We start from the raw sequence: 72089 nt of genomic DNA, 5'->3' as shown, positions 1-72089 counted from the left end.
TACATATTTAAAGGTGGAAACGGGCCATAAACCAGGCCCACTTTTTATTACAAATGACAAATCAAATTGGGTTATAAACCAAGCCCATTAATAAAACCCAACAACAATAATAAAAACCAAATGTAAACTACCTAACATACACCTATAATATTGGTCATGGTAATCGATCATCCTTTTATCCAATAATTAATTCAATAATTAAATAATTGGATAACATGCAATGGCAACATAATCAAAAAGATAAAATCAAATTTTATCCAATAAATTCATAAGATTATATCTTATCATCAATTGTACCAAAATAATTAATTTTATAAAATCTAATTTAACGGATAAAATTTATATATTTTCCAAAAATTCAAATTTTTCCAAAAATCAATTTTAAAAATTTCGGTCTCAAACAATTTGACCCGATGCCTCGTGGACCAATCAAAAACAATTTTCGATCGGACCAAAACCTAAATTTCAAAAATTTAAAATTCTTAAAAAATAATTTTTAATTTTTCGGGCTGCCCGAGACGTTCCCGGGAAGCCCCGCCCCCACGTGGGGCCCGGGCATGGGCAGCGACGATCTGTAGTAACCCAGAACCCATTTTAAGATAATAATATGTTAGACATGATTAAGGGTTAGTAATAAACCAATTCTCAGGCTTAATTGGACTTCAAAATTACCAGATGGATCGCTACATATAAAGGTAGTAGCCAAGTTCCACTTTTCGTGCTATGATATGTCATATAATTTTAAATGTGGCAAAACATGATTAAGGAGTCCTTATTTGGTAAAAATAAGTGGAAAATCAGCTCCGAAACGTCCGAAAATGGTAGGAAGGGTCCCGGGGGTCTCGGACAGTTTGGAGGCACCGAAATGAGTTCGGACCATCCGAACTCAAAGAGCAAGTTCGGACCATCCGAACCTGGGTTCGGAGGATCCGAACCCAGCACTTAGGAGGCTCCGAACTCAGCCAGTTCAGAGGCTCCGAACTCCCCTAGACAGCAATGCTAGATGACTAATCCGCGATTTTTGACCAGTGTCGGGCATGCAGGTTCGGAGGGCCCGAACCCCAGTTTGGAGGCTCCGAACTCCGGAATATTTTGCCTATAAATAGGGCCATTCGGACGTGAAATTAGATATAAATCAAGTATTCCGAGTGTTCAGTTTATAGTAAGCGTTATACAGAGGGCCCTATCGGTAATAGTGAGATTCTGGAATAACAAATAAGTTGTTATAGTCATCCAGAGTCAGCGACTTCAAAGGGCTATCTACGGATGAAGGTATGGTCCGGGAATCTATTTAAGTTTTGGGAGTACTTATTAGCTTAGTTAAGGCTTATAGAATTTATGTAGTGATATGCTGAACTTTTGAATATAGGCTTGGAACCTAGGATCTTACTATACTTGAACTAGCCTAGAGGTACGTACACATTGACTGAGATTGCCAGCGAGTATACATGTTTATATGTTACATTTATTTGGCATTATTATATGGCATGATATATGATTTACCGCTTTCTATATTCATATGTCATGTTCATATACATGTTGAGCCTATACCTTGTTATACCTGACTATAGATCCGCTCAGCTCTGTACTCGATAGTCTGTCACTGAGAGTACCGCGACGGCGGGGGAATTTATGTCTATCTACTCTGGTGTACTAGACGAGTGTGGTTGCACCCAAAGGTTGATCCGTGCGGTGGCAGCACTCATGTGGCGCCGGTTCTGAGCATGACTTTTCAGATGACCCTTTACCAGTCATCATGTTGCATGCATTATATACATATGTTTACTCATGTCTATGTACTGGGCGTTAGCGCTCACGTCCTAGTTGTTATCTTGGACACCCTATTCCATGGGGCAGGTCGCAGGATGGACGGAGCCGGTAGTTCGAGGCAGGACTAGGGAGCCGGAGCTTTTCAGGAGAATTTATACAGCAGGATATGTTTTAGCTGTATAATGTTTACTTTTAAGTTCTTCGATTTGGTTGTATCACTATAGATTTATGCCTGGATTATGTTACTAAGCTGATATGTAAATTATGGATTATGTTTCCGCACGTTTGTACTCTGTTAAGTATTTTGCTGTATTAAGTTTAATGCATGCTATTAGTTGCCAGTTAGTAGGTGATTCCATGCAGGGTCACTACATTTTTGGTATCAGAGCATGCTTAGATTTTGGGATTAGTACTTGGGATTTAGAATTAGTTTTGAGTAATTCTTGCGCATTTGGGATTTTAATGTGCAATTCTTTTCAGGATATGGCTGACGAGAGTCACGGTAGTATTGGCCAGGGAGGTGTTCATCATCATCGTCATCACCGCCATCATGATGATCAACATCATCATCATGAGGGTAGACGTCGCTACTCTATCAAAATTCATGCAAGTAGGACCGAAACCTTTGGTGGGAGGCGAGAATCCTGAACAAGCAAGAAGTTGGATGTCTAAACTCGAGAGTACTTTTCGTGCTTTCGATTGTATTAAGGATCAGAAATTGAAAGTTCTAGAATTTGTTCTAGAGGATCGAGCACGTTTTTGGTGGGATGCCAAAGCTGCTCAGGCACGTACTGAGAGAGGACAGGTGACTTGGGGAGATTTCTGTGAGCAGTTCCAAAAACTGTATTTTCCTCCAGCTGTTTGCCAAGCACGATCGATGGAGTTGCTTACTCTGAGGCAAGGATCAATGACTATTGATCAATATCAGCAACGATTTCTTGATCTGCTACCTTTCAGTCCTCATATTAATGAGAGTGATGCATTGAAGTATGATCTCTTTCTACAAGGCCTGAACCAAGATATCTACTCACCGTTTGTTGTCTATGATGACCCAGTATCTTATGATACTTTGGTGAACCGTTGCCGTCTTGTGGAGACCAGAAACAGGCGTGCACAGTTTTTGATGCCAGCCTAGCTTAGTGGATCATTTGAACCTAGAGCTCAATCTGTTGTGAAATCTGGACCTACGTCTTCTTCTACTCCTACTACTTCATCTGGATCTCATGGTTCACGAGGTATGTTCCGTTTTGGGAAGAAGAAGAAGAAGGAGGAGTTTTGTAGTCACTGTGGAGGGAAGCATCCTGTAGCTTCATGTCGGAGAGCTACTGGTGCTTGTTATATTTGCGGTCAGCAGGACCATCTGCGGAGAGATTGTCCTCAGCGCATGGGTTCTGCTAGTAGATCGGGATCACAGGTTAGATCTCAGGCTTCTACTTTTCCACGACAGCAGCCAGCACCACAGAGTTCTTTTGGTTACCGTCCCCAGACTCAAGGGCAGGTATTTGCTCTCTCTCAAGAACAGGCTACTGAGGGAATCGATCGCATGTTGGCAGGTACCTTTTTGTTATGTGGTATTTCTGCACTTGTTTTAATTGATACTGGAGCATCGCATTCCTTTATTTCTAGTCGTTTTGTTAAGAGACATAGATTACCTTATGTATCATTAGATATGGATTTAGTTGTATCTACTCCGCTGGAGCAGGAGATAGTAACTAAGTGTCTAGTGATGGGTTGCTTTCTAGAGTTTGAGGGTAATGTATTGTCAGCTAATCTGGTGATATTAGCGATGGCAGATTTTGACTGCATTTTTGGAATAGATATGCTGACTTTGTATCATGCTACTGTGGATTGTTATCAGCATCTGGTACAGTTTCATCCTGCTAAGGGTGATAGCTGGTATTTTTATGGTGAGGGTGCGCGACCTCCAATGCCACTTGTTTTGACTCTGAAGGCATGTCATGTCTTGGAGTCAGGTGGGGAGGGATACCTTATCTATGCAGTTGATATGTCCATGAGTAGTACGGGTATTGATCAGTTACCGGTAGTCAGTGAGTTTCCTGATGTATTCCCTGATGAGATTCCTGGTTTTCCTTCGGTGCGAGAGGTTGAATTTGGTATTGATTTAGTACCAGGAACTACGCCTATATCCCGAGCTCCTTATCGTCTAGCACCATCAGAGATGAGGGAATTGAAACATCAGTTACAGGATCTGATTGATAAGGGATATATTCGTCCGAGTATTTCTCCGTGGGGAGCACCTGTTTTGTTCGTCAAAAAGAAAGATGGATTGATGCGATTGTGTATTGATTACAGGCAGTTGAATCGTGTCACCATCAAGAATAAGTATCCTTTGCCGCGGATTGATGATCTGTTCGATCAATTATAGGGTACTTATGTCTATTCCAAGATAGATCTGAGATCTGGATACCACCAGATGCGGGTACGAGACTCAGATATTTCTACGAATGCTTTCAGGACCAGATACGGGCATTATGAATTTCTGGTGATGCCATTTGGTTTGACGAATGCACCGGCAGTCTTTATGAATCTGATGAATCAGGTATTTCGAGAATATCTGGATAGATTTCATCGTCTTCATTGATGATATTCTTGTCTATTCTCATGACAAGGATGAGCCTGCACAGCATTTGAGGATATTGAGCAAGTGTGAATTTTGGCTTGATCGGGTAGTGTTTCTCGGTCATGTGATTTCTAATGAAGGGATATCTGTTGATCCTAGTAAGATAGAGGCAGTGCTGAACTGGTCTCGTCCGACGACGGTTGCTGAGATTCGTAGTTTCTTGGGTCTAGCTGGATATTACCGTCGGTTCATCGAGAATTTTGCACAGTTGGCCAGACCTTTGACACAGCTTACACGAAAAGATGTTGCCTTCATATGGTCCTCAGATTGTGAGGAGTCATTTCACGAGCTGCGTGGACGTCTTACTACTGCACCTGTTCTAGCTCTACCTTCTGGATCAGGAGGTTATGTTGTCTATACTGATGCCTCTGGTCAGGGGTTAGGATGTGTTCTGACACAGCATGGACATGTTATTGCCTATGCTTCTCGACAGTTGAAGACGCATGAGAGTAATTATCCAGTACATGATCTTGAGTTAGCCGCCATTGTATTTGCACTCAAGATCTGGAGGCATTATCTTTATGGAGAGAAATTTGAGATATTCATGGATCACAAGAGTTTGAAGTATTTATTCACTCAGGTGGAGTTGAATATGCGACAGAGACGCTGGATGGATCTTCTGAAGGATTATGATTGTGAAATCAAATATCATCTAGGTTCTGTTAATCTTACTGCTGATGCCTTGAGTCGGCAGGTGAGACTTTCTGCACTTCAGACTAGTGAAGTATCTCATATGATTCAAAAGTGTTGTTCATTGAGTTTTACGCTCAAGCACAAGAAAGGGAGAAATGGGATTCGATTGTATACTATTTTGTCTGAGCCAGCATTGTATTCTCGGATCAGAGATGCTCAGATATCTGATGTTAAGACTCAGCGTTTGGCACGTTTAGCCAATGGAGTTAATACATCTGGATTTCATTTTCAGGCAGATGGTTTATTGTGCTTATCTAATCGATTGGTTGTACCTAATGTTGCGGAGCTCAGGAACGATATTCTATCTCAAGCTCACAGGAGTCGATTATCAGTTCATCCTGGAAGCATGAAAATGTATAAGGACTAGCGAACTAGATTCTGGTGGAAAGGGATGAAGAGGAGTGTGTATCAATTTGTTTCAAGATGTTTGGTTTGTCAATAGGTCAAGGCTGAACATCGACGACCAGGTGGATTATTGCAGAATCTTGAGATTCCCGAATGGAAGTGGGAGCATGTGACTATGGATTTTGTTACCCACTTACCTATGACTTCACATCAGTGTGATGCTATATGGGTCGTTGTTGACCGTTTGACAAAATCAGCACACTTTATTCCTTATAACCGGGAATATTCTTATGATCGCATGGCACGTTTATACATCCAGGAGATAGTGCGATTGCATGGAATTCCAGTGAGCATAGTCAGTGATAGAGACCCGCGATTTACCTCACGTTTTTGGGGTAGTTTTCAGGAGGCGTTGGGTACCACTCTGAGTTTGAGCACTGCATATCATCCGGAGACTAACGGATAGTCAGAGCGGACGATTCGTACATTGGAGGATATGCTACATTCTTCTGTCATGGACTTTGGCTTATCTTGGCAGGATCAGTTACCTTTGATCAAATTTGCCTACAATAACAGTTATCATCGTAGTATTGATATGGCACCTTTCGAGGCATTGTACGGTCGACGGTGTCATACTCCGTTATTCTGGGATGAAGTCGGGGAACGACAAGTCGAGGGTCCTAAATTGGTGCAGCAGATTATAGACAAGGTAGATTTGATCAAGCATAGGATCAAAGTTTCTCAAGATAGACAAGCCAGTTATGCTAATATTCGTCGCAGGCCACTTCAGTTTGAGCCTGGTGAATATGTGTTTCTACAAGTATCACCTTTCAGGAAGGTGATGAGATTCGGCGTGAAAGGCAAGTTGTCTCCTTGTTTTATTGGACCTTTCCAGATACTGGAAAAGATCGGAGATGTTGCATATCGTTTGGCGTTACCTCCAAATCTTTCCATTATACATAATGTTTTTCATGTGTCGTTACTTCGACAGTATATAGCTGATGAATCTCATGTGATTCAGTCTACTGATATTCAGCTAGAGCCAGATCTGTCTTTTGTTGAACGACCAATCCGTATCTTAGACAGAAAGGAGAAAGTTCTTCGGAACAAGACTATACCACTTGTGATGGTACAGTGGCAGCGCCGAGGCATTGAAGAAGCAACTTGGGAAACTGAGAGTCGTATGCAAGCAGAATATCCTGAGTTGTTTGCTTTGTATTTTTTATTACCATGTAGTTGTAATTACAGTTGTTGTAATAAAACATGGTTTGATGTTTCATATTGTTATCTCGATTTGTCTTTAGATTTTATTTCGCGGATGAAATATCTAAAGGTGGGGAGAATGTAGTAACCCAGAACCCATTTTAAGATAATAATATGTTAAACATGATTAAGGGTTAGTAATTAACCAATTCTGAGGCTTAATTGGACTTCAAAATTACCAGATGGATCGCTAAATATAAAGGTAGTAGCCAAGTTCCACTTTCCGTGCTATGATATGTCATATAATTTTAAATGTAGCAAAACATGATTAAGGAGTCCTTATTTGGTAAAAATAAGTGGAAAATCAGCTCCAAAACGTCCGAAAATGGTAGGAAGTGTCCCGGGGGTCTCGGACAGTTCGGAGGCACCGAAATGAGTTCGGACCATCCGAACTCAAAGATCAAGTTCGGACCATCCGAACCTGGGTTCGGAGGATCCGAACCCAGCACTTAGGAGGCTCCGAACTCAGCCATTTCGAAGGCTCCGAACCCAGTTCGGAGGCTCCGAACTCCCCCAGACAGCAATGCCAGATGACTAATCCGCGATTTTTGACAAGTGTCGGGCATGCAGGTTCAGAGGGCCCGAACCCCAATTCGGAGGCTCCGAACTCCGGAATATTTTGCCTATAAATAGGGCCATTCGGACAAGAAATTAGATATAAATCAAGTATTCCGAGTGTTCAGTTTATAGTAAGCGTTATACAGAGGGCCCTATCGGTAATAGTGAGATTCTGGAATAACAAAGAAGTTGTTATAGTCATACAGAGTCAGCGACTTCAAAGGGCTATCTACGGTCGAAGGTATGGTCCGGGAATCTATTTAAGTTTTGGGAGTACTTATTAGCTTAGTTAAGGCTTATAGAATTTATGTAGTGATATGGTGAACTTTTGAATATAGGCTTGGAACCTAGGATCTTACTATACTTGAACTAGCCTAGAGGTACGTACACATTGACTGAGATTGCCAGCGAGTATACATGTTTATATGTTGCATTTATTTGGCATTATTATATGGCATGATATATGATTTACCGCTTTCGATATTCATATGTCATGTGCATATACATATTGAGCCTATACCTTGTTATACCTTACTATAGAGCCGCTCAGCTCTATACTCGATATTCTGTCACTGAGAATACCGCGACGGCGGGGGCATTTATGTCTGTCTACTCTGGTGTACTAGATGAGTATGGTTGCACTCAAAGGTTGATCCGTGCGGTGATAGCACTCATGTGGCGCCGGTTCTGAGCATGACTTTTCAGATGACCCTTTACCAGTCATCATGTTGCATGTATTATATACATATGTTTACTCATGTCTATGTACTGGGCATTAGCGCTCACGTCCTAGTTGTTATCTTGGACACCCTATTCCATGGGGCAGGTCGCAGGATGGACGGAGCCGGTAGTTCGAGGCAGGACTAGGGAGCCGGAGCTTTTCAGGGGAATTTATACAGCAGAATATGTTTTAGCTGTATAATGTTTACTTTTAAGTTCTTCGATTTGGTTGTATCACTACAGATTTAAGCCTGGATTATGTTACTAAGCTGATATGTAAATTATGGATTATGTTTCCGCACGTTTGTACTCTTTTAGTATTTTGCTGTATTAAGTTTAATGCATGCTATTAGTTGCCAGTTAGTAGGTGATTCTGTTGGAAAACTGGCGTTCAGATCAATCACGATTGATACCCGGTGCAGCAGAAGTTTAAAAATTTTATTATGGAACAATTCCATAGTGTGGGTATCAACCGTTTAACGATTAAATTATAAGTGTGTATAAAATTAAATAACAATTATTAAATTTTACCTTCAATCTCGAAGCGAGATTATTGGACTCCAATAGATTTCTCTGCTCTTGTTGTCTCTCCCAGGAACTGATGAACTCCTTCAATCAGGTCCACGAATAGAGGCTTAATCCCTCTGATAGATTGCACTAGAAAATCTATCAGAAGTTTTCTACGAAGAGAATAAACGAATTTGATTCGCTATTCCAGACTGCAATTCAAAATCACAGACCGGAAAATCTCAGGTAGAGTGAGGGAGGGTGTACGGCCACTTTGAGAGAGAGGAGGCTAGGGTTTTCGAAAAACTGTCTCAAATTATGACCTGTTGTGTGTAATTTCTGTACTGCAATAACTTATTTATAATGCAGGCCACTAACAGCTTAGGGCCCATTAGTCATAAGTTGAGGCCCGACAAGCAAAGCCCGCACGTTCAGAAATTAATATAAAATTCATCGTGACTCCGATTGATAAACCGATTTTACCAATGTGCACAGAAACCATTTCTGCACATTTTAAAGTCAAGATAAATTTTCCTGAATCCGTATTCAGTAATTTCCAAAAATGTCCATCCCTATGTCATTTTAGGAAATCCTACTCCCTTACTCTTATTTAAGAAGTCCAACTTATTTATTCATTAAATTTAACTCTTTAAATTTAACTATCTCAACGGGGATTAAAACTCCATTACACTGTGTGACCCTCAATGGTTCAGGGATACAGCTAGCCGTGGGCTCACAACTCCTTGTGACTCGGAACAACACTTTCCGACTTGCCCAACGAATCATGGTAAAGCGCCTAGCAACATCGCCCCATGATTCCCTAGGTATCACTGATAGTGCCTACAAGAACCAGTAGATTTTGGTTAGCGTACAGTACGGTCCCTTCATCCATATATCCCGATCGAATCAACAACCATTGGTATATCGAGAGTCGCTCAAGATTCGATAACTATGCAATACATCTTGAAGATCAAATTAGTGACATCGCATGTGCTACTAAGAAACCATTTCTTAAATCACATCAAGTACTCTGGCCAGAGATTCGTCACACTAATATCTCCTCAGATCGCATAGGATATCCACACTCGCAAGTATGTGGTAAATCCTTGACAACAATGCATCGACTCCTATATGTGTTGTAACTGTACCCAATCCCGACACCTGATGACCCCCATAGAGTCGGTAAACGAGTCAAAGCACAGTACTAGCATATAGAGTCTCCATGATGTTTCAAGTAGTAAGGACTAATGGTGTACAACCAAAACCGCGGACTTTATCCACTCGATAAGTGATAACCACTTGGAAAGTCCGGATAGGGTAGTTCGATTATTCATCCTATGAATATCCATTTGCATGCTTCGAACATCTCCATGTTCCCTACCAATGAAACGTGGTACTCCGCATCGCAAATGCTAGTCTCAAACTCGAGCGATCCTTATCCTTATTATCGGACGGCTCAATCGACTAGGAACAGTTTAGAATATACAGTGACTATAAGATGTATTTCATGATAGACATCCCCATGTTCTACCACATCTTACATACACTATAGTATATTCAAGGTCTTTATCAAAACAACAATAGTATATCATAATATAACAATATGAAGAAAGATAAAGTCATTGCCATTAAAAAATGTAAATTATATTAAACAAAAGATTGTTTATACAAAGAGTCATCAAAGCCCATAGCCACAAGTTGGTGTTGGAAAACTGGCGAGTTCCCAGACCAATTACGATTGATACCCGGTGCAGCGGAAGTTTAAAAATTTTCTCATGGAACGATTCCATGGTGTGGGTATCAACCATACAACGATTGAATTACGTGTGTGTAAAATTTAAATAACAATTAAATAAATTTTAAATCAAATCTCGCAACGAGATTAATGGACACCAACAGAACAATTCTGCTCTTGTTGTCTCTCCCTGGAACCGATGAACGCCTTCAATCAGGTCCACGAACAGAGGTTTAATCCCTCTGATAGATTGCACTAGAAAATCTATCAGAAGTTTTCTGCGAAGAGAATACACGAATTTGATTCGTTATTCCTTACTGCAATTCAAAATCACAGACCGGAATTTCTCGGGCAGAGTGAAGGGGGGCGGCCGAAATATGTTTGAGAGAGAGGGTAGGGTTTTCGAAAATTGCTCTCAAAATATGACCTGTTGTGTGTAATTTCTGTACTGAAATAACTTATTTATAATGCAGGCCACTAACACCTTAGGGCCCATTAATCATAAGCTGTGGCCCGACAAGCAAAGCCCGCTCGTTCAGAAATTAATATAAAATTCATCGTGACTCCGATTGATGAAACGATTTCACCAATGTGCACAGAAACCATTTCTGCACGTTTTAAAGTCAAAATAAATTTTCCTGAATCCGAATTCAGTGGTTTCCAAAAATGTCCATCCCTATGTCATTTTAGGAAATCCTACTCCCTTACTCTTATTTAAGAAGTCCAACTCCTTAGTTCATTAAATTTAACTCTTTAAATTTAACTATCTCAACGGGGATTAAAACTCCATTACACTGTGTGACCCTCAATGGTTCAGGGATACAGCTAGCCGTGGGCTCACAACTCCTTGTGACTCGGAACAACACTTTCCGACTTGCCCAACGAATCATGGTAAAGCGCCTAGCAACATCGCCCCATGATTCCCTAGGTATCACTGATAGTGCCTACAAGAACCAGTAGATTTTGGTTAACGTACAGTACGGTCCCTTCATCCAAATATCCCGATCGAATCAACAACCATTGGTATATCGAGAGTCGCTCAAGATTCGATAACTATGCAATGCATCTTGAAGATCAAATTAGTGACATCGCATGTGCTACTAAGAAACCATTTCTTAAATCACATCAAGTACTCTGGCCAGAGATTTGTCACACTAATATCTCCTCAGATCGCATAGGATATCCACACTCGCAAGTATGTGGTGAATCCTTGACAACAATGCATTGACTCCTATATGTGTCGTAACTGTACCCAATCTCGACACCTGATGACCCCCTCAGAGTCGGTAAACGAGTCAAAGCACAGTACTAGCATATAGAGTCTCCATGATGTTTCAAGTCGTAAGGACTAATGGTGTACAACCAAAACCGCGGACTTTATCCACTCGATAAGTGATAACCACTTGGAAAGTCCGGATAGGGTAGTTCGACTATTCATCCTATGAATATCCATTTGCATGCTTCGAACATCTCCATGTTCCCTACCAATGAAACGTGGTACTCCGCATCGCAAATGCTAGTCTCAAACTCGAGCGATCCTTATCCTTATTATCGGACGGCTCAATCGACTAGGAACGGTTTTAGAATATACAGTGACTATAAGACGTATTTCATGATAGACATCTCCATGTTCTACCACATCTTACATACACTATAGTATATTCAAGGTCTTTATCAAAACAACAATAGTATATCACAATATAACAATATGAAGTAATATAAAGTCATTGCCATAAAAGTGTAAATAATATTAAACAAAAGATTGTTTATACAAAGAGTCAACAAAGCCCATAGCCACACAGTTGGCTCACTGGGCACCCACTCTTACAATCTCCCACTTGCCCTATAGCCAACTAGTCATACTACGTAGACCCATTGCTTCGCGATGTTTGTCAAACAATGGTCCTGGCAAAGGCTTAGTAAGTGGATCAGCGATATTGTCTGCAGAGGCCACTCGTTCGACACTGATGTCTCCTCTTTCCACAATCTCCCGGATTATGTGGTATTTCCTCAGTACGTGTTTGGATCTTTGATGAGACCTTGGTTCCTTTGCTTGAGCAACGGCACCCGTGTTGTCGCAGTACACCGGGACTGGACCAACAAATTCAGGAATGACGCCCAACTCTTGGACGAAATTCCTCATCCAAACGGCCTCTTTAGCAGCAGCTGATGCTGCAATGTATTCAGCCTCAGTGGTGGAATCCGCTGTGGTGTCCTGCTTGGAACTCTTCCAAGAGACAGCACCGCCATTGAGCATGAACACAAATCCAGAGGTTGACTTCGAGTCATCCACATCACTTTGGAAGCTAGAGTCGGTATAGCCTTCCAGTTTGAGTTCTCGTCCTCCATAAACCATGAACATATTCTTAGTCCTTCGCAAGTACTTAAGAATGTCCTTCACGGCTTTCCAATGCATCTGACCAGGATTAGACTGATATCTGCTCGTGACACTCAGAGCAAATGCTACATCCGGTCTGGTAGATATCATCCCATACATGATACTACCTATAGCTGACGCATATGGTACATGTGTCATATTCTCTATCTCTGCTTCAGTCTTGGGACACATAGACTTGGATAGAGAAACTCCATGACACATGGGTAGATGTCCTCTCTTGGACCCATCCATTGAAAACCGTTTCAATATGGTATCGATGTAGGTTGATTGAGTGAGTCCTATCATTCTCTTAGATCTATCCCTATAGATCTGTATCCCAAGAATGTAGGATGCCTCACCCAAATCCTTCATCGAAAATCTACCTGATAACCATATCTTTGTTGACTGCAACATCCCTACATCATTCCCAATGAGTAGGATGTCATCAACATAAAGTACTAAGAATGTCACCGCATCCTTAACTACTTTCTTGTATACGCAAGGTTCCTCCGGGTTCTTGATGAAACCAAAGTCTTTAATTGTTTCATCAAATTTCTGGTTCCAACTTCTTGATGCTTGTTTTAGACCATAAATTGATCTCTGAAGCTTGCATACCTTATGCTCGCTTCCCATGGATGTGAACCCCTCAGGCTGCTTCATATAGATTTCTTCCTTAATGTCTCCATTAAGAAAAGCAGTCTTCACATCCATTTGCCATATCTCATAGTCATACCATGCAGCTATGGCAATAAGGATTCTTATGGACTTGAACATAGCAACTGGTGAAAAGGTTTCATCATAGTCAACTCCTTGCCTTTGAGTATAACCTTTCGCCACCAATCGCGCCTTGTAGGTCAATACCTTACCATCAGGCCCAAGCTTTCTTTTGTAGATCCATTTACACCCTATTGGAACAATTCCATCGGGAGGATCCACTAAAGTCCAGACTTGGTTAGTATGCATCGAATCCAATTCTGATTGCATAGCTTCAAGCCATAAATTCGAATCCGCATCAGAAATTGCTTCCTTGAAGCTTCTTGGATCACATCCAATGTCGGGTTCATCTTGACCCTCTTCAAGAAGAAGACCATATCGAACTGGAGGTCTAGAAGTCCTCTCGGATCTTCTAGGTGCAGGCGTGTCCAGCAATGGTTCCTGAGGTGTGGGATCGTTATTTTGTATTTCGGGTTCTTCTCGAACTTCTTCGAGTTCCATCATCTCGCCTTTCTTATCCAATAAGAACTCCTTCTCCAAGAAGGTGGCATTCCGCGAAACAAACACCTTTGTTTCAGCAGGATAATAGAAATAATATCCGATTGAATTCTTCGGATACCCCACAAAATAACACAGGCTGGATCGACTATCCAACTTATCTCCCACTGTCCGCTTCACGTAAGCTGGACATCCCCAAATCCTCAAGTACGAATACTTAGGAGCTTTGCCATTCCATAACTCGTATGGTGTTTTGTCCACTGCTTTAGTGTGGACGTTGTTCAACAACAATACCGCCGTTTCAAGCGCATAGCCCCAAAACGAAGGTGGAAGCTCAGTGAAGCTCATCATGGATCGAACCATGTCCAACAAAGTTCGATTACGACGCTCCGATACACCATTAAGCTGTGGTGTCATAGGAGGAGTCCACTGAGAGAGAATCCCATTCTCTTTTAGATAGTCCAAAAACTCGGTACTCAAGTATTCTCCACCTCGATCCGATCGAAGTGCTTTAATACTTTTACCTAGCTTGTTTTCTACTTCAGCCCTGAATTCTTTGAACTTTTCAAATGCTTCAGACTTATATTTCATTAAATATAAATACCCATACCTTGAATAATCATCAGTAAAGGTAATGAAGTAGATGTGGCCATGTTGAGTCCCTACTCTAAATGGACCACAAACATCTGTATGGATCAAATCCAACAGATTTTGACTACGCTCAGGCTTCCCCTTAAAAGGAGATTTAGTCATTTTCCCTTTTAGGCAGGATTCACAAGTAGGTAGAGAGTTAATATCAGACATATCAAACATGCCCTCTCCCACTAGCTTGTTCATCCTCCTTGAGGAAATATGACCTAGTCTAGCGTGCCAAAGGTTTGCCGGGTTTTGACTATCGATTTTCCTTTTGTTTGTTGTCGCCGGTTTGTCAATACAATTCACTGGAACGTCTTTTAGTTTTAAATTATATAGATCGTTTTCAAGTTGTCCATTTCCAATTAAACATTCATTCTTGTAAATACTGCAAATCCCATTCACAAAATTACAAGAATAACCATCTCTATCAAGCATAGAAATAGAAATAATGTTTTTAATTAAATCTGGCACAAATAAAACATCTCTCAACAATAATTTAAAACCATTCTGCAAAATCAAACAAACATCTCCAATGGCCGTAGCTTCAACTCTGGAACCATTCCCGAGCCTCAGCTGGGTCTCACCCATTCTAAGCCTGCGACTTCTTGTCATCACCTGCAAATCATTGCAAATGTGAGAACCACATCCGGTATCCAATACCCAAGAAGTTGTATTAAGTGACATGTTTATTTCGATATAGAACATACCCTTTGCAGTTCCCAACTGCTCAAGATACTCCTTGCAGTTGCGCTTCCAATGACCCGGCTTCTTGCAGTAATGGCAAACATCCTTGGATTTTCCATCGTTTGAAGCCTTTGTCTTTTGCTTCTTCTCGGGTTCCACTTTCTTGGGTGGGGCAGAACGTTTCTTGCCCTTCATACTTGGCCCCTTCTTAGCAGAAGATGAGGAGCCCACCAAGAAAGCTGGCTTATCCTTCTTAAGTGTGGATTCATATGTAACGAGCATATTGACCATCTCTTCAAGGGTGGCCTCTATCTTGTTCATATTAAAATTTATCACGAATCCATCAAATGAAGAAGGAAGAGATAGAAGCAGCAAGTCCACATTGAGTTCATGCTCCAACACCAAATCAAGGGTCGCTAACTTCTGTATGAGCCAAATCACTCGTACCCCATGATCACGGACCGAAGTCCCTTCACGCATGCGGCACGTCATCAACTCCTTAACAGTAGAGAACCTTTCAGCCCTCGACTGAGCCCCAAAAAGTTCCTTGAGTTGCGTGTGAATGTCAGCAGCATTCACCGTGTCCTCAAATCGCCTCTGGAGTTCATCAGACATCGAGGCTTGCATATAGCATTTGGTCTTGATGTCATGGTCACACCATGCATCAAGGTTGGCCAATTCCTCCGGACTTATGTCAGCTGGTGCTTCCTTCGGAGGTGCTTTCTCTAACACGTAGAGCATTTTCTCCGAAGTTAAGACAATCTTCAACTTCCGGAACCATTCCGTATAGTTGGCGCCAGTCAGCTTGTTTTGTTCGAGGATCGAGAATAAAGGATTTCGCGAATTCATTGTGTGAAATACTGAAAAGGAAAAACAGACATATATCAATGATTGTTTAACAATTTACTAAGACATAAAATAGGCGAATTTAATTTTATGAATCTCACTCCCACTATTTTAACGATTTCACCACCCTCTAGTGAAAACGGGAAACTTTTTCCTTAGTGAGAACATGGAGTCCAATTGACAAACTTATGGTCCCGAATAATATCAGCCAACCATAATTCTCAAAAGGTAGAGCCCAATTGCTTCCAAAGCAACCCCCATGTATTTACCTCATGTCCAATAAGGGCCCAATAATATGACGCCGTTTAAAGTGACATGTCAAGATGACCCATCAATATTAAGTTGTGATGGACGGTCGCCATGTGGATCCCCCAATAATATGAGCCGATCCCATGGGAGTTCCACCCAACTTACAACATTTGTCGATCCAATGTACAGCTTTCCGACGGACGGGCCCCCCCAATAATATGAGCCGGACCGTATCCGCGGGTAGCATCACATACATTGACCGTTGATGGAAGGTAGGAACATTTAAACAATATTTAAATTTCCTTTATTTATCTTGATATAAATTTTAAATCATATTTAAAATGAGGGATTTTATTTATAAAAAATATTTGTCTCATCATTTTTAATTTATTGCATGCATTGCCGGATTCACGCAATTTATGTCTAAACATGCATACAATCATAATATCATATATTATATAGGATGATCGATTCCATTTCTAATTGACCCGTGGTTGCCAATCACGGGTCTTAGTCCAATCCTAGGTAATATGCAGTATGCAAATGCAATCCTATTACATATGCTTCCAATTTACATTTCTTCAGTCTTCATTGTCTGCTGGACCCACCATCTTCAAATCTTGATCTCCCACTAAATCTAATGTATTTACAATTAAATAACAATGACAAGTAGGGGATACATTTTTAGGGGGTGGGAACGGGCTATAAACCAAGCCCACTTTTATTACATATGACATTCATATCGGGCCATAAACCAGGCCCATTAATAAAACCAACAACAATAAAGACAAAATGTAAATTCCTAACATACACCTACAAAATTGGTCATGGCAATCGATCATCCTTATCCAATAACATTTAATTCAAAATTAATTTATTGGATAACATGCTGTGGCAATTCAAATTTAAACAAGATAAAATCATATTTTATATATAAAATCACATTTCACATATAAAATCATATTTTATCTCCATATCAAATAAAATCATATTTTATCTATAAAATCCAATTTTACAAATAAAATCATATTTTATCTAATATATCATAAGATCATATCTTATCATCAATTGTACCAAAATAATTGATTTCAAAATTCAATTTACGGATAAAATATTAAAATTTTCCAAAAATTCAAATTTATCCAAAATCAATTTTAAAATTTACGGACTCGAACAATTCGATCCGAAATCTCGTGAACCAATCAAAAACAATTTTTGACCGGACCAAAATAAAATTTTTTTTAAATATTAAAATTAATAAAAAAAATTAAAAATTAATTTTTCCCGCGGGCCACCCGGGACACTCCCGGGTCGGCCCGCACCCGGGGCGCGGGCCGGGGGCAGCCCGGCTGCCCCCTTAGGGCAGCGCCTGGCGCCGCCCCTGGGCGGCGCCGTGCGCTGCCCTGGGCGGCGCCGAGCGCCGCCCTGCGCAGCGCCCAGCGCTGCGCTGGGCAGCGCACAGCGCTGCCCTGGGCGGCGCCGTGCGCCGCCCTGGGCGGCGACGGTCGCCGCCTTGGGCGGCGCTGTGCGCCCCCTTTGGGCGGCGCCGTGCGCCGCCCGGGGCAGCAACAATTGCTGCCCCACCGGGCAGCGATCCAATCGCTGCCCGGGTTTTGCCCCGAAAAATTTTTTTTTTTTTTTATTAAAAAATATTTATTTTGTTTCATAAACCGAGACTCAAAAATTTTGTACAATTGATTATTCAATCGATTGATCTGAGCAACCTGGCTCTGATACCACTGTTGGAAAACTGGCGAGTTCCCAGACCAATTACGATTGATACCCGGTGCAGCGGAAGTTTAAAAATTTTCTCATGGAACGATTCCATGATGTGGGTATCAACCATACAACGATTGAATTACGTGTGTGTAAAATTTAAATAACAATTAAATAAATTTTACCTCAAATCTCGCAACGAGATTAATGGACACCAACAGAACAATTCTGCTCTTGTTGTCTCTCCCTGGAACCGATGAACGCCTTCAATCAGGTCCACGAACAGAGGTTTAATCCCTCTGATAGATTGCACTAGAAAATCTATCAGAAGTTTTCTGCGAAGAGAATACACGAATTTGATTCGTTATTCCTTACTGCAATTCAAAATCACAGACCGGAATTTCTCGGGCAGAGTGAAGGGGGGCGGCCGAAATATGTTTGAGAGAGAGGGTAGGGTTTTCGAAAATTGCTCTCAAAATATGACCTGTTGTGTGTAATTTCTGTACTGAAATAACTTATTTATAATGCAGGCCACTAACACCTTAGGGCCCATTAATCATAAGCTGTGGCCCGACAAGCAAATCCCGCTCGTTCAGAAATTAATATAAAATTCATCGTGACTCCGATTGATGAAACGATTTCACCAATGTGCACAGAAACCATTTCTGCACGTTTTAAAGTCAAAATAAATTTTCCTGAATCCGAATTCAGTGGTTTCCAAAAATGTCCATCCCTATGTCATTTTAGGAAATCCTACTCCCTTACTCTTATTTAAGAAGTCCAACTCCTTAGTTCATTAAATTTAACTCTTTAAATTTAACTATCTCAACGGGGATTAAAACTCCATTACACTGTGTGACCCTCAATGGTTCAGGGATACAGCTAGCCGTGGGCTCACAACTCCTTGTGACTCGGAACAACACTTTCCGACTTGCCCAACGAATCATGGTAAAGCGCCTAGCAACATCGCCCCATGATTCCCTAGGTATCACTGATAGTGCCTACAAGAACCAGTAGATTTTGGTTAACGTACAGTACGGTCCCTTCATCCAAATATCCCGATCGAATCAACAACCATTGGTATATCGAGAGTCGCTCAAGATTCGATAACTATGCAATGCATCTTGAAGATCAAATTAGTGACATCGCATGTGCTACTAAGAAACCATTTCTTAAATCACATCAAGTACTCTGGCCAGAGATTTGTCACACTAATATCTCCTCAGATCGCATAGGATATCCACACTCGCAAGTATGTGGTGAATCCTTGACAACAATGCATTGACTCCTATATGTGTCGTAACTGTACCCAATCTCGACACCTGATGACCCCCTCAGAGTCGGTAAACGAGTCAAAGCACAGTACTAGCATATAGAGTCTCCATGATGTTTCAAGTCGTAAGGACTAATGGTGTACAACCAAAACCGCGGACTTTATCCACTCGATAAGTGATAACCACTTGGAAAGTCCGGATAGGGTAGTTCGACTATTCATCCTATGAATATCCATTTGCATGCTTCGAACATCTCCATGTTCCCTACCAATGAAACGTGGTACTCCGCATCGCAAATGCTAGTCTCAAACTCGAGCGATCCTTATCCTTATTATCGGACGGCTCAATCGACTAGGAACGGTTTTAGAATATACAGTGACTATAAGACGTATTTCATGATAGACATCTCCATGTTCTACCACATCTTACATACACTATAGTATATTCAAGGTCTTTATCAAAACAACAATAGTATATCACAATATAACAATATGAAGTAATATAAAGTCATTGCCATAAAAGTGTAAATAATATTAAACAAAAGATTGTTTATACAAAGAGTCAACAAAGCCCATAGCCACACAGTTGGCTCACTGGGCACCCACTCTTACAGTTGGCTCACTGGGCACCCACTCTTTCAATCTCCCACTTGCCCTATAGCCAACTAGTCATACTACGTAGACCCATTGCTTCGCGATGTTTGTCAAACAATGGTCCTGGCAAGGGCTTAGTAAGCGGATCAGCGATATTGTCTGCAGAGGCTATTGTGATTTGAACTAACATTTACTTTCTCGCATCTAACTTTTACTTTATCGCAACTAACATTTACTTTTCCGCAACTAACATTTACTTTCTCGCATCTAACTTTTACTTTTCCGCAACTAACATTTACTTTATCGCATCTAACATAAAGTCATATATTTTATTTAGACGATAGCGTGGCTCTGCCGGTTGTTCTAAATAAAATATTGTGATTTGATCTAACATTTACTTTTATGTCAATTTATATTTATGCATTTATATATATATTATGGGTACCATGTATTAAATATCAGTTGATATTAATATAGTGAGAACTATATTATATGATATACTTGTTTAAATATTTAATTGTTCTTTTTATGTTTATATTTATTCATCTATATATATATTATGGGTACCATGTATTAAATATCGGTTAATCTGATATTAATATAGTGGGAACTATATTATATGATATACTTGTTTAAATATTTCATTGTTCTTTTATGTTTATTTTTATTTTAGTTTCTTTTATTTATTTTTATTTAGCAATCTTAATTAAACCAACAATGAACCTTTGAAACCTTGACAATTTTATAATTTGTGTATTTGAAGTTTTATAATAATATTTTCATCTATAATATATTATTGCTAAAATTAAACTTACAACATCCTCTCCGTGGATCGATCTCGTACTCACGAGTATATTACTTGCAGACAACCTACACTTGGGTGAATTACAATTTAAGTTGTAGCAAGTGTAGGTTGTCTGCAAGTAATATACTCGTGAGTACGAGATCGATCCACGGAGAGGATGTTGTAAGTTTAATTTTAGCAATAATATATTATAGATGAAAATATTATTATAAAACTTCAAATACACAAATTATAAAATTGTCAAGGTTTCAAAGGTTCATTGTTGGTTTAATTAAGATTGCTAAATAAAAATAAATAAAAGAAACTAAAATAAAAATAAACATAAAAGAACAATGAAATATTTAAACAAGTATATCATATAATATAGTTCCCACTATATTAATATCAGATTAACCGATATTTAATACATGGTACCCATAATATATATATAAATGCATAAATATAAATTGACATAAAAGTAAATGTTAGATCAAATCACAATATTTTATTTAGAACAACCGGCAGAGCCACGCTATCGTCTAAATAAAATATATGACTTTATGTTAGATGCGATAAAGTAAATGTTAGTTGCGGAAAAGTAAAAGTTAGATGCGAGAAAGTAAATGTTAGTTGCGGAAAAGTAAATGTTAGTTGCGATAAAGTAAAAGTTAGATGCGAGAAAGTAAATGTTAGTTCAAATCACAATATATTATTTAGAACAACCGACAGTGTCACGCTATCGTCTAAATAATATATATGACTTTATTATAAATAGATACATATATTTATAGTATATAATTATTGTAGTATTTATTGTATCATATTTGACAACAAATCAAGGTAACCACATTCAAGGTACCAAGCATTTGATGTAAATAGATAACAACAAATCATCCAAAATTATACCTACAAATAAAGATCAATTAGTAAAAATAAAAATAGAAAAGAAAAGAATATACAAAATATAGACAATCTTACTTGACCAACAATGAAACCTTTTCACCTTGACATAAAAAGATTTAGCTTTCCATGAACATGAAACTCAAGAATAAAGATAAAAGAAATTTCATACTTGAACTTGAGAAACTTGCACACTCAAACTTTTATTCTCACACACAATATTTATTTTACAAATGAAGAATTCTCTACACTCTTGCACACTACAAAGCTTATACAACACATCTATTTATAGGCCAAATGAGAGGAAGAGTCCAAGGCTTATTAAATGTGAAATAGTAAAGTTGGTGGGTGCTTGTCTCCTTGAATGTCAATACCATGACCCAACTTTAATTGGCATGTTTGATGCCTTAGACCACCGATTCAGCCTTTCTTTTCAACATAGAACACGTAGGATATTTTGTGTAAATGTGTTTGGACAACTCATTCACCCCTTTTGGATAAAATATGAAATACTTATGATATTTTTACTCCAAGCTGGTCATAGTAAAAGTAAATCTATCTCCATTTTGATGTTTTATTATTTTGATCATCTTAATGAAGTTTTTGGAATTTCTTGTCTTCTACAAAGTTGAAGATGCCTCTTTTGTGATTCTACAGGTTTTGAGATTACTCCATTATGACCTCTGTAGCTTGAGTAATTTTATTTTTACCAAACCTGCGTAAACCGTAAAATACAACATTTTAGTAAAACATTTAAATATAAACACATAACACTAAAATAATACAACTTCATAATTTTAATTAAACTTAAATTTTAAAACACACTTTTTAACATATAAATAATTACAAATTTTAAGTTTCATCACACCCCCAAACCGGCTAATTACTAGTCCCTTAGTAATAAAATATCATAAAATATCATAAAATCACAAGTTAGATTTTTATTCCTTAATATATATATTTAAATTTGCAAACTTTAAAATTTTAAAAACACACTTGTGAGGAGATCATATGTTTATTTATAAATCTCATTATCAACCAATATATTAATATGTAATTGGATGGGCTATACATATATATTTCACACAATATCAAAATATTAAATATATATAATTTTTTTTTTTACATAAATATTTTCTAAAAACTTTGAGAATAATATAATTAAAAGGATAATAGAAATCATTTTCATAACATGTATATCATCAGGAATATTAATGTAAAAGTCTCAACTCCATATTCTCTCGGGTTAAAGTATTTCATATATAGCTGTTTTTCACTCGTGGAGTTGGAAGAAAATTATACACTCTTTGAAAATGGCTAGTAAAGCAGACAATCAAATAACCTAATATTGAAAATAAGATAGGATGATTTACAAAGAATAAACCCATTTTTTTTTTGTTTTTTTGTTTTTTTGCTTGGCTGCAAAATTGTTTTTACATAATCAAATACCTCCAATAAACTTTGAAAATGTAACATTTTTTTTTCAAAGTTTATTTATTTTTTTATTTTTTATGAGGTAAATCTATTACATTAATAATTATAGTAGAGATATTAATACTCTACATCTTTACAATCAAACTTCAAACAACTTTGCAGCCAATTTTCATTTTTCATTTTTTTTTCTTTTTTTTTTTTCAAAATGGGTTTAATCTAGTAATCAACCATTTCTTAATAATCAATAAAAGCTTATAAGTTGTTTTCTCAATTCTTACCCCTCACTCACAAAATTTATGTGAGTAACTATTATACTTTTACAAATTAATTCCCTCAATTATACATGTTATTATTTATTCAATCAATATCACTTTAATTATATACTCATAAAAGTTTTAGAAAATATATATTTGAAAACACACAATTATATATTATTTATAACTTATATCCCATCAATTATATATTTTCTATTAAATTGGTAAAAAGAAGAATAAATAAACATCTATACAAAAAGACTTCATTTTCTTAGTAGTTTGCAATTTAAATATATACGGAATATTAAAATCTAATCTATTGTGATAAAATGATAAATAAAAACTAATGCGTGTCAGGAGTTTTTGACTCCTTACTCTGCCATTGAAAAAGAAAAATAAATATTATTATAGAAATATATATATATTTTTTTTAAATTTTAAATTTTTTTTTTTTTTTTTTTTTAGAGAAAAATAAAGAGTACATGATGAAAGAGATATCACCTGGAATTATTGAAGATGAGGAACAAACACAAACCATTTCATGACATGTTGAATCAATGATCCAGTTTTCTTTTCTTACTGGTTGGTTGAGACCAATTGATCTTTGTTATAGCTGAATCAGGTTGATGAACAAAAGCTTGGAGATCATCAATTAATTGGTCTTCATTCGAAGCAGAGATGAGCATCCTTCGTGAATTTTCTGAAATAAAATTTTGTTCCACGGCTACATCGAGAAAAGTCAACAAACCATCATAATAGTTATTGATATTCAACAAGCCAACAGGTTTATTATGGATATTAAGTTGTGCCCAAGAAACAACATGAAAAATTTCTTCTAAAGTACCAAAACCACCAGGTAAGGCAATAAAAGCATCAGAATTTTCTATCATTTTAGTTATTCTCTCGTACATTGATGAAACTTTCAACTCTTCCCCAACCGTAACACCTGTAATATTTCCTTCAGCTAAAGCTGTAGGAATAATACCCAAAACCTGACTACCTCCAAGATGAGCTGCTGTTGAAATAGATCCCATTAACCCTATATTGCCTCCTCCGTAAACCAAGTGAATTTTTCTCTCTGCTAACTTTTTTCCAAGATTAATTGCTGCATCAACAAATATTTCATTCTTTCCAGTATTAGAACCACAAAAGACACAAATATTTTTCAATTTTTGTGAAGAAGATCCTGTCATGTTTTTTTCTTTTCTTTTAAAAAATATAGAGAGAGTTGAGTGATTTTATAAGGAAAACAAGGAATAAGACAGAAATAGGAATACAGATGAGAACAAAATGATAAAAATAGTAAAAAAAAATAATAATATATAATAATAACATGCATGCGTATAAACAGTGATGTGATTGTGGCTCACAGTGTTCCTTCAATATTTATGAGTCGAGGGTTGGCTTACCATCCAATTTTCTTATAAATTGGCAAATAGGGTCTTTTTTAGTCAGATTCCCAAGACCATCACCATGACGCTGCGCTTGGAATAGTTTCCATAAACGGAGAAGTTGACCTTTTACATCTCCACTAGAATGCGTCTCAAGAGTCAATGAGATATCATCCAATGATTCTTTACTCAGCCCATTCTTAATGAAATCAATTTTATCTTCTCTATTTGTGGAAACATATCCCAAAGATCTGCATTGTCTATTACAAGTCCATCTGGCACAATTATGACAAACATCTAACCTTTTAGCCCTTCTTTTCTTCGCATAGGTACTTTTTCCTAGTCCAGACATATTTCGAACAAGTAAGAATTTTGGAACTTCACCACCTAATCGAACCTTGGCTTCAATTATAAGACGAATATCCTCCGGGATTCCTTTTTGCATAAGCATTCTCAATCTTTCACATCTGCCTTCATAAATCATTCTCAGAACTTTTTTAGAAACAGATGGAAAATATTTACCAAGTTTTTTGATATCTTCATCCATAATATATATTTATATATATATATATATTCAATTATTTTGGGAAATTGAAATAAAACCGACTGAAAGTAGTCACGGAGTACCGTTATCCGCCACTTAACCGGGAAGTGAACTCAATTCTGCAAAAATAAAATAAAAATATAAGTAACAATTAAGTTGGATCATATAAAGGCATAAACTCTTCATTAAGAACTTCATTTTCTATAAACGGTTTAAGTCTTTGCCCATTAACTTTAAATACATTATTATTTTTAGGATTTTCAACATCAACAGCACCATGAGGATAGACAAATTTAACAATAAATGGTCCAGACCATCGCGATCTAAGTTTTCCTGGAAACAAATGCAAGCGAGAATTATAAAGTAAAACTTTTTTTCCGATTTCAAAAGATTTTCTCATAATATTTTTATCATGAAATGCTTTTGTTTTATCTTTATAAATCTTTGCATTTTCATATGCATCATTTCTTAATTCTTCTAGTTCATTTAATTGCAATTTTCTTGATTTAGATGCATCATCTAAATTAGTATTAAATGCTTTAATTGCCCAATAAGCTTTATGTTCAATTTCAACAGGTAAATGACAATGCTTTCCAAAAACTAATCTATATGGTGACATCCCCAATGATGTTTTAAATGCAGTTCTATATGCCCATAATGCATCACTTAATCTTAAAGACCAATCTTTTCGATTTGGATTGACTGTTTTTTCCAAAATTTGTTTTATTTCTTTATTTGCAAGTTCAACCTGACCATTCGTTTGAGGGTGATATGGAGTAGAGACTTTATGTGTAATACCATATTTTCTTAACAACGAAGAAAATGATTTATTTATAAAATGACTTCCCCCATCACTTATTATAGCTCTAGGTATTCCAAATCGACTAAAAATATTTTCTTTCAAAAATTTTATCACAACTTTATGATCATTAGTTCTACATGCAATTGCTTCAATCCATTTTGAAACATAATCGACAGCTACTAAAATATAAGTGAATCCAAAAGATAATGGAAATGGACCCATAAAATCTATTCCCCAACTGTCAAATATTTCAATAATCATGATTGGATTTAAAGGCATCATGTTTCGTTTTGAAATTGAACCCATTTTCTGACAATTTTCACAAGATTTGCAAAATGAATGTGTATCTTTGAATAAAGAAGGCCAATAAAATCCACATTGAAAGATTTTTGCAGCTGTTTTCTTTGACGAAAAATGACCTCCACATGCCTCAGAATGACAAAATTTAATGACACTACTTACCTCATTGTCGGGTATGCATCGTCGAAAAATTTGATCAGGACAATACTTAAACAAATAAGGATCATCCCAATAAAATTTTTTGACCTCTTTCAAGAATTTATTTTTATCTTGTGAATTCCAATGAGAAGGCATTTTATTTGTCACAAGAAAATTTACAATATTAGCAAACCAAGGCATAGTAGTAGCATAAAATAGTTGATCATCCGGAAAATTTTCATTTATTGGTATTTCATTTTGAGATGATTCAAAAATTATTCTTGATAAATGATCGGCTACTACATTTTCTTTTCCTTTTTTATCTCTTATTACAAGATCAAATTCTTGTAACAACAAAATCCATCTTATTAATCTCGGCTTAGCATCTTGTTTATTTGATAAATATTTTATGGCAGAATGATCAGTGTAAACAATAGTAGTAGAACCAATTAAATAGGATCGAAATTTATCTAATGCAAACACTACTGAAAGTAATTCTTTTTCAGTTGTTGAATAATTGATTTGAGCACTATTTAAGGTTCTACTTGCATAATAGATCACATAAGGTTTACCTTCTTTTCTTTGTCCTAACACGGCTCCTACAGCATAATCACTTGCATCACACATTAATTCAAATGGTAAAGACCAATCAGGAGGTTGTAAAATAGGTGATGTAGTTAAAAGATTAATTATTTTTTTAAAAGCAGTTTCACATTCTTGAGTCCATTCAAATTGTGCATCTTTTGTTAAAAGATTTGAAATTGGTTTCGATATTATGCTAAAATTTTTTATAAATCTTCTATAAAATCCCGCATGACCCAAAAATGATCGAATTTCTTTGATCGTGTTTGGTGATGGTAGATTAGCAATAACATCAACCTTAGCTTTATCAACTTCAATTCCTTTTTCAGATATGACATGCCCTAACACAATTCCGGATTTAACCATGTAGTGACATTTTTCCCAATTTAAAACAAGATTTTTTTCTTCACATCTTTTTAAAACTTCTTCCAAATTTTTAAGACAGTTTTCAAATGAGTTTCCAAAAACAGTTATATCATCCATAAAAACTTCCACAAATTCTTCAATCATGTCACTAAAAATACTTAGCATGCATCTTTGAAAAGTAGCCGGGGCATTACATAAACCAAATGGCATTCTTTTAAAAGCAAAAGTTCCGAACGGACAAGTGAAAGTAGTTTTTTCTTGATCTTCTAATGATATTGGTATTTGATAATACCCCGAATACCCATCAAGAAAACAATAATAAGGATTACCTGCCACTTTCTCTAAAATTTGATCTAAAAATGGTAACGGAAAGTGATCTTTTCTAGTTGCATCATTTAATTTTCTATAATCAATGCACATACGCCAACTAGATGGAATCCTAGCTTGTAATAATTCTCCCTTTTCATTTTTTATAACAGTGATGCCTGATTTTTTTGGTACTACTTGTGTTGGACTTACCCATTTACTATCCGAGATTGGATAAATAATTCCGGTATCTAATAGTTTTAAAACTTCATTTTTAACAACTTCTTTCATGTGTGGATTTAATCTTCTTTGTGGTTGTTGATATGTTTTAGCATTTTCTTCCAAGTGAATTCTATGTGTGTAGATTAAAGGATTTATACCTTTTATATCTTGCAAAGTCCATCCAATTGCATTTTTGTGTTTTTTAAGTAGTGTTATTACATCTTCTTCTTGTTTTGGTAAGAGGGTAGAAGATATTACAATAGGATATGTTTGATTTTCACCAAGAAAAGCATATTTTAATTCTATTGGCAAGGGTTTTAATTCAAGTTTTGGATGATCATTTTCTTTTACTTCTTCAAGTTCATTAATTTCTTCAAATAACTTTGATTTAAAAACATTTTTTGAATCAAAACTTTCCACTAAACAAACTTCAGATTGTTGATTTAAGTTTTCTTGGTGTATATTTTCTTCCACAATTGTTTCTATTGCATTATCATCTTCATCTTCATTAATACTTGGTTGTTTACATAAATTGAACACATTAAGTTCTAAAGTCATATTTCCAAAAGACAATTTCATTATTCCATTTCGACAATTAATTAAAGCATTTGAAGTTGCTAGAAATGGACGTCCCAATATTACTGGAATTTCGTTATGTACTTCTATTGGTTGTGTATCCAAGACAATAAAATTCACAGGATATATGAATTTATCGACTTGAACTAACACATCTTCTACGATACCTCTAGGTATTTTGATTGACCTATCGGCTAGTAAAAGAGTAACAGATGTAGGTTTTAAATCTCCCAACTTAAGCTTTTCATAAACTGAATAAGGAATTAAATTCACACTTGCTCCCAAATCTAACAAAGCTTTTTTAATTTTATTTTTTCCAATAATACATGAAATTGTTGGACAACCGGGATCTTTATATTTCAAAGTAGAATTATTTTGAATAATAGAACTTACTTGCTCCGTTAAGAATGCTTTCTTCTTTACATGCAATTGTCTTTTTACAGTACATAAATCTTTTAAAAACTTTGCATAAGAAGGCACTTGTTTAATAGCATCTAATAATGGAATATTTATTTTTACTTGTTTAAAAACTTCATAAATATCAGAATCATTTTTTTGTTTTTTATTATTAACTAATGCATGAGGGAAAGGAACATGCTTATTTGACTCACATATTATTTCAGATAATTTATCATCAACTTTCTTAATCTTAGGACTCAAAGTATCATCTTTCTCGAAAGTATCAAGATTTTCATCCTTACTCTTTGAGTTTGACTGATATTTGTTTTCATCACTATATGGATCATTAACTATTTTACCACTTCTAAGAGTAATAACAGATTTTACTTGATCAAATTTTTCTTGATTTTGATTTTTAGGATTAGGTTGTGGTTGAGATGGAAATTTTCCTTTTTCATGAATATTAAGTGCAGATGCAAATTTTGCAAGAGTTTCTTTCAAATCATTCATAGATTGAATGTTTTGAATATTGATAGACTCTTGCTTTTGAATGTATGCATGAATTTCATCTTCAAAATTTTTTCTTGGAGGTGGGATATAAGGAGCATAACCTTGATGATTTTGGTTATTTTGAAAAGGTTGTTGTGAAGGTTGTGCATTATTATCGTTCCTCCAACTAAAATTGGGATGATTTCTCCAACCAGGATTGTATGTTTGTGAAAAAGGATCTAATGTTGGTTTTTTAAAATTGTTAACATAATTGGCTTGTTCATGGAGACATTCTTTAAATGAAGGCAAAGTAGGACAATTTTTTGTAAGATGATCATGTGTGTCACATATATGACAAACAATTTCTTGAACACTTTTTAATTGATCACTCTTTTTCATTTCTAATGACTCGATTTTTCTTGCTAAAGATGCAAGTTTAGCTTGAACATCTACATCATCTTTAAGATGATAAATACCACCCCCATTTGTTGAATTATTGGTTTTACTTGGTGGTTCAATTGAGCCTATATTATCCCAATTTTGAGCATTTTCTGCTAATGACTCCAAATATTCCATAGCTTCATTTGGGTTTTTATCTTCAAAAGTTCCATTACACATGAATTCTATCATTTGCCTATCTTTAGGTATTAAACCTTCATAAAAGTGAGAAACTATTCTCCATATTTCAAAACCATGATGTGGGCATGTATTAAGTAACTCTTTATATCTATCCCAACATTGATAAAATGTTTCCCCTTGTTTTTGAGAAAAAGTTGTAATTTGTCTTTTAAAAGAGTTTGTTCTATGGGAAGGAAAAAACTTTTTTAGAAATTGTTGTTGCATTTCTTCCCATGATCTTATTGAACTTGATCTCAAATTTTGCAACCATGTTTTAGCTTTATCTTTTAAGGAAAAAGGGAAAAGCTTTAATCGAACAGTATCCATGCTACAATTTTGATCATTATAAGTGTTGCAAACCTCCTCAAATTCTCTTAAATGCAAATATGGATTTTCAGAATCTAAGCCATGAAAATTTGGTAAAAGTTGAATGACTTGTGGCTTAAAATTGAAATTAGATGCATCAGGAGGAAAAACTAAACAAGATGGTGTACTAGTTCTTATTGGGTTCATATGGTGCCTAAGTGTTCTTGGTTGTTCATAATCTTGATGATGATTATTATTATTATTATCATCTTGATTATTAGAATTATCGTCCATGTTTAAAATATTTTCAGTTACTCGAACAAGTCTACCACTTTGTTTACGACTCCAAACAATCATACAATTAAAAACAACATACTATTTACATAATAAAAAATTAAACTTAATTTATACCTCCCCGGCAACGGCGCCAAAAACTTGCTACAACTTAAATTGTAATTCACCCAAGTGTAGGTTGTCTGCAAGTAATATACTCGTGAGTACGAGATCGATCCACGGAGAGGATGTTGTAAGTTTAATTTTAGCAATAATATATTATAGATGAAAATATTATTATAAAACTTCAAATACACAAATTATAAAATTGTCAAGGTTTCAAAGGTTCATTGTTGGTTTAATTAAGATTGCTAAATAAAAATAAATAAAAGAAACTAAAATAAAAATAAACATAAAAGAACAATGAAATATTTAAACAAGTATATCATATAATATAGTTCCCACTATATTAATATCAGATTAACCGATATTTAATACATGGTACCCATAATATATATATAAATGCATAAATATAAATTGACATAAAAGTAAATGTTAGATCAAATCACAATATTTTATTTAGAACAACCGGCAGAGCCACGCTATCGTCTAAATAAAATATATGACTTTATGTTAGATGCGATAAAGCAAATGTTAGTTGCGGAAAAGTAAAAGTTAGATGCGAGAAAGTAAATGTTAGTTGCGGAAAAGTAAATGTTAGTTGCGATAAAGTAAAAGTTAGATGCGAGAAAGTAAATGTTAGTTCAAATCACAATATATTATTTAGAACAACCGACAGTGTCACGCTATCGTCTAAATAATATATATGACTTTATTATAAATAGATACATATATTTATAGTATATAATTATTGTAGTATTTATTGTATCATATTTGACAACAAATCAAGGTAACCACATTCAAGGTACCAAGCATTTGATGTAAATAGATAACAACAAATCATCCAAAATTATACCTACAAATAAAGATCAATTAGTAAAAATAAAAATAGAAAAGAAAAGAATATACAAAATATAGACAATCTTACTTGACCAACAATGAAACCTTTTCACCTTGACATAAAAAGATTTAGCTTTCCATGAACATGAAACTCAAGAATAAAGATAAAAGAAATTTCATACTTGAACTTGAGAAACTTGCACACTCAAACTTTTATTCTCACACACACAATATTTATTTTACAAATGAAGAATTCTCTACACTCTTGCACACTACAAAGCTTATACAACATATCTATTTATAGGCCAAATGAGAGGAAGAGTCCAAGGCTTATTAAATGTGAAATAGTAAAGTTGGTGGGTGCTTGTCTCCTTGAATGTCAATACCATGACCCAACTTTAATTGGCATGTTTGATGCCTTAGACCACGATTCAGCCTTTCTTTTCAACATAGAACACGTAGGATATTTTGTGTAGATGTGTTTGGACAACTCATTCACCCCTTTTGGATAAAATATGAAATACTTATGATATTTTTACTCCAAGCTGGTCATAGTAAAAGTAAATCTATCTCCATTTTGATGTTTTATTATTTTGATCATCTTAATGAAGTTTTTGGAATTTCTTGTCTTCTACAAAGTTGAAGATGCCTCTTTTGTGATTCTACAGGTTTTGAGATTACTCCATTATGACCTCTGTAGCTTGAGTAATTTTATTTTTACCAAACCTGCGTAAACCGTAAAATACAACATTTTAGTAAAACATTTAAATATAAACACATAACACTAAAATAATACAACTTCATAATTTTAATTAAACTTAAATTTTAAAACACACTCCAAAAACTTGCTACAACTTAAATTGTAATTCACCCAAGTGTAGGTTGTCTGCAAGTAATATACTCGTGAGTACGAGATCGATCCACGGAGAGGATGTTGTAAGTTTAATTTTAGCAATAATATATTATAGATGAAAATATTATTATAAAACTTCAAATACACAAATTATAAAATTGTCAAGGTTTCAAAGGTTCATTGTTGGTTTAATTAAGATTGCTAAATAAAAATAAATAAAAGAAACTAAAATAAAAATAAACATAAAAGAACAATGAAATATTTAAACAAGTATATCATATAATATAGTTCCCACTATATTAATATCAGATTAACCGATATTTAATACATGGTACCCATAATATATATATAGATGAATAAATATAAACATAAAAAGAATAATTAAATATTTAAACAAGTATATCATATAATATAGTTTCCACTATATTAATATCCACCGATATTTAATACATGGTACCCATAATATATATATAAATGCATAAATATAAATTGACATAAAAGTAAATGTTAGATCAAATCACAATATTTTATTTAGAACAACCGGCAGAGCCACGCTATCGTCTAAATAAAATATATGACTTTATGTTAGATGCGATAAAGTAAATGTTAGTTGCGGAAAAGTAAAAGTTAGATGCGAGAAAGTAAATGTTAGTTGCGGAAAAGTAAATGTTAGTTGCGATAAAGTAAAAGTTAGATGCGATAAAGTAAATGTTAGTTCAAATCACAATATATTATTTAGAACAACCGACAGTGTCACGCTATCATCTAAATAATATATATGACTTTATTATAAATAGATACATATATTTATAGTATATAATTATTGTAGTAATTATTGTATCATATTTGACAACAAATCAAGGTAACCACATTCAAGGTACCAAGCATTTGATGTAAATAGATAACAACAAATCATCCAAAATTATACCTACAAATAAAGATCAATTAGTAAAAATAAAAATAGAAAAAAAAAGAATATACAAAATATAGACAATCTTACTTGACCAACAATGAAACCTTTTCACCTTGACATAAAAAGATTTAGCTTTCCATGAACATGAAACTCAAGAATAAAGATAAAAGAAATTTCATACTTGAACTTGAGAAACTTGCACACTCAAACTTTTATTCTCACACACACAATATTTATTTTACAAATGAAGAATTCTCTACACTCTTGCACACTACAAAGCTTATACAACACATCTATTTATAGGCCAAATGAGAGGAAGAGTCTAAGGCATCAAACATGACAATTAAAGTTGGGTCATGGTATTGACATTCAAGGAGACAAGCACCCACCAACTTTACTATGTGATGAAACTTAAAATTTGTAATTATTTATATGTTAAAAAGTGTGTTTTAAAATTTAAGTTTAATTAAAATTATGAAGTTGTATTATTTTAGTGTTATGTGTTTATATTTAAATGTTTTACTAAAATGTTGAATTTTACGGTTTGCGCAGGTTTGGTAAAAATAAAATTACTCAAGCTACAGTGGTCATAATGGAGTAATCTCAAAACCTGTAGAATCACAAAAGAGGCATCTTCAACTTTGTAGAAGACAAGAAATTCCAAAAACTTCATTAAGATGATCAAAATAATAAAACATCAAAATTGAGATAGATTTACTTTTACTATGACCAGCTTGGAGTAAAAATATCATAAGTATTTCATATTTTATCCAAAAGGGGTGAATGAGTTGTCCAAACACATCTACACAAAATATCCTACGTGTTCTATGTTGAAATGAAAGGCTGAATCGGTGGTCTAAGGCATCAAACATGCCAATTAAAGTTGGGTCATGGTATTGACATTCAAGGAGACAAGCACCCACCAACTTTACTATTTCACATTTAATGAGCCTTGGACTCTTCCTCTCATTTGGCCTATAAATAGATGTGTTGTATAAGATTTGTAGTGTGCAAGAGTGTAGAGAATTCTTCATTTGTAAAATAAATATTGTGTGTGTGAGAATAAAAGTTTGAGTGTGCAAGTTTCTCAAGTTCAAGTATGAAATTTCTTTTATCTTTATTCTTGAGTTTCATGTTCATGGAAAGCTAAATCTTTTTATGTCAAGGTGAAAAGGTTTCATTGTTGGTCAAGTAAGATTGTCTATATTTTGTATATTCTTTTTTTTTCTATTTTTATTTTTACTAATTGATCTTTATTTGTAGGTATAATTTTGGATGATTTGTTGTTATCTATTTACATCAAATGCTTGGTACCTTGAATGTGGTTACCTTGATTTGTTGTCAAATATGATACAATAATTACTACAATAATTATATACTATAAATATATGTATCTATTTATAATAAAGTCATATATATTATTTAGACGATAGCGTGACACTGTCGGTTGTTCTAAATAATATATTGTGATTTGAACTAACATTTACTTTATCGCATCTAACTTTTACTTTATCGCAACTAACATTTACTTTTCCGCAACTAACATTTACTTTCTCGCATCTAACTTTTACTTTTCCGCAACTAACATTTACCTTATCGCATCTAACATAAAGTCATATATTTTATTTAGACGATAGCGTGGCTCTGCCGGTTGTTCTAAATAAAATATTGTGATTTGATCTAACATTTACTTTTATGTCAATTTATATTTATGCATTTATATATATATTATGGGTACCATGTATTAAATATCGGTGGATATTAATATAGTGGGAACTATATTATATGATATACTTGTTTAAATATTTAATTATTCTTTTTATGTTTATATTTATTCATCTATATATATATTATGGGTACCATGTATTAAATATCGGTTAATCTGATATTAATATAGTGGGAACTATATTATATGATATACTTGTTTAAATATTTCATTGTTCTTTTATGTTTATTTTTATTTTAGTTTCTTTTATTTATTTTTATTTAGCAATCTTAATTAAACCAACAATGAACCTTTGAAACCTTGACAATTTTATAATTTGTGTATTTGAAGTTTTATAATAATATTTTCATCTATAATATATTATTGCTAAAATTAAACTTACAACATCCTCTCCGTGGATCGATCTCGTACTCACGAGTATATTACTTGCAGACAACCTACACTTGGGTGAATTACAATTTACAAAAACTTGCTACAACTTAAATTGTAATTCACCCAAGTGTAGGTTGTCTGCAAGTAATATACTCGTGAGTACGAGATCGATCCACGGAGAGGATGTTGTAAGTTTAATTTTAGCAATAATATATTATAGATGAAAATATTATTATAAAACTTCAAATACACAAATTATAAAATTGTCAAGGTTTCAAAGGTTCATTGTTGGTTTAATTAAGATTGCTAAATAAAAATAAATAAAAGAAACTAAAATAAAAATAAACATAAAAGAACAATGAAATATTTAAACAAGTATATCATATAATATAGTTCCCACTATATTAATATCAGATTAACCGATATTTAATACATGGTACCCATAATATATATATAGATGAATAAATATAAACATAAAAAGAACAATTAAATATTTAAACAAGTATATCATATAATATAGTTCCCACTATATTAATATCCACCGATATTTAATACATGGTACCCATAATATATATATAAATGCATAAATATAAATTGACATAAAAGTAAATGTTAGATCAAATCACAATATTTTATTTAGAACAACCGGCAGAGCCACGCTATCGTCTAAATAAAATATATGACTTTAAGTTAGATGCGAGAAAGTAAATGTTAGTTGCGGAAAAGTAAATGTTAGTTGCGATAAAGTAAAAGTTAGATGCGATAAAGTAAATGTTAGTTCAAATCACAATATATTATTTAGAACAACCGACAGTGTCACGCTATCGTCTAAATAATATATATGACTTTATTATAAATAGATACATATATTTATAGTATATAATTATTGTAGTAATTATTGTATCATATTTGACAACAAATCAAGGTAACCACATTCAAGGTACCAAGCATTTGATGTAAATAGATAACAACAAATCATCCAAAATTATACTTGACCAACAATGAAACCTTTTCACCTTGACATAAAAAGATTTAGCTTTCCATGAACATGAAACTCAAGAATAAAGATAAAAGAAATTTCATACTTGAACTTGAGAAACTTGCACACTCAAACTTTTATTCTCACACACACAATATTTATTTTACAAATGAAGAATTCTCTACACTCTTGCACACTACAAAGCTTATACAACACATCTATTTATAGGCCAAATGAGAGGAAGAGTCCAAGGCTTATTAAATGTGAAATAGTAAAGTTGGTGGGTGCTTGTCTCCTTGAATGTCAATACCATGACCCAACTTTAATTGGCATGTTTGATGCCTTAGACCACCGATTCAGCCTTTCTTTTCAACATAGAACACGTAGGATATTTTGTGTAGATGTGTTTGGACAACTCATTCACCCCTTTTGGATAAAATATGAAATACTTATGATATATTTACTCCAAGCTGGTCATAGTAAAAGTAAATCTATCTCCATTTTGATGTTTTATTATTTTGATCATCTTAATGAAGTTTTTGGAATTTCTTGTCTTCTACAAAGTTGAAGATGCCTCTTTTGTGATTCTACAGGTTTTGAGATTACTCCATTATGACCACTGTAGCTTGAGTAATTTTATTTTTACCAAACCTGCGCAAACCGTAAAATACAACATTTTAGTAAAACATTTAAATATAAACACATAACACTAAAATAATACAACTTCATAATTTTAATTAAACTTAAATTTTAAAACACACTTTTTAACATATAAATAATTACAAATTTTAAGTTTCATCACACCCCCAAACCGGCTAATTACTAGTCCCTTAGTAATAAAATATCATAAAATATCATAAAATATCATAAAATCACAAGTTAGATTTTTATTCCTTAATATATATATTCAAATTTGCAAACTTTAAAATTTTAAAAACACACTTGTGAGGAGATCATATGTTTATTTATAAATCTCATTATCAACTAATATATTAATATATAATTGGATGGGGTATACATATATATTACACACAATATCAAAATATTAAATATATATAATTTTTTTATATAAATATTTTCTAAAAACTTTGAGAATAATATAATTAAAATGATAATAGAAATCATTTCATAACATGTATAATATCAGGAATCTTAATGTAAAAGTCTCAACTCCATATTCTCTCGGGTTAAAGTATTTCATATATAGCTGTTTTTCACTCGTGGAGTTGGAAGAAAATTATACACTCTTTGAAAATGGCTAGTAAAGCAGACAATCAAATAACCTAATATTGAAAATAAGATAGGATGATTTACAAAGAATAAACCCATTTTTTTTTTGTTTTTTTGTTTTTTTGTTTTTTTTTTTTGTTTTTTTTTTTTTTGCTTGGCTGCAAAATTGTTTTTACATAATCAAATACCTCCAATAAACTTTGAAAATGTAACATTTTTTTTTCAAAGTTTATTTATTTTTTTATTTTTTATGAGGTAAATCTATTACATTAATAATTATAGTAGAGATATTAATACTCTACATCTTTACAATCAAACTTCAAACAACTTTGCAGCCAATTTTCATTTTTTTTTTTTTTTTCAAAATGGGTTTAATTTAGTAATCAACCATTTCTTAATAATCAATAAAAGCTTATAAGTTGTTTTCTCAATTCTTACCCCTCACTCACAAAATTTATGTGAGTAACTATTGCACTTTTACAAATTAATTCCCTCAATTATACATGTTATTATTTATTCAATCAATATCACTTTAATTATATACTCATAAAAGTTTTAAAAAATATGTATTTGAAAACACACAATTATATATTATTTATAACTTATATCCCATCAATTATATATTTTTTATTAAATTGATAAAAAGAATAATAAATAAACATCTATACAAAAAGACTTCATTTTCTTAGTAGTTTGCAATTTAAATATATACGGAATATTAAAATCTAATCTATTGTGATAAAATGATAAATAAAAACTAATGCGTGTCAGGAGTTTTTGACTCCTTACTCTGCCATTGAAAAAGAAAAATAAATATTATTATAGAAATATATATATATTTTTTTTAAATTTTAAATTTTTTTTTTTTTTTTAGAGATAAACCCTCCCCCAAACCTGAATATGACATTGTTTTTAATTTTTTTTTTTTTTTTTTTACAAGAAAAATAAAGAGTACATGATGAAAGAGATATCACCTGGAATTTATTGAAGATGAGGAACAAACACAAACCATTTCGTAACATGTTGAATCAATGATGACTTCAACGTCTTCTTATGAGTTGAGGGTTGGCTTCCCATCCAATTTTCTTATAAATTGGCAAATAGGGTCTTTTTTAGTCAGATTCCCAAGACCATTACCATGACGCTGCGCTTGGAATAGTTTCCATAAACGGAGAAGTTGACCTTGTACATATCCACTAGAATGCGTCTCAAGAGTCAATGAGATATCATCCAATGACTCTTTACTCAGCCCATTCTTAATGAAATCAATTTTATCTTCTCTATTTGTGGAAACACATCCCAAAGATCTGCATCGTTTGTTACAAGTCCATCTGGCACATTTATGACAAACATCTAACCCTTTTGCCCTCCTTTTCTTCGCATAGGTGCTTTTTCCTAGTCCGGACATATTTCGAACATATAAGAATTTTGGAACTTCGCCACCTATTCGAACCTTGGCTTCAATTATAAGACGAATATCCTCCGGAATTCCTTTTTGCATAAGAATTCTCAATCTTTCACGTCTGCATTCATAAATCATTCTTCGAACTTTTTTAGAAACAGAAGAACAAATATATTTTCCATGTTCTTTGATAGCTTCTTCCATTTTGAAAATAAAGAAATATATTTTTTTTTTTGATCAGTTATTGTGGGAAACCAATTTAACCGACTGTAAGAGCCACGGAGTACCGTTATCCGCCACTTAACCGGGAAGTGTCCTAATTTCTGCAAAAATAAAATAAAAATATAAGTAACAATTAAGTTGGATCATATAAAGGCATAAACTCTTCATTAAGAACTTCATTTTCTATAAACGGTTTAAGTCTTTGCCCATTAACTTTAAATACATTATTATTTTTAGGATTTTCAACATCAACAGCACCATTAGGATAGACAAATTTAACAATAAATGGTCCAGACCATCGCGATCTAAGTTTTCCTGGAAACAAATGCAAGCGAGAATTATAAAGTAAAACTTTTTGTCCGATTTCAAAAGATTTTCTCATAATATTTTTATCATGAAATGCTTTTGTTTTATCTTTATAAATCTTTTCATTTTCATATGCATCATTTCTTAATTCTTCTAGTTCATTTAATTGCAATTTTCTTGATTTAGATGCATCATCTAAATTAGTATTAAACGCTTTAATTGCCCAATAAGCTTTATGTTCAATTTCAACAGGTAAATGACAATGCTTTCCAAAAACTAATCTTTATGGTGACATCCCCATTGATGTTTTAAATGCAGTTCTATATGCCCATAATGCATCACTTAATCTTAAAGACCAATCTTTTCGATTTGGATTGACTGTTTTTTCCAAAATTTGTTTTATTTCTTTATTTGCAAGTTCAACCTGACCATTCGTTTGAGGGTGATATGGAGTAGAGACTTTATGTGTAATACCATATTTTCTTAACAACGAAGAAAATGATTTATTTATAAAATGACTTCCCCCATCACTTATTATAGCTCTAGGTATTCCAAATCGACTAAAAATATTTTCTTTCAAAAATTTTATCACAACTTTATGATCATTAGTTCTACATGCAATTGCTTCAATCCATTTTGAAACATAATCGACAGCTACTAAAATATAAGTGAATCCAAAAGATAATGGAAATGGACCCATAAAATCTATTCCCCAACTGTCAAATATTTCAATAATCATGATTGGATTTAAAGGCATCATGTTTCGTTTTGAAATTGAACCCATTTTCTGACAATTTTCACAAGATTTGCAAAATGAATGTGTATCTTTGAATAAAGAAGGCCAATAAAATCCACATTGAAAGATTTTTGCAGCTGTTTTCTTTGACGAAAAATGACCTCCACATGCCTCAGAATGACAAAATTTAATGACACTACTTACCTCATTGTCGGGTATGCATCGTCGAAAAATTTGATCAGGACAATACTTAAACAAATAAGGATCATCCCAATAAAATTTTTTGACCTCTTTCAAGAATTTATTTTTATCTTGTGAACTCCAATGAGAAGGCATTTTATTTGTCACAAGAAAATTTACAATATTAGCAAACCAAGGCATAGTAGTAGCATAAAATAGTTGATCATCCGGAAAATTTTCATTTATTGGTATTTCATTTTGAGATGATTTAGAAATTATTCTTGATAAATGATCGGCTACTACATTTTCTTTTCCTTTTTTATCTTTTATTACAAGATCAAATTCTTGTAACAACAAAATCCATCTTATTAATCTCGGCTTAGCATCTTGTTTATTTGATAAATATTTTATGGCAGAATGATCAGTGTAAACAATAGTAGTAGAACCAATTAAATAGGATCGAAATTTATCTAATGCAAACACTACTGAAAGTAATTCTTTTTCAGTTGTTGAATAATTGATTTGAGCACTATTTAAGGTTCTACTTGCATAATAGATCACATAAGGTTTACCTTCTTTTCTTTGTCCTAACACGGCTCCTACAGCATAATCACTTGCATCACACATTAATTCAAATGGTAAAGACCAATCAGGAGGTTGTAAAATAGGTGATGTAGTTAAAAGATTAATTATTTTTTTAAAAGCAGTTTCACATTCTTGAGTCCATTCAAATTGTGCATCTTTTGTTAAAAGATTTGAAATTGGTTTCGATATTATGCTAAAATTTTTTATAAATCTTCTATAAAATCCCGCATGACCCAAAAATGATCGAATTTCTTTGATCGTGTTTGGTGATGGTAGATTAGCAATAACATCAACCTTAGCTTTATCAACTTCAATTCCTTTTTCAGATATGACATGCCCTAACACAATTCCGGATTTAACCATGTAGTGACATTTTTCCCAATTTAAAACAAAATTTTTTTCTTCACATCTTTTTAAAACTTCTTCCAAATTTTTAAGACAGTTTTCAAATGAGTTTCCAAAAACAGTTATATCATCCATAAAAACTTCCACAAATTCTTCAATCATGTCACTAAAAATACTTAGCATGCATCTTTGAAAAGTAGCCGGGGCATTACATAAACCAAATGGCATTCTTTTAAAAGCAAAAGTTCCGAACGGACAAGTGAAAGTAGTTTTTTCTTGATCTTCTAATGATATTGGTATTTGATAATACCCCGAATACCCATCAAGAAAACAATAATAAGGATTACCTGCCACTTTCTCTAAAATTTGATCTAAAAATGGTAACGGAAAGTGATCTTTTCTAGTTGCATCATTTAATTTTCTATAATCAATGCACATACGCCAACTAGATGGAATCCTAGCTTGTAATAATTCTCCCTTTTCATTTTTTATAACAGTGATGCCTGATTTTTTTGGTACTACTTGTGTTGGACTTACCCATTTACTATCCGAGATTGGATAAATAATTCCGGCATCTAATAGTTTTAAAACTTCATTTTTAACAACTTCTTTCATGTGTGGATTTAATCTTCTTTGTGGTTGTTGATATGTTTTAGCATTTTCTTCCAAGTGAATTCTATGTGTGTAGATTAAAGGATTTATACCTTTTATATCTTGCAAAGTCCATCCAATTGCATTTTTGTGTTTTTTAAGTAGTGTTATTACATCTTCTTCTTGTTTTGGTAAGAGGGTAGAAGATATTACAATAGGATATGTTTGATTTTCACCAAGAAAAGCATATTTTAGTTCTATTGGCAAGGGTTTTAATTCAAGTTTTGGATGATCATTTTCTTTTACTTCTTCAAGTTCATTAATTTCTTCAAATAACTTTGATTTAAAAACATTTTTTGAATCAAAACTTTCCACTAAACAAACTTCAGATTGTTGATTTAAGTTTTCTTGGTGTATATTTTCTTCCACAATTGTTTCTATTGCATTATCATCTTCATCTTCATTAATACTTGGTTGTTTACATAAATTGAACACATTAAGTTCTAAAGTCATATTTCCAAAAGACAATTTCATTATTCCATTTCGACAATTAATTAAAGCATTTGAAGTTGCTAGAAATGGACGTCCCAATATTACTGGAATTTCGTTATGTACTTCTATTGGTTGTGTATCCAAGACAATAAAATCCACAGGATATATGAATTTATCGACTTGAACTAACACATCTTCTACGATACCTCTAGGTATTTTGATTGACCTATCGGCTAGTAAAAGAGTAACAGATGTAGGTTTTAAATCTCCCAACTTAAGCTTTTCATAAACTGAATAAGGAATTAAATTCACACTTGCTCCCAAATCTAACAAAGCTTTTTTAATTTTATTTTTTCCAATAATACATGAAATTGTTGGACAACCGGGATCTTTATATTTCAAAGTAGAATTATTTTGAATAATAGAACTTACTTGCTCCGTTAAGAATGCTTTCTTCTTTACATGCAATTGTCTTTTTACAGTACATAAATCTTTTAAAAACTTTGCATAAGAAGGCACTTGTTTAATAGCATCTAATAATGGAATATTTATTTTTACTTGTTTAAAAACTTCATAAATATCAGAATCATTTTTTTGTTTTTTATTATTAACTAATGCATGAGGGAAAGGAACATGCTTATTTGACTCACATATTATTTCAGATAATTTATCATCAACTTTCTTAATCTTAGGACTCAAAGTATCATCTTTCTCGAAAGTATCAAGATTTTCATCCTTACTCTTTGAGTTTGACTGATATTTGTTTTCATCACTATATGGATCATTAACTATTTTACCACTTCTAAGAGTAATAACAGATTTTACTTGATCAAATTTTTCTTGATTTTGATTTTTAGGATTAGGTTGTGGTTGAGATGGAAATTTTCCTTTTTCATGAATATTAAGTGAAGATGCAAATTTTGCAAGAGTTTCTTTCAAATCATTCATAGATTGAATGTTTTGAATATTGATAGACTCTTGCTTTTGAATGTATGCATGAATTTCATCTTCAAAATTTTTTCTTGGAGGTGGGATATAAGGAGCATAACCTTGATGATTTTGGTTTTTTTGAAAAGGTTGTTGTGAAGGTTGTGCATTATTATCGTTCCTCCAACTAAAATTGGGATGATTTCTCCAACCAGGATTGTATGTTTGTGAAAAAGGATCTAATGTTGGTTTTTTAAAATTGTTAACATAATTGGCTTGTTCATGGAGACATTCTTTAAATGAAGGCAAAGTAGGACAATTTTTTGTAAGATGATCATGTGTGTCACATATATGACAAACAATTTCTTGAACACTTTTTAATTGATCACTCTTTTTCATTTCTAATGACTCGATTTTTCTTGCTAAAGATGCAAGTTTAGCTTGAACATCTACATCATCTTTAAGATGATAAATACCACCCCCATTTGTTGAATTATTGGTTTTACTTGGTGGTTCAATTGAGCCTATATTATCCCAATTTTGAGCATTTTCTGCTAATGACTCCAAATATTCCATAGCTTCATTTGGGTTTTTATCTTCAAAAGTTCCATTACACATGAATTCTATCATTTGCCTATCTTTAGGTATTAAACCTTCATAAAAGTGAGAAACTATTCTCCATATTTCAAAACCATGATGTGGGCATGTATTAAGTAACTCTTTATATCTATCCCAACATTGATAAAATGTTTCCCCTTGTTTTTGAGAAAAAGTTGTAATTTGTCTTTTAAAAGAGTTTGTTCTATGGGAAGGAAAAAACTTTTTTAGAAATTGTTGTTGCATTTCTTCCCATGATCTTATTGAACTTGATCTCAAATTTTGCAACCATGTTTTAGCTTTATCTTTTAAGGAAAAAGGGAAAAGCTTTAATCGAACAGTATCCATGCTACAATTTTGATCATTATAAGTGTTGCAAACCTCCTCAAATTCTCTTAAATGCAAATATGGATTTTCAGAATCTAAGCCATGAAAATTTGGTAAAAGTTGAATGACTTGTGGCTTAAAATTGAAATTAGATGCATTAGGAGGAAAAACTAAACAAGATGGTGTACTAGTTCTTATTGGATTCATATGGTGCCTAAGTGTTCTTGGTTGTTCATAATCTTGATGATGATTATTATTATTATTATCATCTTGATTATTAGAATTATCGTCCATGTTTAAAATATTTTCAGTTACTCGAACAAGTCTACCACTTTGTTTACGACTCCAAACAATCATACAATTAAAAACAACATACTATTTACATAATAACAAAATTAAACTTAATTTATACCTCCCCGGCAACGGCGCCAAAAACTTGCTACAACTTAAATTGTAATTCACCCAAGTGTAGGTTGTCTGCAAGTAATATACTCGTGAGTACGAGATCGATCCACGGAGAGGATGTTGTAAGTTTAATTTTAGCAATAATATATTATAGATGAAAATATTATTATAAAACTTCAAATACACAAATTATAAAATTGTCAAGGTTTCAAAGGTTCATTGTTGGTTTAATTAAGATTGCTAAATAAAAATAAATAAAAGAAACTAAAATAAAAATAAACATAAAAGAACAATGAAATATTTAAACAAGTATATCATATAATATAGTTCCCACTATATTAATATCAGATTAACCGATATTTAATACATGGTACCCATAATATATATATAAATGCATAAATATAAATTGACATAAAAGTAAATGTTAGATCAAATCACAATATTTTATTTAGAACAACCGGCAGAGCCACGCTATCGTCTAAATAAAATATATGACTTTATGTTAGATGCGATAAAGTAAATGTTAGTTGCGGAAAAGTAAAAGTTAGATGCGAGAAAGTAAATGTTAGTTGCGGAAAAGTAAATGTTAGTTGCGATAAAGTAAAAGTTAGATGCGAGAAAGTAAATGTTAGTTCAAATCACAATATATTATTTAGAACAACCGACAGTGTCACGCTATCGTCTAAATAATATATATGACTTTATTATAAATAGATACATATATTTATAGTATATAATTATTGTAGTATTTATTGTATCATATTTGACAACAAATCAAGGTAACCACATTCAAGGTACCAAGCATTTGATGTAAATAGATAACAACAAATCATCCAAAATTATACCTACAAATAAAGATCAATTAGTAAAAATAAAAATAGAAAAGAAAAGAATATACAAAATATAGACAATCTTACTTGACCAACAATGAAACCTTTTCACCTTGACATAAAAAGATTTAGCTTTCCATGAACATGAAACTCAAGAATAAAGATAAAAGAAATTTCATACTTGAACTTGAGAAACTTGCACACTCAAACTTTTATTCTCACACACACAATATTTATTTTACAAATGAAGAATTCTCTACACTCTTGCACACTACAAAGCTTATACAACACATCTATTTATAGGCCAAATGAGAGGAAGAGTCCAAGGCTTATTAAATGTGAAATAGTAAAGTTGGTGGGTGCTTGTCTCCTTGAATGTCAATACCATGACCCAACTTTAATTGGCATGTTTGATGCCTTAGACCACCGATTCAGCCTTTCTTTTCAACATAGAACACGTAGGATATTTTGTGTAGATGTGTTTGGACAACTCATTCACCCCTTTTGGATAAAATATGAAATACTTATGATATTTTTACTTCAAGCTGGTCATAGTAAAAGTAAATCTATCTCCATTTTGATGTTTTATTATTTTGATCATCTTAATGAAGTTTTTGGAATTTTTTGTCTTCTACAAAGTTGAAGATGCCTCTTTTGTGATTCTACAGGTTTTGAGATTACTCCATTATGACCACTGTAGCTTGAGTAATTTTATTTTTACCAAACCTGCGCAAACCGTAAAATACAACATTTTAGTAAAACATTTAAATATAAACACATAACACTAAAATAATACAACTTCATAATTTTAATTAAACTTAAATTTTAAAACACACTTTTTAACATATAAATAATTACAAATTTTAAGTTTCATCACAGAGGCCACTCGTTCGACAGTGATGTCTCCTCTTTCCACAATCTCCCGGATGATGTGGTATTTCCTCAGTACGTGTTTGGATCTTTGATGAGACCTTGGTTCCTTTGCTTGAGCAATGGCACCCGTGTTGTCACAGTACACCGGGACTGGACCAACAAATTCAGGAATGACGCCCAACTCTTGGACGAACTTCCTCATCCAAACGGCCTCTTTAGCAGCAGCTGATGCTGCAATGTATTCAGCCTCAGTGGTGGAATCCGCTGTGGTGTCCTGCTTGGAACTCTTCCAAGAGACAGCACCGCCATTGAGCATGAACACAAATCCAGAGGTTGACTTCGAGTCATCCACGTCACTTTGGAAGCTAGAGTCGGTATAGCCTTCCAATTTCAGATCTCGTCCTCCATATACCATGAACATATTCTTAGTCCTTCGTAAGTACTTAAGAATGTCCTTCACGGCTTTCCAATGCATTTGACCAGGATTAGCCTGATATTTGCTCGTGACACTCAGAGCAAATGCTACATCCGGTCTGGTAGATATCATCCCATACATGATACTACCTATAGCTGACGCATATGGTACATGTGTCATATTCTCTATCTCTGCATCAGTCTTGGGACACATAGACTTGGATAAAGAAACTCCATGACACATGGGTAGATGTCCTCTCTTGGACCCATCCATTGAAAACCGTTTCAATATGGTGTCGATGTAGGTTGATTGAGTGAGTCCTATCATTCTCTTAGATCTAACTCTATAGATCTGTATCCCAAGAATGTAGGATGCCTCACCCAAATCCTTCATCGAGAATCTACCTGATAACCATATCTTTGTTGACTGCAACATCCCTACATCATTCCCAATGAGTAGGATGTCATCAACATAAAGTACTAAGAATGTCACAGCATCCTTAACTACTTTCTTGTACACGCACAGTTCCTCCGGGTTCTTGATGAAACCAAAATCTTTTATTGTTTCATAAAATTTCTGGTTCCAACTTCTTGATGCTTGTTTTAGACCATAAATTGATCTCTGAAGCTTGCATACCTTATGCTCGCTTCCCATGGATGTGAACCCCTCAGGACACTCCCGGGCCGGCCCGCACCCGTGGGCGCGGGCCGGGGCAGCCCGGCTGCCCCTTTAGGGCAGCGCCGAGCGCTGCCCTGGCGGCGCTGAGCGCCGCCCCTGGGCGGCGACGTGCGCCGCCGTGGGCGGCGCTGTGCGCCCCTTTTGGGCGGCGCCGTGCGCCGCCCGGGGCAGTGACCGTCGCTGCCCCACCGGGCAGCGATCCAATCGCTGCCCGGGTTTTGCCCGAAAAAAATTTTTTTTTTTAAAATATTTATTTTGTTTTTTTAAAAAAAACAAGACCCAAAAATTTTTGTACAATCGATTAATTTAATCGTTTGATCTGAGCAACCTGGCTTTGATACCACTGTTGGAAAACTGGCGTTCAGATCAATCACGATTGATACCCGGTGCAGCAGAAGTTTAAAAATTTTATTATGGAACAATTCCATAGTGTGGGTATCAACCGTTTAACGATTAAATTATAAGTGTGTGTAAAATTAAATAACAATTATTAAATTTTACCTTCAATCTCGAAGCGAGATTATTGGACTCCAACAGATTTCTCTGCTCTTGTTGTCTCTCCCAGGAACTGATGAACTCCTTCAATCAGGTCCACGAATAGAGGTTTAATCCCTCTGATAGATTGCACTAGAAAATCTATTAGAAGTTTTCTACGAAGAAAATAAACGAATTTGATTCGCTATTCCAGACTGCAATTCAAAATCACAGACCTGAAAATCTCAGGTAGAGTGAGGGAGGGTGTACGGCCACTTTGAGAGAGAGGAGGCTAGGGTTTTCGAAAAACTGTCTCAAATTATGACCTGTTGTGTGTAATTTCTGTACTGCAATAACTTATTTATAATGCAGGCCACTAACAGCTTAGGGCCCATTAGTCATAAGTTGAGGCCCGACAAGCACAGCCCGCACGTTCAGAAATTAATATAAAATTCATCGTGACTCCGATTGATAAACCGATTTTACCAATGTGCACAGAAACCATTTCTGCACATTTTAAAGTCAAGATAAATTTTCCTGAATCCGTATTCAGTGGTTTCCAAAAATGTCCATCCCTATGTCATTTTAGGAAATCCTACTCCCTTACTCTTATTTAAGAAGTCCAACTTCTTTATTCATTAAATTTAACTCTTTAAATTTAACTATCTCAACGGGGATTAAAACTCCATTACACTGTGTGACCCTCAATGGTTCAGGGATACAGCTAGCCGTGGGCTCACAACTCCTTGTGACTCGGAACAACACTTTCCGACTTGCCCAACGAATCATGGTAAAGCGCCTAGCAACATCGCCCCATGATTCCCTAGGTATCACTGATAGTGCCTACAAGAACCAGTAGATTTTGGTTAGCATACAGTACGGTCCCTTCATCCATATATCCCGATCGAATCAACAACCATTGGTATATCGAGAGTCGCTCAAGATTCGATAACTATGCAATACATCTTGAAGATCAAATTAGTGACATCGCATGTGCTACTAAGAAACCATTTCTTAAATCACATCAAGTACTCTGGACAGAGATTCGTCACACTAATATCTCCTCAGATCGCATAGGATATCCACACTCGCAAGTATGTGGTGAATCCTTGACAACAATGCATCGACTCCTATATGTGTTGTAACTGTACCCAATCCCGACACCTGATGACCCCCATAGAGTCGGTAAACGAGTCAAAGCACAGTACTAGCATATAGAGTCTCCATGATGTTTCAAGTAGTAAGGACTAATGGTGTACAACCAAAACCGCGGACTTTATCCACTCGATAAGTGATAACCACTTGGAAAGTCCGGATAGGGTAGTTCGATTATTCATCCTATGAATATCCATTTGCATGCTTCGAACATCTCCATGTTCCCTACCAATGAAACGTGGTACTCCGCATCGCAAATGCTAGTCTCAAAATCGAGCGATCCTTATCCTTATTATCGTACGGCTCAATCGACTAGGAACAGTTTAGAATATACAGTGACTATAAGATGTATTTCATGATAGACATCCCCATGTTCTACCACATCTTACATACACTATAGTATATTCAAGGTCTTTATCAAAACAACAATAGTATATCATAATATAACAATATGAAGAAAGATAAAGTCATTGCCATTAAAAAATGTAAATTATATTAAACAAAAGATTGTTTATACAAAGAGTCATCAAAGCCCATAGCCACAAGTTGGCTCACTGGGCACCCACTCTTTCAGATTCCATGCAGGGTCACTACATTTTTGGTATCAGAGCATGCTTAGATTTTGGGATTAGTACTTGGGATTTAGAATTAGTTTTGAGTAATTCTTGCGCATTTGGGATTTTAATGTGCAATTCTTTTCAGGATATGGCTGACGAGAGTCACGGTAGTATTGGCCAGGGAGGTGGTCATCATCATCGTCATCACCGCAATCATGATGATCAACATCATCATCATGAGGGTAGACGTCGCTAATCTATCAAAATTCATGCAAGTAGGACCGAAACCATTGGTGGGAGGCGAGAATCCTGAACAAGCAAGAAGTTGGATGTCTAAACTCGAGAGTACTTTTCGTGCTTTCGATTGTACTAAGGATCAGAAATTGAAAGTTCTAGAATTTGTTCTAGAGGATCGAGCATGTTTTTGGTGGGATGCCAAAGCTGCTCAGGCATGTACTGAGAGAGGACAGGTGACTTGGGGAGATTTCTGTGAGCAGTTCCAGAAACTGTATTTTCCTCCAGCTGTTCGCCAAGCACGATCGATGGAGTTGCTTACTCTGAGGCAAGGATCAATGACTATTGATCAATATCAGCAACGATTTCTTGATCTGCTACCTTTCAGTCCTCATATTAATGGGAGTGATGCATTGAAGTATGATCTCTTTCTAGAAGGCCTGAACCAAGATATCTACTCACAGGTTGTTGTCTGTGATGACCCAGTATCTTATGATACTTTGGTGAACCGTTGCCGTCTTGTGGAGACCAGAAACAGGCGTGCACAGTTTTTTATGCCAGCCTAGCTTAGTGGATCATTTGAGCCTAGAGCTCAATTTGTTGTGCAATCTGGACCTACGTCTTCTTCTACTCCTACTACTTCATCTGGATCTCATGGTTCACGAGGTATGTTCCGTTTTGGGAAGAAGAAGAAGAAGAAGGAGGAGTTTTGTAGTCACTGTGGAGGGAAGCATCCTGTAGCTTCATGTCGGAGAGCTACTGGTACTTGTTATATTTGCGGTCAGCAGAAACATCTGCGGAGAGATTGTGCTCAGCGCATGGGTTCTGCTAGTGGATCAGGATCACAGGTTAGATCTCAGGCTTCTACTTTTCCACGACAGCAGCCAGCACCACAGAGTTCTTCTGGTTACCGTCCCCAGACTCAAGGGCAGGTATTTGCTCTATCTCAAGAACAGGCTACTGAGGGAATCGATCGCATGTTGGCAGGTACCTTTTTGTTATGTGGTATTCCTGCACTTGTTTTAATTGATACTGAAGCATCGCATTCCTTTATTTCTAGTCATTTTGTTAAGAGACATAGATTACCTTATGTATCATTAGATATGGATTTAGTTGTATCTACTTCGCTGGAGCAGGAGATAGTAACTAAGTGTCTAGTGATGGGTTGCTTTCTGAGTTTGAGGGTAATGTATTGTCAGCTAATCTGGTGATATTAGCGATGGCAGATTTTGACTGTATTTTGGGAATAGATATGCTGACTTTGTATCATGCTACTGTGGATTGTTATCAGCATCTGGTACAGTTTCATCCTGCTAAGGGTGATAGCTGGTATTTTTATGGTGAGGGTGCGCGACCTCCAATGCCACTTGTTTTGACTCCGAAGGCATGTCATGTCTTGGAGTCAGGTGGGGAGGGATACCTTATCTATGCAGTTGATATGTCCATGAGTAGTACGGGTATTGATCAGTTACCGGTAGTCAGTGATTTTCCTGATGTATTCCCTAATGAGATTCCTATTTTTCCTCCGGTGCGAGAGGTTGAATTTGGTATTGATTTAGTACCAGAAACTACGCCTATATCCCGTGCGCCTTATCGTCTTGCACCATCAAAGATGAGGGAATTGAAACAGCAGTTACAAGATCTGATTGATAAGGGATATATTCGTCCGATTATTTCTCCGTGGGGAGCACCTGTTTTGTTCGTCAAGAAGAAAGATGGATCGATGCGATTGTGTATTGATTACAGGCAGTTGAATCGTGTCACCATCAAGAATAAGTATCCTTTGCCGCGGATTGATGATCTGTTCGATCAATTATAGGGTACTTATGTCTACTCCAAGATAGATCTGAGATCTGGATACCACCAGATGCGGGTACGAAACTCAGATATTTCTACGACTGCTTTCAGGACCAGATACGGGCATTATGAATTTCTGGTGATGCCATTCGGTTTGACGAATGCACCGGCAGTCTTTATTTTATCTGATGAATCAGGTATTTCGAGAATATCTGGATAGATTTGTCATCGTCTTCATTGATGATATTCTTTTCTATTCTCATGACAAGGATGAGCATGCACAGCATTTGAGGATTGTTTTACAGACGTTACAAGATAAGCAGCTGTATGCGAAATTGAGCAAGTGTGAATTTTTGCTTGATCGGGTAGTGTTTCTCGGTCATGTGATTTCTAATGAAGGGATATCTGTTGATCCTAGTAAGATAGAGGCAGTGCTGAACTGGTCTCGTCCGACGACGGTTGCTGAGATTCGTAGTTTCTTGGGTCTAGCTGGATATTACCGTCGGTTCATCGAGAATTTTGCACAGTTGGCCAGACCTTTGACACAGCTTACACGGAAAGATGTTGCCTTCATATGGTCCTCGGATTGTGAGGAGTCATTTCACGAGCTGCGTGGACGTCTTACTACTGCACCTGTTCTAGCTCTACCTTCTGGATCAGGAGGTTATGTTGTCTATACTGATGCCTCTGGTCAGGGGTTAGGAAGTGTTCTGACACAGCATGGACATGTTATTGCCTATGCTTCTCGACAGTTGAAGACGCATGAGAGTAATTATCCAGTACATGATCTCGAGTTAGCCGCCATTGTATTTGCACTCAAGATCTGGAGGCATTATCTTTATGGAGAGAAATTTGAGATATTCACGGATCACAAGAGTTTGAAGTATTTATTCACTCAGGCGGAGTTGAATATGCGACAGAGACGCTGGATGGATCTTCTGAAGGATTATGATTTTGAAATCAAATATCATCCAGGTTCTGTTAATCTTACTGCTGATGCCTTGAGTCGGCAGGTGAGACTTTCTGCACTTCAGACTAGTGAAGTATCTCATATGATTCAAGAGTGTTGTTCATTGAGTTTTACGCTCAAGCACAAGAAAAGGAGAAATGGGATTCGATTGTATACTATTTTGTCTAAGCCAGCATTGTATTCTCGGATCAAAGATGCTCAGATATCTGATGTTAAAACTCAGCGTTTGGCACATTTAGCCAATGGAGTTAATACATCTGGATTTCATTTTCAGGCAGATGGTTTATTGTGCTTATCTAATCGATTGGTTGTACCTAATGTTACGGAGCTCAGGAACGATGTTCTATCTCAAGCTCACAGGAGTCGATTATCAGTTCATCCTGGAAGCATGAAAATGTATAAGGACTTGCGAACTAGATTCTGGTGGAAAGGGATGAAGAGGAGTATGTATCAATTTGTTTCGAGATGTTTGGTTTGTCAACAGGTCAAGGCTGAACATCGACGATCAGGTGGATTATTGCAGAATCTTGAGATTCCCGAATGGAAGTGGGAGCATGTGACTATGGATTTTGTTACCCACTTACCTATGACTTCACATCAGTGTGATGCTATATGGGTCGTTGTTGACCGTTTGACGAAATCAGCACACTTTATTCCTTATAATCGGGAATATTCTTATGATCGCATGGCACGTTTATACATCCAAGAGATAGTGCGATTGCATGGGATTCCAGTGAGCATAGTCAGTGATAGAGACCCGCGATTTACCTCACGTTTTTGGGGTAGTTTTCAGGAGGCGTTGGGTACCACTCTGAGTTTGAGCACTGCATATCATCCGGAGACTGACGGACAGTCAGAGCGGACGATTCGTACATTGGAGCATATGCTACATTCTTCTGTCATGGACTTTGGCTTATCTTGGCAGGATCAGTTACCTTTGATCGAATTTGCCTACAATAACAGTTATCATCGTAGTATTGATATGGCACCTTTCGAGGCATTGTACGGTCGACGGTGTCATACTCCGTTATTCTGGGATGAAGTCGGGGAACGACAAGTCGAGGGTCCTAAATTGGTGCAGCAGATTATAGATAAGGTAGATTTGATCAAGCATAGGATCAAAGTTGCTCAAGATAGACATGCCAGTTATGCTAATATTCGTCGCAGGCCACTTCACTTTGAACCTGGTGAATATGTGTTTCTACAAGTATCACCTTTCAGGAAGGTGATGAGATTCGGCGTGAAAGGCAAGTTGTCTCCTTGTTTTATTAGACCTTTCCAGATATTGGAAAAGATCGGAGATGTTTCATGTCGTTTGGCGTTACCTCCAAATCTTTCCATTATACATAATGTTTTTCATGTGTCGTTACTTCGATAGTATATAGCTGATGAATCTCATGTGATTCAGTCTACTGATATTCAGCTAGAGCCAGATCTGTCTTTTGTTGAACGACCAATCCGTATCTTAGACAGAAAGGAGAAAGTTCTTCGGAACAAGACTATACCACTTGTGATGGTACAGTGGCAGCGCCGAGGCATTAAAGAAGCAACTTGGTAAACTGAGAGTCGTATGCAAGCAGAATATCCTGAGTTGTTTGCTTTGTATTTTTGATTACCATGTAGTTGTAATTACAGTTGTTGTAATAAAACATGGTTTGATGTTTCATATTGTTATCTCGATTTGTCTTTAGATTTTATTTCGCGGATGAAATATCTAAAGGTGGGGAGAATGTAGTAACCCAGAACCCATTTTAAGATAATAATATGTTAAACATGATTAAGGGTTAGTAATTAACCAATTCTGAGGCTTAATTGGACTTCAAAATTACCAGATGGATCGCTACATATAAAGGTAGTAGCCAAGTTCCACTTTTCGTGCTATGATATGTCATATAATTTTAAATGTAGCAAAACATGATTAAGGAGTCCTTATTTGGTAAAAATAAGTAGAAAATCAGCTCCGAAACGTCCGAAAGTGGTAGGAAGGGTCCCGGGGGTCTCGGACAGTTTGGAGGCACCAAAATGAGTTCGGACCATCCGAACTCAAAGACCAAGTTTGGACCATCCGAACCCAGCACTTAGGAGGCTCCGAACTCAGCCATTTCGAAGGCTCCGAACCCAGTTCGGAGGCTCCAAACTCCCTTAGACAGCAATGCCAGATGACTAATCCACGATTTTTGACAAGTGTCGGGCATGCAGGTTCGGAGGCCCCGAACCCCAATTTGGAGGCTCCGAACTCCGGCATATTTTGCCTATAAATAGGGCCATTCGGACGAGAAATTAGATATAAATCAAGTATTCCGAGTGTTCAGTTTATAGTAAGAGTTATACAGAGGGCCCTATCGGTAATAGTGAGATTCTGGAATAACAAAGAAGTTGTTATAGTCATCCAGAGTCAGCGACTTCAAAGGGCTATCTACGGTCGAAGGTATGGTCCGGGAATCTATTTAAGTTTTGGGAGTACTTATTAGCTTAGTTAAGGCTTATAGAATTTATGTAGTGATATGGTGAACTTTTGAATAAAGGCTTGGAACCTAGGATCTTACTATACTTGAACTAGCCTAGAGGTACGTACACATTGACTGAGATTGCCAGCGAGTATACATGTTTATATGTTGCATTTATTTGGCATTATTATATGGCATGATATATGATTTACCGCTTTCGATATTCATATGTCATGTGCATATACATGTTGAGCCTATACCTTGTTATACCTGACTATAGAGCCGCTCAGCTCTATACTCGATAGTCTGTAACTAAGAATACCGCGACGGCGGGGGCATTTATGTCTGTCTACTCTGGTGTACTAGACGAGTGTGGTTGCACCCAAAGGTTGATCCGTGCGGTGGCAGCACTCATGTGGCGCCGTTTTTGAGCATGACTTTTCAGATGACCATTTACCAGTCATCATGTTGCATGCATTATATACATATGTTTACTCATGTCTATGTACTGGGCGTTAGTGCTCACGTCCTAGTTGTTATCTTGGACACCCTATTCCATGTGGCAGGTCGCAGGATGGACGGAGCCGGTAGTTCGAGGCAGGACTAGGGAGCCGGAGCTTTTCAGGGGAATTTATACAGCAGGATATGTTTTAGCTGTATAATGTTTACTTTTAAGTTCTTCGATTTGGTTGTATCACTACAGATTTAAGCCTGGATTATGTTACTAAGCTAATATGTAAATTATGGATTATGTTTCCGCACGTTTGTACTCTGTTAAGTATTTTGCTGTATTAAGTTTAATGCATGCTATTAATTGCCAGTTAGTAGGTGATTCCATGCAGGATCACTACACGATCGCTGCCCCCGGCAGCGATCAAGTTGCTGCCCATGGGCAGCGCCGATCGCAGCCCGTGTTGCCCTTCAAATTTATTTTTAAAAATTTTGTTTTTGTTTCTAAAAACCCGAGGCTTAAAAATTTTGTACAATCGATAAATTTTAATCATTTGATCTGAGCGCAACCTGTCTCTGATACCACTGTTGGAACACGTTTTCAGATCAGTGTGATATGATACCCGGAGTAGCGGAAGTTTAAAAATTTTTATTTTCTTATATGGAACAATTTCATATCATGGGTATCAAATCCTAACGATTAAAATCAACATGTAAAATAATAATAACAATTAATATTTTACCTCTTTAAGCTATGGCTTGATTATGGACACCAACAGATTAATCTGCTCTTGTTGTAAATCCCAGGAACTGATGACTCGCTCGATCAATCTCCTGAATTAGGTCCACGAACAGAAAACTAAAACCCTCTGATTGATTGCACTAGAAATCAATCAGATGTTTATCGAAGAGATTTACATATTTGATCTGTCAATTCAGAATGTAATTTTCTAAAAATCACAGACTAAATTTTCTCTCAAAAAGGAGATAGAATTCGAAAATCTCCTTAGAACTGTTCTAGGATATTTCGAAAACTGTAGATGTGTGTGTTGCAGAATTTTTGAAAATTGCAAGACAATCAATTAGTGATTTTCGAAAACTGCACCATCTACTATATATATAATTTCTGTACTGGATTAAGTTATATGTCTAATAGGACACTAACTCCTTAGGGCCCATTATCCATAACTTAAGCCCAACAAGCCAAGCCTGTTATTATAGAAATTAATATACAATTCATCTTGACTCCGATTGATAAACCGATTTCACCAATGTGCACAGAAACCATTTCTGCACCTTTTAAAGTCGAGATAATTTTTCTGATTCCGAATTCAGTAATTTCCAAAAATGCCCATCCCTATGTCATTTTAGGAAATTCCACTCCCTTAGTTAAAAAGTCCAACTTCTCTTTCGCTAAATTTAACTCTTTAAATTTAACTATCTCAACGGGGATTAGTAATTCATTACTTGTGTGACCCTCAATGGTTCAGGGATACAGCTAGCCGTGGGCTCACAACTCCTTATAACTCGGAACAACAATTTCCGACTTACCCATCGAATCATGGTAAGAGCGCCTAGCAACATCGCCCCATGATTCCCTAGGTATCACTGATAGTGTCATCAAGAACCAGTAGGTTTTAGTTAGCGTACAGTACGGTCCCTTCATCCAAATATCCCGATCGAATCAACAACCATTGGTACATCGAGATTCGTTCGAGATTCGATAACTATGCAGTGCATCTTGAAGATCAAATAGTGACATCGCATGTGCTACTAGGAAACCAAGTAACCTAAATCACATCAAGTACTCTGGCCAGAGATTTGTCACACTAATATCTCCTCAGATCGCATAGGATATCCACACTCGCAAGCGTGTGGTGAATCCTTGACAAAAAAGCATCGACTCCTATATGTGTCGTAACTATACCCAATCCCGACACCTGATGACCCTCATAGAGTCGGTAAACGAGTCAAAGTATAGTACTAGCATATAGAGTCTCCATGATGTTTCAAGTAGTAAGGACTAATGGTGTACAACCAAAACCGCGGACTTATCCACTCAATTAATGATAACCACTTGGAAAGTCCGAATAGGGTAGTTCGATCAACCATCATATGAATATCCATTTGCATGCTTCAAACATCTCTATGTTCTATAACAATGAAACGTGGTACTTGACATCGCAAATGCTAGTCTCAATCTCGAGCGATCCTTATCCTTCTTAGCGGACGGCTCAATTGACTAGGAATTATTTAGAATATACAGTGATTATAAGATGTGTTTCATGATAGTCATTCAATTCTACTATCACATCTTACATGCACTCTAGTATATTCAAGGTCTTTATCTAAACATCGTATAGTACGTCACAACATAATAATATGATAAAAGATAAAGTAAATGCCAATATAAAAGTGTAAATTATATTAAACAAAGATTGTTTACACATAGAGTCACAAAAGCCCTTAGCCACAAGTTGGCTAACCGGGCACCCACTCTTTCAATGATATCATTACCCATGGATGAGTGATCATGAGATTTGTTATCTTGTTGGCTCATATTCATTGTTCTTGGAGCATCCATTATTATTCACTTACCCCTAGAATTGAATTATGAGTAAGTTGTATTCACTTATCCCGATTTTTATGTCCATCTCATTTTCTTGTAATGCTTGCACTATTTCATTTCGTATTGAGCAGCATTACTTGTATGTTTGTTTCCTTTCATGATCCATCATGATGAGGATTTGGGTGGATTATAGTTTCAACTATCATTTTGATTTTTTGTGTAGATATTTGGCTCGTAATCGCATAATAAATGTTTAGACCATTGAAATTTAGTATTAATACTAGATAAAAATCCTAAGTTATTGTTGTGTTCCGAGGAATGACGACTATCAATTATATCTACTTCTAGAGAAAAGACTGCTAGTCAGTGAATTAGTTGAATGGGTTGTTTCATTTTAAACAGGATCAATAAGAGTAAACAGACGACTTTGGTAAGCTGTATGGTTGTGTTAATCATATGATTAGGATTTGGGGCATATTCGGGAGTGAATATTTCCCGTTTAGAATCGATAATTTGGGTGATAAGTCGCGATATAGGGAAATAGAGCTTTCCCTAGAGCACTTTTGGGTACTTTACATTTGCATTCCAAGATTTTGTGAATGTCGATCGGTAAGACTAATTGTAAGGACCAGGATTATATAATTTTAATCCGAGAATATTTAATTTGGAAATATTTAGAGTTTAGAATTAAATTATAATATTCTTAAATTATTTAGGATTGAAATTTAATTAAATCATTTTTCCAGGGACTGAATTGCAAATAGCCAAAAGTTCAGGGACTAAACTGTAATTTAGCTAATATATATATAATAACCCACTTGTTTCTTATCTCTTCAACGTGAATATCAGAATAAAGAAGGGAAGATTTCAGATTTCTTGAAGGCGCCATTTTTGACGCGTTGAAGCTCCGATATCTTTCGATCCGGCCGTCAGATTTTCATGATAAATATATATCTGTGATCACCGCTCTGAGAGCTACGTTATGGTACAACTTTTATTGAGTTCTCTCATATTTGATTTTTATGTTGAAGATGGAATTTTATTATTCTTGGATATAAATGTGCTTGAGCCCGTACCGATTATATATTCGAAGACGGATCGATAAAAGATTGTCGTTCGGATTTGATATGATTTATTAAAGCTAATTTCAAAACCCTTCATTTCTGATTGTATGGATTTTGAACATATACATGCTGGTATATTATGTTTTTGAATGAGTTTGGATTGTTGGATTGTTAGAGATCTAGTTTGGATCGCCGATTTTTAGCCGTTACGTCGTCGGTCTCAAAATTGCTACACTTTTGAGTCTATTGAATTAGTTAAGCTTTGATTGAATGTCTAGCTGAGTTTGTGGCTCATTAATATTCCATTTTCAGCTTGGTATCAAAGTGTGTTGAGCCGAGACGGTAGCCTTCGAACCGAGAAAGATTGAAGAAGCTTTGAAGTTAGTATGAGTTGATTGACTTGCCATGACTTGGAGAAGATTATGATTTATGTTCATTGATGTATTTCTATATTGGAAGTACTTTCAGACTCCATATTGAAAGGTATAAATGACAACATATCCAGATGGGATAGAAAACTCGAGATAGATATGATTCTCGAGTATTCCCTTGTAAATCACATACTTGTTTCCTTATATGTCTTTATGTGATGTTGATGATTTTGTTGATTTTCTTGCTTATTTGATTAGATGTTCAAGATGTTTTACAGTCTTTAATGCATACAGATTATGTTGCATTCATCTTGAACTCCATCTTGAAAAGCACAGAGGGCTAAAAGGCCTAGAGTGCAGATGACGTTTGGAGGGCTATAGTTGAGTGGCATGAAATGTAGATTTACTTCCAGAGCTAGATGACTCACTATATTTGTACCAAAGTCAGGGGAAATAAGATACTTGATGTCACCTCGATTGGGTTAGTTGGTGATTGGTTTAAGATTTTATTCCCCGGGATCCCAAGAACCGAGATTCTGTTATTATCATATTTGATAGCCTACCTTTTAAATATGCATTGCATTCATGTTTATTATATTGCATGTTTTGCTATTTATACTGGGATTTTATTCTCACCGGATTTATGCGGCTATTGAAGAGTTTTGAATGTGTGCATGGAAATAGGTGGGGCAGGAGCTGGACAGAGAGGTCGTGAATAGCTCGAGATAGAAAGATTAGCACGTGGTGAGTTCGAGTTTTGGATTATAGTTTGTCGTCAAACGTTTTGTGCATTTTAGAACATGTGAAATACTTCAACGAGACTTATGTTGTAGTAATCTTTGAGTTTTCTACAATTGATATTAACTTTTGGGAGAACATATGAGGAATAAAGATGTTGTTTGCATGTTTTATGTTGAGTTATCATGTTTTCTTCCATTGTTAATCATATTTGACATTTGTATATGTTATATATCAGAGAAGCAACCAAGAATAGCTAAAGAGAGTAATTTCAGCAGTCCGGGCAGAGCTCAGCTCGCTCGAGCGCAGCCTGGTGCGCTCGAGCGAGCCAAGGGGGTACTTGAACCGAGCGATGCTCACGCGAGCGCACCATGCGCTCGCTCGAGCGAGTCACTCTATTTAAAAAAATATTTTTTTTTCATTTCTTTCATGCTTGGTTGATGATTATGAGTTAACTATGTTTAATTTTTAATTGCCCCTTAAGATAAGATTAGCACCCGAGGTCCCCACAACAGGTGGTATCAGAACATAGGTTCTAGACTGAGATAGAAGTTAATGAGCGGGGTAGATTGAGTCTGTCTGATGGCTTTATATTGCATGAGATTACATGTTGTATCTGATTATGTGCATTATATGTGAGCATGCTATATTATTATATTGCAAGAATTATGTGATTGCATGATTATGTGCTTTCATTGCCAATACATGTTCTATGTGCAATATTATTCAAGATTATCCTTGACCAGAACCTAAATTCTCATGAGAATGCATGAGAATGCTAATCAGAGAAGGATGAAATAAATTGCAGAATATGATATTGTTTATGCACTAATCTGTTTGACAATCAGATATGCCTCCCTGTAAAGCACTGGTGAATAAACAGACAGTGGCTATTCCTCAGCCAGATCAGCCAAATATACCACAGCCAGTGATCGAACCTCAGAATGCACAGGGTAGTACATCTGTTGATCTCATGGATGTGATTGCCACACTGATGGAGACTCTGTTGAAATGATTTCAGTCGTTCAAACCGCCAACGCTGAAAGGGACAGAGAATTCATTGGATTGTGAGAATTGGCTAGAAGATATAGAACAGTTGTTTGAATCACTTGACTATTCTGATGATCGTTGTATCAGACTGGAAGTGCATCAACTTCACGAAGTTGCTAAAAGTTGGTGGATTACTATATAGAAAGCTCTAGAACATCGAGGTACGACTATCACTTGGTCTGTATTTAAAACTGAATTCTATCAACGTTTCTTTCCAGTCTCCTACGAAAAAGACAAAGGAGCAGAACTTGCAAGTTTGAAACAGGGTCAGCTGAATATAGAAGACTATGTTGCCAAATTTTCTAGCCTTTTGAAATTTTCCCCACATATAGCAGCAAGTGATGAAGCAATGGCGGATCAGTTTATTAATGGCTTGAATCCAGATGTCTTCACTTTGGTGAATAGTGCGCGACCTAATACCTTTGCTGATGCACTGAATAGAGCTAAGGGAGCAGAGGCAGGTTTGTTAAGATAGAGAGGATCACCGTTCATTCCACAACCACCTCAACAACCAGTACCAGCATCATTGCCACAGAATCCGCCATCACTGCCGCAACCACCTTACAGATTTGAGGGAGGAAGCAGTATTAGTGGCAGAAAGGATTCTAGATTCCGGCCAAAAGGGAAGCAATTCAAGAAGATAGGTAGTAGTTCTTCCAGTTCTAGTGGCCAGAGGCAGTTTGGTTTAGGTCAGAGGTTCAGTGATTCCGGAGTTTATTGTGGTAAGTGTGGTGGACGACATGATACTGATCAGTGCAGAGAAGTATAAGGTACTTGTAATATTTGTCATAAACCAGGTCACTATGCCAAGGTATGCCCTCAAAGAGCAACAGAACGAGTAGATAGTGCAAGTTCATCTAGACCAGTACCTCAGCCAGAAAGGCAAGCAGTGCATTCATTTCAGCCATAGCAACAGACCAGAACAGGAGGAAGCAGACTATGACTCAACCTCCTAGGCAACAGGCAATAGTATTTGCATTGACTGAGGAGCAGGCTCAAGCAGCACCTGACGATGTTATAGCAGGTAACTTCTTTATCTTTGGTTATCCTGCTTATGTTTTGATAGATACAGGTGCATCACGTACATTCATATCTGAGAAATTTGCTATGATGCATTCTTTATCGTCTAAGTCATTTCCTGATGTTTTTTCTATTTCTTCACCTTTGGGTGAAGGCATTGTATTTGTTAGACTGATTCGAAATTGTGCCTTGCAATATGACGGGAATGTGATTGACTTGGATTGCATAGTACTTGGATTATCAAATTTTGATTGCATTATTGGTCTAGACATGTTAACCAAGTACAGGGCGACCATGGAATGTTTCCAGAAAATGGTCAGATTTAGACCTGAAATGACAGATGAATGGAAATTCTATGGTAAGGGTTCTCGAGCCAAGATCCCTTTGATATCTATGTTATCCATGACCCGTTTATTGCAGAGAGGGGCAGAAAGATTTCTGATTTATGCAGTAGATGTGTTGAAATCCAGTCCAGCAGTGACAGACATTTCAGTGGTGCATGAGTTTGCTGATGTATTTCCTGATGAAATTCCTTGTTTACCTCAAGTTTGAGAAATAGACTTCAGCATTGAGTTAACGCCAGGTACGCAACCGATATCTAAAGCTCCTTACCGAATGACACCGATTGAATTGAAGGAGTTGAAAGATCAATTGGAAGATTGACTTCCAAAGGGTACATTAGGCCGAGAGTTTCACCCTGGGGCGCTCCGGTACTTTTTGTACAAAATAAAGATGGTTCTATGCAGTTGTGTATCGATTATCGGCAACTGAATAAGGCGACAGTAAAGAATAAGTATCCATTGCTCAGAATCGACGACTTGTTTGATCAGTTGCAGGGTTCAGATATCTATTCTAAGATTGATTTGACATTCGGATATCATCATCTACGGGTACGAGATGAATATATCCCTAAAACTGCTTTCAGAACAAGGTATGGTCATTATGAATTTATTGTCATGCCTTTTGGTTTAACCAACGCACCTGCAGTATTTATGGGATTGATGAATAGAGTATTTCATAAATATTTGGACGACTTTGTCATTATCTTTCATCTCAGAATCGTATTATAGACTTTGAGAACTGAGAAATTATATGCCAAATTATAAAAATGTGAATTTTGGTTGCAGAAAGTTGTGTTTCTTGGGCATATTATTTCAGGTGATGGAATTTTAGTGGATCCAAACAAGGTAGAGGCAGTGATCAACTGGCCTAGAACTACATCAGTGTCAGAAATACAGAGTTTCATGGACTTAGCAGGATATTATCGTCGATTTATCCGGGATTTTTCCAGCATTGCCAAGCTTATTACACAATTGACACAAACAAATATGTCGTATGTCTGGACTGAAGCTTGTGAAGCTAGTTTCTTAAGAGTTTAAGAAGAGGCTTACAAGTGCACCTTTATTGACAATTCCATCAGGTACGGGTGATTTTTTAGTATATTGTGATGCTTATCATAGGGGTTTAGGTTGTGTCCTGATACAGAGAGATCATGTCATTGCTTATGCCTCGAGACAGTTGAAGCCACACAAGACCATATACCCAATTCATGATCTTGAATTGGCAGCCATTGTATTTTCTTTGAAGATATGACAACATTTCCTTTACGGTGAGAAGCTTTAAATCTATTCTGATCACAAAAGCTTGAAATATCTATTTTTGCAGTCAGAATTGAATATGAGACAGCGTATATGGCTAGATTTACTGAAAGATTTCGATTGCGAGATAAAATACTATCCAGGAAAATCCAATGCAGCTGCAGATGCCTTGAGTAGAAAGGTATGTTCTTTATCCTTATCTACGATAGATGTATCTCAATTGGTAGAAGATTGTTGTATTTCTGGATTAGTATTTGAGACAGATATGCAGCCTATCCGAGTTTGTGCTATTAAAGCTGAGCCAGAACTGTTGATACGAATCAAAGAAGAACAATCAGAATATTCAGAAATCGATTGAGATGGTCAGATCTGGACATCAATCTGAATATCAGGTCAGTGCTGATGATGTTTTATATGTGAATAACAGACTTTTTGTGCCATATGTCTCAGATTTGAAACAGCATATTATGAGAGAGGCTCATAGCAGCAGATTAAGTATTCATCCTGGTGGCAGAAAAATGTATAATGATCTGAAGATGCAGTATTGGTGGAAACAGATGAAGTCAGATGTGACTGATTTTGTTTCCAAATGTCTGAATTGCCAATAGGTAAAAGCTGAAAGAAAGAAGCCAGGTGGTCTATTGCAAAGTTTATCTATTCCAGAATGGAAATGGGATCACATTTCCATGGATTTCGTTACACAGTTACCACGTTCATCCAGGGGTTGCGATGCCATTTGGGTTATTATTGACAGATTGACGAAATCAGCATGCTTTATTCCGTACAAAATGACGTATAGACATGATGAGATGGCTGAAATCTACGTCAGAGAAGTGGTAAGATTACTTGGTGTGCCTAAATCTATCGTTTAAGATCGATACCCTAGATTTACGTCACACTTTTGGTATAGATTACAGCAAGCTCTTGGTACTCAATTGCATCTGAGTACAGCATATCATCCTCAAACAGACGGACAGTCAGAGCGGACTATCCAAACACTTGAGGATATACTTAGAGCTGTGGTGCTAGATTTTGGAACTACGTGGCAAGATTCATTACCACTTGCAGAATTTTTTTATAATAACAGCTATCAGACCAGCATTGAAATGGCTCCATTTGAAGCACTGTACGTAAAGAAATGTAGATCACCGTCGTACTGGGATGATATCTCAGAAACACCTGATATTGGGCCTGATATGATTTGTGAAATGACTGAAAAAGTAAAGCTTATTTAGAAGAGAATGAAAACAACTCAAGACAGACAAGCAAAATATGCAAATATCAGACGTCGACCTCTATCTTTTGATTGGGGAGACAGAGTATTCTTGAAGATTTCTCATTTTAGAGGTACAGTCAGATTAGGCAAGAAAGGAAAGTTATCTCCACATTTTATTGGTCCGTATGAGATTATCGAGAAGATAGGCGATCTTTCTTATCGACTCGCTCTTCCTCCATTTTTATCTGGTATTCATGATGTATTTCATGTCTTTGTGCTTTGGAAGTATCAGTCTGATCCTTCCCATATTCTTCAACCTGATGAAGCTGAACTTGACGAAACTCTTAGCTACTTTGAACAGCCTATTCAGATTCTTGATCGCAAATAAAAGCAGCTCAGAAACAAGACGATTCAGTTAGTTAAAGTTCAGTGGAGTCGACATGGCACTGAAGAAGTGACTTGGGATATTGAGTCAGACATGAGACAAATATTTCCTGAGTTATTTCACCGATGTGAGTTCTTATTCAATTTACTATTATTTCATTATCTTATGTGTATATAGATTGCATATACAGATTGCATGCGATTTCGGGGACGAAATCATATCTTAGAGGAGGAGAAATGTAAGAACCAAGATTATTTAATTTTAATCCAAAAATATTTAATTTGAGAATATTTAGAGTTTAGAATTAAATTCTAATATTCTTAAATTATTTAAGATTGAAATTGAATTAAATCGCTTTTTTAGGGACTGAATTGCAAATAACCAAAAGTTCAGGGACTAAACTGCAATTTGGCTAATATATATCAAATAACCCACTTGTTTCTTATCTCTTCAACTTGAATATCAGAATAAAAAAGGGGAGATTTCAGATTTCTTGAAGACGCCATTTTTTATGCCTTGAAGCTCCGATATCTTTCGATCCGGCCGTCAGAATTTCAAGATAAATATATATTTGTGACTACCGCTCTGAGAGCTACGTTTTGGTATAAATTTTATTGAGTTCTCTCATATTTTATTTTTATGTTGAAGATGAAATTTTATTATTCTTGGATATAAATGTGCTTGAGCTCGTACCGATTATATATTTAAAGACGGATCGGTAAATGATTGTCGTTCGGATTTGATATGATTTATTGAAGCTAATTTTGAAACCCTTCATTTCTGATGGTTTGGATTTTGAACGTATACATGCTGGTATATTATGTTTTTGAATGAGTTTGGATTGTTGGATTGTTAGACATCTAGTTTGGATCGCCGATTTTTAGCTGTTACGCCGTCGGTTTCAGAATTGCTACACTTTTGAGTCTATTGAATTAGTTGAGCTTAGATTAAATGTCTAGCTGAGTTTGTGGCTCATTAATATTCCATTTTCATCTAGGTATCAAAATGTGTTGAGACGAGACGGTAGCCTTCGAACCGAGAAAGATTGAAGAAGGTTTGAAGTTAGTATGAGTTGATTGACTTGCCATGACTTAGAGCAGATTATTATTTATGTTCATTCTTGTATTTTCAGATTGGAAGTACTTTCATACTCGATATTGAAAGGTATAAATGACAGCATATCCAGATGGGATAGAACACTCGAGATAGATATGATTCTCGAGTATTCCCTTGTAAATCACATACTTTTTCCTTATATGTCTTTATGTGATGTTGATGATTTTGTTGTTTTTATTGCTTATTTTATTAGATGTTCAAGATGTTTTACAGTCTTTCATGCATACAGATTATGTTGCATTCATCTTGAACTCCAGCCTGAAAAGCACAGAGGGCTAAAAGGCTTAAAGTGCAGATGACGTTTGGAGGGCTATAGTTGAGTGGCATGGAATGTAGATTTACTTTCAGAGCTAGATGACTCATTATAGTTGCACCAAAGTCAAGAGAAATAAGATACTTGACGTCACCTCGGTTGGGTGAGTTGGTGATTGGTTTAAGATTTTATTCCCCGGGATCCCAAGAACCGAATTCTGTTATTATCATATTTGATAGCCTACCTTTGAAACATGCATTGCATTCATGTTTATTATATTGCATGTTTTATTATTTATACTGTAATTTTATTCTCACCGGAGTTATCCGGCTATTGCTGTGTTTTGTATGTGTGCATGACAATAGGTGGGGCAGGAGCTGGACAGAGAGGTCGTGAATAGCTCGAGATAAAAATATTAGCACGTGATGACTTCGGGTTTTGGATTAGAGTTTGTCGTCAAACGTGTTGTACATTTTAGAACATGTGAAATACTTCAACTACACTTATGTTGTAGTAATGTTTGAGTTTTGTACAATTGATATTAAATTTTGGGAGAACGTATGAGAAATAAAGATGTTGTTTGCATGTTCTATGTTGAGTTATCATGTTTTCTTCCATTTTTAATAATATTTGACATTTGTAGATGGTATATATCAGAGAAGCAACCAAGAACAGCTAAAGAGAATAATTTCAACAGGCCAGGCAGAGCTCAGCTCACTCGAGCGCAGCCTGGTGAGCCACTCTATTAAAAAAATTATTTTTTTTGTTTCATTTATTTCATGCTTGGTTGATGATTATGAGTTAACTATGTTAAACTTTTAATTGCCCCTTAAGATGAGATTAGCACCCGAGATCCCCACACTAATGAACCAACTATGGGTACAGAGAATGATGAATAAAATATTCAGGTAGTTTTTCTGGATAAGATGTAGATTTATTTATCGGTGAAATATTGATGTACTGTAGGAACAATGAGAAAGCATTTACGATCGCGTTACAAACTCTTCGAGGTGTCCAATTTTATACTAAGTTCTTGAAATATGAATTCAGGTTGTACCATGTAGTAGCCCGGTTCCATTTTACAAGATTAGGTGATTTTAAACATGTTAGAAAATGACATATAATTTTAAAAGTGTCAAAACATGTTTAAGGAATCCTTATTTGGTTAAAATAAGTGGAAAATCAGATCCGGAACGTCCGAAAATGGTAGGGTAGGTCCCAGGGGTCCAAAACCAGTTCGGAAGCACCCGGAAACAGTTCGGAAGAAGCGGTTCGATCTGTGCTTCCGAACCAGTTCGGAGCTTCCGATCAGTTCGGAGATTCCGATCCCCGTTCGGAGCTTCCGATCCCTGTCCAGTTCCAAGTGTCTTCGAGGATTGAACACGTAGCTGCAGGTGGAGATCGCAGCTTCCGATCGTGGCCTATAAATATGGGTTCCGAGGGCCACAATTTCACACCAATTATTCCTATCTTTCTCTCTCGGTTTCAGCCTAGTTTTAGGAGTTTAGGAGTGATTCCATCCTTCCTAGGCTTGGTCTGGAGGTTGGCAAGGTGCTCCAGGGTTGCTGCGGAGTGGTGCCCAAGTTCTGGGGCAATCGTCATCAGCGGGCTGACGACGGACGCAGGTATAGCTTTGAATCCTTATAGTAAATAGGGAGTATGCTATAGCACAGTTAAGGCTTTTAGAATATTGTTTTAATGCATGAGTATTTTTGCATTGTAGTGCGGATTATAGACTTGGACTTTAGAGCTGGTATAGCTTGCCTAGTAGAACTAAGGTACGTAAGTACAGACTGAGATAGCCAGCTGAATATACATGTTTATGTGTTGCATTATTATCTGTCATAATATGCATGATTTACTGTTCATGATTTGTATGCGGCATTTGCATACCATGTTGTGTCTGTTATCCTTTTGAGATAACCAGTTGTTTTAGGGTCGCTTAGCCCTAGGGTTGTTGTTATTATATGATCGGGCACCGTGTGACACCCACTGAACCGACGGAGCAGCGTGTACGGTTTTTTACCAAGGACGGTGATAGTCCAAGATCGGGTTTGGTATGTGTGGCACCCACTGGATCTTCGGAGCAGCGTGCGCATACTGGAGGCGCCTATGAACTGAGCATGATTTTCCAGATATGATCCCAGTTACCCAGATCATTCATAGTTCATGTTGCATGCATCATATAGACCTGTATATTCAATACTTTACGTACTGGACGTTAGCGCTCACGTCCATGCTTTTATCTCGAACACCCCATTCGACTGGGCAGGTTTTGCAGGTGGACCAGGAGAGAGATCAGTAGTTGATCGGTGACCAAGGCTTGGTAGCAAGGGTCATCAGAGGATTTCTAGATAAAGATTTTATTCGATTTGGTTGTATCAAGATTTATTTATCTTGGAATTGTTTATCTTTAAGATTTTCCGCTGTTATTTCTCTAATTATGTTTAATTAAGTTAAATGCATGCTTAAGTTCTGATTAGTAGGTGATCACGGCGCGGGTCACTACATTTATGGTATCATAGCATGCATAGTAATCTTGGGAACTAGATTGTTGGAATTGGGTTTAACCTTAAATCATCGTGTAGATGGCGGGTCATGGTGACGAGAGTAGTCAAGGCAGCATAGGTGGACGCTGGGGTGATCAGGATGATCGAGAGCATCATCGGGGCCGTCATCACCATCGCCATGATGATCACAGGCGTTTCAGCATGCATAGGTTTATGCAGATGGGTCCGAAGCCTTTAGTCGGAGGAGAGTCACCGAAGGATGCGGGAAACTGGCTACGACATATGGAAGTTTGTTTTCGGGAGTTCCGATGCACTGAGGAGCAGCGGATGGAGACTCTTGATTTCCTGGTCGAAGGACGAGCTCGGAAGTGGTGGGATTCTACTTCTGTGCCTTTTATTGTAGCCCGAGGAGTTGCTACTTGGGATGAGTTCCGCACGGCTTTTCATAAGCTGTATTTTCCTCCTGCTCTCCGAAAGACGAAGACAAGTGAGTTGCTGGGTTTGCGGCAGGGATCAATGTCGATTGAGGAGTACCAGTTGAAGTTCTTTGAGTTTTTGCCTTATTGCCCCCAGATTTCCGATAGTTCAGAGGCGAAGTATAATCTGTTCCTCCAAGGCCTTAATCCGGAGATTCATGACCGAGTTGCTGTGGGAGATGACATGACTTACGAGGGTTTAGTGAGTCGATGTCACCAGGCAGAGGACAGTATTCGACGCAACAGGTCATTCATCTCGTCAAGTCCCACGAGTTCTTTGGGTCCCCGTACTCAGTCGTTTAAGAAATCCGGATCTTCTTCATCTAAAGGATCTGGTGAGACTCGTCAGTCGGGCAAGAAAAAGTTGCAGTGTGATCATTGTGGGAGAGATCATCCCACTGAGAATTGTAGAGCCGCTGCTGGAGCTTGTTTCATCTGTGGAAGTGTTGATCACTTCAAGAGAGATTGTCCCAAGCGTAGCGGACAAAGTGGACAAGCATCTAGGATGGGATCTCAGGTGAGTAGACAGTCTCAGGCATCAGTGTAGCAGAGGACCCAGAGTAGGCATCATGGTGATGGTCAACAGTCTCGGATGCAGGGTCAGATTTATGCTTTGCAGGGATCTCAGACGCAGTCAGAAAAGAATGATGACACTCAGAATGATTTTGACGGATGACGTATTTGAGTATTCCGTTTGATAATTCTGTTTTGTGATAACAGAATGTTAATAAGTTGTATTTTGACAATCATGTGGATTTATGATTTGGGAATTTTCTAAATTTAAATTCCAAGTATTTTTTGATCAATATTCAACTGTGTTGAATTAGTTGATATTTGCATAACCAAGGATTAGAGTTGTGCTAGTTTTCAGATGATCAGTTCTAGGATTTTTCCTTTGATTCAAAAATTCAGTGATTTGACATAGTGCCAGAGTTGACTTGTTTCCTTAGATACTTAGTGTTTGAGTAATTGTTTATTGATGATGGATTTTCATCATACTTTTAGTGATGCATTATACCAGGTGCTGAGGACTGTGCTGGATTGTTCAAAGACGGGATAGGAAGCGCGACCTACGCCGGTGTTTTCTGGGAGGTTTATTCCAGATAGGCTATTGGGGGAGGCTACCTGAGTCTTGATATTTTGCACAGTTATAGCAAGGGGTATAATTACCAAAAGAAATATTCTTATGAATTTTATATTGGTGCTGGATTAGTGCCAAGATAATTGAAAGTTATCGTCATACTTTATCAGAGATACAGATTTTAGTTTCCGTTGACAAAATGGTCTTGGAAAGGATTTTTTGACAAGAGTACATTCTGAATGAAAAGTTTTCGCAGGTGTTACTGGGGGAGAACCAGGAGATTCGATCAGTATAGTCTGGCCTTAGCAGAGTTTTAGATAGTGATCGGGGATATGATCAGAATGGTGATTTGGCTTTTTTATTAAGTGATTGTAAGACTTATTTGGGTGGTTTTCCCATGAGATTAGAGATATGATTTTGAGTTGTCAAGTGATTACAATTTTTCATCAGGACACAGTCATGATTGATAATGAGAGAATAAAGAACTTGTTGTTCTTATTCAAGTCCATATCGGTACTTCATACGTTTATTCAGTATTTTACTGCATTCAGTACTTAAGATTGTTCGAGGACGAAATATCTTAAGTAGGGGGAGAATGTAGTAGCCCGGTTCCATTTTACAAGATTAGGTGATTTTAAACATGTTAAAAAATGACATATAATTTTAAAAGTGTCAAAACATGTTTAAGGAGTCCTTATTTGGTTAAAATAAGATGAAAATCAGATCCGGAACGTCCGAAAATGGTAGGGTAGGTCCCGGGGGTCCAAAACCAGTTCGGAAGCACCCGGAAACAGTTCGGAAGAAGCGGTTCGATCGGAGCTTCTGAACCAGTTTGGAGCTTCCGATCAGTTCGGAGCTTCCGATTCCTGTCCAGTGCCAAGTGTCTTCGAGGATTGAACACGTAGCTGCAGGTGTTGATCGGAGCTTCCGATCCTACGATCGGAGCTTCCGATCGTGGCCTATAAATATGGGTTCCGAGGGCCACAATTTCACACCAATTCCTATCTTTCTATCTCGGTTTCAGCCTAGTTTTAGGAGTTTAGGAGTGATTTCATCCTTCCTAGGCTTGGTCTGGAGGTTGGCGAGGCGCTCCAGGGTTGCTGCGGAGTGG

General features: G+C 35.9%; 2 non-coding genes across 2 annotated transcripts; both read left to right on the top strand.

Moving 5' to 3' along the window:
* The first annotated feature begins 29994 nt into the window (after positions 1-29994).
* Positions 29995-30105, top strand: LOC140885778 (small nucleolar RNA R71). The gene has a single exon (XR_012151194.1). It is a non-coding gene; the product is annotated as a small nucleolar RNA R71 (small nucleolar RNA).
* A 13905-nt stretch (positions 30106-44010) lies between these two features.
* On the top strand, positions 44011-44121 carry LOC140885777 (small nucleolar RNA R71). The gene has a single exon (XR_012151193.1). It is a non-coding gene; the product is annotated as a small nucleolar RNA R71 (small nucleolar RNA).
* The last annotated feature ends 27968 nt before the right edge of the window (positions 44122-72089 follow it).

Source organism: Henckelia pumila, chromosome 2 (genome assembly GCF_033568475.1).
Source record: "Henckelia pumila isolate YLH828 chromosome 2, ASM3356847v2, whole genome shotgun sequence".
NCBI classification, from domain to species: domain Eukaryota; kingdom Viridiplantae; phylum Streptophyta; class Magnoliopsida; order Lamiales; family Gesneriaceae; genus Henckelia; species Henckelia pumila.
This window is presented reverse-complemented; position numbering and strand designations above follow the sequence as displayed.